At 46.1% G+C, this 71693-nt stretch overlaps 3 protein-coding genes and 1 pseudogene across 4 annotated transcripts; all 4 read right to left on the reverse strand.

Moving 5' to 3' along the window:
• Positions 1–19511: 19511 nt before the first annotated feature.
• On the reverse strand, positions 19512–23299 carry LOC125521524 (receptor-like protein 14; annotated as a pseudogene). The gene is made up of 4 exons (XR_015611144.1): positions 22415–23299; positions 22143–22301; positions 21886–21954; positions 19512–21768 (listed from the first exon to the last, which is right to left on the reverse strand). The product of XR_015611144.1 is annotated as a receptor-like protein 14 (transcript).
• Positions 23300–23703: 404 nt separating this feature from the next.
• LOC125523720 (uncharacterized) lies at positions 23704–25854 on the reverse strand. Its single transcript, XM_048688782.2, has 5 exons — positions 25698–25854; positions 25354–25436; positions 24682–25185; positions 24370–24595; positions 23704–24292 (listed from the first exon to the last, which is right to left on the reverse strand). Exons 3-5 carry the CDS (start codon positions 25126–25128, stop codon positions 24255–24257), a joined length of 711 nt encoding a protein of 236 aa, XP_048544739.1. The 5' UTR covers positions 25129–25185; positions 25354–25436; positions 25698–25854; the 3' UTR covers positions 23704–24254.
• Positions 25855–29105: 3251 nt separating this feature from the next.
• LOC125521425 (putative glycerol-3-phosphate transporter 5) lies at positions 29106–32001 on the reverse strand. Its single transcript, XM_048686482.2, has 2 exons — positions 30913–32001; positions 29106–30008 (listed from the first exon to the last, which is right to left on the reverse strand). Exons 1-2 carry the CDS (start codon positions 31862–31864, stop codon positions 29491–29493), a joined length of 1470 nt encoding a protein of 489 aa, XP_048542439.1. The 5' UTR covers positions 31865–32001; the 3' UTR covers positions 29106–29490.
• Positions 32002–32591: 590 nt separating this feature from the next.
• Positions 32592–37191, reverse strand: LOC147958405 (hydroxyproline O-arabinosyltransferase 1-like). The gene is made up of 8 exons (XM_087537995.1): positions 36662–37191; positions 35760–35827; positions 35476–35677; positions 35295–35392; positions 35099–35168; positions 34927–34998; positions 34733–34846; positions 32592–33036 (listed from the first exon to the last, which is right to left on the reverse strand). The coding sequence occupies exons 1-8, from the start codon at positions 37064–37066 to the stop codon at positions 32965–32967; spliced, it is 1101 nt and encodes a 366-aa protein (XP_087394121.1). The 5' UTR covers positions 37067–37191; the 3' UTR covers positions 32592–32964.
• Between the last annotated feature and the right edge of the window lie 34502 nt (positions 37192–71693).

Raw genomic sequence — 71693 nt, forward strand, 5'->3', positions numbered from 1 at the left:
ATCAAGATCAATCAAGCAATAAGTAGGGTATTACCTCCATAAAGAGGGCCCGAACCTGGGTAAACATCGTGTCCCCTGACTCCTGTTACCATCGACCTTAGACGCACAGTTCGGGACCCCCTAACCGAGATCCGCCGGTTTTGACACCGACATTGGTGCTTTCATTGAGAGTTCCACTGTGCCATCCCCAAAAGGTTTCGATGGCCCCTTCAATCATCAACAATGACGCTGTCCAAGGAGAAACCTTTCTCCCCGGACAGATCTTCGTATTCGGCGGCTTCGCACTATGGGCCAACTCCTTTGGCCACCTGGAGCAGATCGATAGCTACGCCCCTGGCCATTAGGTCAGATTTGGGAGCTTGAACTATGTCGCGGACGTCCATGGAGATTTGATCTTAGCCGGATTCGAGACCGCGGCAGCCACTCCTGGTCACCTTGATGAACATGACTTAACTCTGTCGTCAAACCGTATCCAGGAGATAGCTCCTATAACGGCTCCGGCCTTAGATCCAGAGCATACAGCATCGTCCAAGGATTGGAGGCTCAACCCCACCACGGAGGCTACAGATTCCCCGTTGTTGGAGCCGCACATGGACGTAACCTCACACAATATTTGTGTCACCGGAACTCCGGACTCATTTCTGGGCGTAAGTTCCAAACCATGTGAGCCCACGGATGCCGAACTTGATCGTTTATCGATCTTCGAGTTCGGCGCCACGGACATCTTCCAACACTCGCCCTTGGGTGATGTGCTAAACTCATTAAAGAGCATGTCCTTGGCGGGGGACTCACAGCCGAACTATGTTCGGTTCAAACTAGGGGCTGATAAAGGAGAATCTTGCTTCCCACCTGCCACCCACTTCATAGCCACAATCGAGGATTTAACCGACATGCTTGATTACGACTCCGAAGACATCGACGGTATGGACGACGATGCTGATGAGGAGCAAGACCAGAACCCGCCATATACGGGACGCTGGACGCCCACTTCTTCATACGATGTGTACATGGTGGATACACCCAAAATAACCAACGACGATGACAAAGAAAATCCAGTCGAGAATAAACCTCCTGAGACACAACAAAAACGCCGGCGTCCTCGGTGCCGCTCTAAGTCACGTCGTTCAAAAGACAGCAATGCTGACACCTGTGAAAATAATACGCCGGACGATGCCGAAAACAATGAAGACCTTGCCGAGGTAATATCTGAACAGGAGGAGCAAGAAAACGGGCAAGCTAGCCCTGACGAACAGGCCAGGCCTAACGACTCGGAGGACGGTAGTTATCGTCCGCTCTCTGAGGACGAGGAAAGCCTCGGCAACGAAGATTTCATCGTGCCTGAGGAACCTCTCGAGCAGGAGCGCTTCAAGCGCCAGCTAATAGCCACTACAAGGAGTCTGAAAAAGAAAAAGCAGCAGCTTCAAGCTGACCAAGATCTGCTCGTCGACAGATGGACTGATGTCCTGGCAGCCGAAGAATACGGCCTTAGACGCCCGACCAAGAGTTACCCAAAGCAAAGGATGCTACCTCAGTTCGATGAAGAGGCGCCGGAGCCCATACCTCCCTCGTGTAATGCGGTCGGCCGAATACTACACGGTTGGGACAGTGCGACGGACCAACCACCTCGTGGTCGAGATAGAGCGGTAACTCAAGCCGAACAGCAGTCCGCCCTGCTGCCACGAAAAAACAGAGACAAAACGGTCCGGGGTCATGCATACGACCTCAGACAAACCCTGGATAGTAGAGCAGGATATACCCGATCAATCTATGGATCGCGAGGACGTTCCTCAACACGTGATGATGGCTACCTATTCGGACGTGACAAACCTAGTCACACCCGAGCCGACAACCGCAGACAGACTCCATCGGAGCTACGCCGCGATGCGGCCGGATATAGAGGCGCTTCACACCCTCTTTGCTTCACTGATGAAGTAATGGATCACGAATTCCCCGAAGGGTTCAAACCCGTGAATATTGAATCATACGACGGAACAACCGATCCCGCGGTATGGATCGAGGATTTCATTCTCCACATACACATGGCCCGCGGGGATGATCTTCATGCCATCAAATACCTCTCACTAAAACTCAAAGGGCCAGCTCGACACTGGTTAAACAGCCTGCCTGAAAATTCTACTGGCAGCTGGGAGGACTTGGAAGAAGCTTTTCTTGACAACTTCCAAGGTACATACGTCCGGCCACCAGACGCCGATGACTTAAGTCACATGGTCCAACAACCTGGAGAGTCAGCCAGGAAATTCTGGACTAGATTCCTAACTAAAAAGAACCAGATCGTTGACTGTCCAGATGCCGAAGACCTAGCGGCCTTTAAACATAGCATCCGTGACGAATAGCTCGCCCGCCATCTCGGCCAAGAAAATCCCAAATCTATGGCAGCCTTCACGGCACTCATGACCCGCTTTTGCGCGGGTGAGGACAGTTGGCTGGCTCGTAGCAAAAACATAGCCAGCAAGGCGGGGCCCTCCAAGGTCAAAAGAAGCAACGGCAAGCTCCGACGTAACAGATACAAGCGCCGAAGCAATGGTGATAATACCGATGACACTACAGTTAATGCCGGATTCAACGGCTCCAATTACGGTCAGCGGAAAAAGGCGTATAAAAGGAATAGTCAGGGACCATCCAGGTTGGACCACATACTCGATCGTCTGTGCCAGATACATGGCACCCCAGACAAACCAGCCAATCATACCAACAGGGATTGTTGGGTCTTCAAACAGGTCGGCAAGTTAAATGCCAAGAACAAGGAAAATGGATCGCAAAGTAAGGACGATGATGAAGAGCCCCAGCAACCGAACCCAGGGGGGCAGAAGAAGTTCCCCTCCTAAAGTCAAAATGGTGAACATGATATATGCTACACGCATCCCCAAAAGGGAGCGCAAGCACGCACTAAGGGACGTTTATGCGATAGAGCCAGTCGCCCCAAAATTCAACCCATAGTCATCATGCCCGATCACTTTTGATCATCGGGATCATCTGACTAGTATCCGACATGGCGGATCGGCCGCACTAGTCCTGGACCCAATCATTAATGGATTCCACCTAACGCGAGTCCTCATGGACGGTGTTACCAGCCTCAATCTGCTCTATCAAGACACAGTGCGCAAAATGAGCATTAATCCATCAAGGATCAAGCCAACAAAGACTACCTTCAAAGGAGTCATGCCAGGTGTAGAGGCCCGCTGTAAGGGCTCAATCACACTAGAGGTTGTCTTCGGATTCCCCGACAACTTCCGAAGCGAAGAGTTAATCTTCGACATCGTCCTATTCCGTAGTGGTTATCATGCACTGCTCGGACAAACCGCATTTGCCCGGTTCAACACGGTGCCGCACTATGCTTATCTTAAGCTCAAGATGCCTGGTCCACGCGGCGTCATAACGGTCGACGGAAACACGGAACGCTCCCTCCGTACAGAGGAGCACAACGCCGCCCTGGCAGCAGAAGTACAGAGCGGCCTTCTCAAGAAGAACCGTAATCCGGCTGCCGAGCCCCTGGACATCATAAAGAGGGTCTGGACTACGCTGCAACAGGACAACTCGGCTCATCAAGAGCTCAATTAGCAATTTGGCTTCCGTCCCAGCCCCGATCAGGTAGTGGCATTCGTACCATGCGTGCATAATTATGCACTAGAAATCCCATGGGCATAGATGGAGGCACAGTTAGCTTGTGATCCACAGTTCGGCTCGACCGATCCCGGACACACATATACTTTCACTATTTCCTTTTTCCCTTTCCAGGTTTCTTTTACATAGGCCTTCTTGGACGGCCCGACTATCAATCCTGTCAAAGGATAAAAATACCAGGATGGCAAGAAGCACAGACGTATAGGGGAAGCTCTAGAGGTCAATTTAACGACCACTCTACCTGTTGTCAGGACCCACACACAGCTCGCCTTTGTTCATGGCATGTTAAATAGTCGGTTGGTTATCGCACTATTTGTATTAATGCGCTTTGACGCATTAACCCAATTATAATGGAAGTAGTTCATGGCCCAAGTTTAAGGGCCCCAGATATTACCTCTGCTCTCTTTCTGTTTTCCTTTTCCCATTGATAACTTATCTTCTAGCACCGTACACTTTTGTATGTTTCATATTTGCCAGGGGCTCCCTAGCATCCCACAATATGGCAACAAAGTCCGAACAGTTTTTATAGTATAGTTCGGCACCCCGAATTTAGCATTATATGCATTGGCTCCAAATCATGTCTTTGGTCAATAGTTGGGTTGCCTGGCTCCTGTGCTTGATACCTTATATTCCACTATATCGGTTAAGGTAGTAAAGGGAGAACTACTGTGATTGTGCCCTGGTTTATCCAAAGGAGCACCTCAGTAGAGAAAGCCGAAAACTGACTGTCATGATGTGGCGAGAGCCAGTCAGCTGTTCAGAGGTTGCAAATCGTTGGAGATTTCTTCCGCGTTATGCGAAGGATCGGTACTTCCCGATCAGACGCTGATAGCACTCTACTTCAGAAACTAGGGGTTGCGTCTATGTTTTTATTGTCGAACTCCTATGGCTAAGTGAGGGCGTTCAAGATGAATAGTCTGATTGCCTGGTTCGTTGCGCTAAACAACTCCTTCAAGGACCATATAATTGGATCAAGATTGTTTAGATTCCATCCCGAACACCTCCGTACTACCTACGTGGGGGTAGAAGACGACGACTAGCCAACCCTCAGATTTCATACAACACGGCCGCACCGGAGGTAAAATTAAAAACATAACAATCATTATATTACAAACCGACTTTGTTTTACAAAGCAAAGACAACATGGGTGTATTCATTCAAAAATAATGCCCTGCCCACACTGCGTTGCCACAATACGAGACCCCTCTAGGACATCCACAAAATAGCGCTCGGGTGTGCGGTGCTCCTTGCCCTCTGGCGGCCCCCTGGCTAGCTCGACGGCATTCATCTTCGCCCACCACATCTTGCAACAGGCGAAGGCCATGCGCGCACCTTCAATACAGGCCGATCGCTTGACGACGTCCAGCCAAGTATAAGCGTTCACCAACCGCCTCACGAGTCCGAAGTAGCTGTCGGGCATAGCTTCCGCTGGCCATAGCCGGATTATCAGATCCTTCATGGCTAGTTCGACCACCCTATGCAGCTCCACCAGCTGTTTCAGCTGATCGGTGAAGGGCACGAGATGCTCTGGTGCAAGATACTGCGACCAGAACAATTTCTCCGTGGAGCTCCCTTCCTCGGCTCGAAAGAACTCCGCGGCATCGGACACACTGCGCGGTAGGTCTGTGAAGGCTCCTGGAGAACTATGAATCCGGGTTAGTAAGAGATACTTATTCCGCATATATTTGCCTTGCATACTAAATGCCTTACCCGCCGCAATCTTCCTAGCCTCCTAGATCTCTTGGAGGGCGCTCTGGGCCTCATTCTGAGTCGTCTCCGTGCTCAGACAAGCCTTGGCGAGTTCGGTCTCTCGAACCGACACGTCGTGTCCCAAGGTCTCGCACTTCCTTACCGTGTCCTGGAGCTCTTGTTGAACCTCGTTGACCCGGGCCTTGAGCTTCTTACGGGCAGCCTGCTCCTTGACAGCCTTCCCCTCGGCTTCGGCCAGGGCCTCCTTCAGAGCCTCGACCTCGGTCGTTGCTCCTATACGTATCATGACACTTCGGTCAATATATACAATCTTACTCTTTTCGAATATTTCATGGATTATTACATACCTTTATTCTCCTGGAGCTGCCGCTTCACCTGGCCGACCTCCTCCTCGGCCTACTCCAGTCCCCGCTTTAGTTCGGAGACTTCGGCAACATGTGAGGCCGCGGCCAGCAGCGACGCCTGCATATCCATTCCAGACAAATTTAGTTAGTTTCCTGTCATAAAGGATAGACCCTCTGTCCGCCTTTTTCTTTCCGAAGCACCGGATAGTGTCTCAGGGGCTACTGTCTATATTGGGATTTTCTCTTTTTGCGTCGCTTACCTCAAAACCTATTGAAAGCACAAGTGCTCCCTAGGTGGTTTTGGTAATTAATGTCAACATATATCTTGTTGGACTAACATTTTTATCTAGTATGTTTCAGATAAGTTCAAAAGTGAAGTGGCATGGACTAGAGGATGTGAAACCCCTTCAAGATGCTAAGGACAAAGGATTGGCTCAAGCTCAAAGCTCAAGACTCTACATTTTCTATTTTAGTGATCCAAGATCACATTGAGTCTATAGGAAAAGCCAATACTATCAAGGAGTGATGAGGTGTTGCTTAATGAGGTTCTTGCTCAAAATGCTTAGTGATATGCTCCAAAACCCTCAACTACTTTCTCACATCCACATATGACCTAAACCAAAAGACAAACTCGGCCCCACCGATTCTTCCTATCCGGCGCAACCGAGTTTCAAATGTCAAAGCCATTGCCACAAACTCTAGGCAAATCGGTCTCACCGATAGAGATCTCGGTCTCACCGAGATGGGATTGCAAACTCTCTGTTGCCTATTGCAATACTTTTGGTCTCACCAAAACTTGCGATCGGTCCCACCGAGATTGCAATGTAAACTCTCTGTTTCCCTTTTGTAACATTTCGGTCTCACCGAAATGAGCGATCGGTCCCACCGAGTTTACCTAACCAACTCTCTGGTTAGCTTATTACCAAAATAGGTCTCACCGAGTTTGTGTAATCGGTATCACCGAGATTACGTTATGCCCTAACCCTAATCATATCGGTCATACCAAGTTGCATGTCGGTCCCACCGAAAACCCTAACGGTCACTAGTTTTGCTGAATCGGTCCGACCGAGTTTAACCATTCGGTCCCACCGAGTTTGGGAAGTTATGTGTAACGGTTAGATTTTGTGTGGAGGCTATAAATACCCCTCCACCACCTCTTCATTCATGGAGAGAGCCATCAGAACAAACCTACACTTCCAACTTACTTTTTCTAAGAGAGAACTACCTACCCTTGTGTTGAGGCCAAGATATTCCATTCTTACCATATGAATCTTGATCTCTAGCCTTCCCCAAGTTTCTTTCCACTCAAATCTTCTTTCCACCAAATCCAAATCCTTTGAGATAGAGTTGAGTGTTGGGGAGACTATCATTTGAAGCACAAGAGCAAGGAGTTCATCATCAACACACCATTTGTTACTTCTTGGAGAGTGGTGTCTCCTAGATTGGCTAGGTGTCACTTGGGAGCCTCCGACAAGATTGTGGAGTTGAACCAAGGAGTTTGTAAGGGCAAGGAGATCGCCTACTTCGTGAAGATCTACCGCTAGTGAGGCAAGTCCTTCGTGGGCGACGGCCATGGTGGGATAGACAAGGTTGCTTCTTCATGGACCCTTCGTGGGTGGAGCCCTCCGTGGACTCACGCAACCATTACCCTTCGTGGGTTGAACTCTCCATCAACGTGGATGTACGATAGCACCACCTATCGGAACCATGACAAAAACATCCGTGTCTCCAATTGCGTTTGAATCCTCCAAACCCTTCCCTTTACATTCTTGCAAGTTGCATGCTTTACTTTCCGCTGCTCATATACTCTTTGCATGCTTGCTTGATATGTATTGTGTTTGTTAAACTTGTGCCAAAAATCCACTTCAACCTAAAGATTTTAAAAACTGCAACTTTTGGTAGTTAGTGTCTAATCACCCCCCCCCTCTAGACACCTCTTCTCAGTCCTTTCAATTGGTATCAGAGCTTTGGTCTCCATTGCCTTGGTTTAATCACCATTGGAGGAAGATGGATGTGTCTACTTTGGGGAGTCTTAGACCTAGAGTGCCTATTCTTGATGGAGAATATTTTCATGAGTGGAAAAATGAAATGCTTGAGATTTTCAATGAATATCATTTAAACAAGTACATTACTAGCCCTTGTGCACCTCATGTTGATCCTTTGCATCCTACCCTAGATGAGTCTATTGACATGATCCGCAACCTTAGAACTGTTAGTCTTATCACTAGAGGCTTGCCTAGAAACTTGATTGAATGTTTGCCTACTCTTGATTGTGCCTACACTATATGGAGATTTCTTGAGGAACTCTTTGCAAATTATTCCTTGAAAGATCTAGATGAAATCCTCCATAAGTCTATTGCCTTGATTAAGATGAGTTCCAATGATCCCAAATTTGGTGACTGCTTATTTGAGCTTACTAATCTTACGAGTGCCAAAGGAGATGTTGGAATTATTAGCAATATCATTTCCAGAGCTATTAGAATTCATAAAGATAACTATAGAAATGATCATTTATCTAATGAATTACCCTCTCTACGAATTGATCAATCACAAGATGATGTTGAACATGGATACTCTGATGAGGATGATGATGACAGTGACTATGATCTTAATGATGCAATGAGACACTTTGGTCTTATGGCAAATCTTCACGGCTACATGGCTGGAGGAAAGGAATGGGTTCTTGATAGTGGATGTACTGATCATATGACCGGAGATAAAGATATGTTCCGTGAGCTTGCTGAAAACGATGGCCCTTGAAAATATGTCACCTTTGGTGATAACTCAAAGGGTAAGGTGGTTGGCCTCGGTAAGGTGGCCATCTCACATGATAGCTCCATACAAAATGTCATGCTCGTTGAATCTCTTGGGTACAATTTACTTTCAGTATCTAGACTTGCTGATTTCGGTTTCAATGTTTTATTCACTGAAGTAGATTGCCAAGTGTTTCGTAGAGACAATCGTAAAATGGTCTTTACCGGAATACGTAGAGGTGATCTTTACATTATTGATTTCACTAAAAAGGCTCAACCTAGAACTTGCTTAATTGCTAAATCCTCTAAAGGTTGGTTATGGCATAGACGATTAGGTCATGTTGGTATGCGAAACCTTGACAAGCTTATTAAAGGTGATCATATCCTTGGAGTAAAAGATGTTATATTTGACAAGGATAGCTTTGTAGTGCTTGTCAGGCAGGGAAACAAGTTGGAGGAATTCATCGCGCGAAGAACATCATGACCATGAGAAGACCACTCGAGCTACTTCACATGGATCTCTTTGGTCCAAATGCCTACAAGAGTCTCGGTGGTAACTCATTTGGACTAGTCATAGTTGATGATTTTTCAAGATTTACGTGGGTGTTCTTTCTTGATGACAAATCGTAGGTCCAAAAGATCTTCAAAAACTTCGCTAGGAAGGCCCAAAATCAATTTGACGTGAAGATCAAGAAGGTTCGAAGCGACAACGAAATGGAGTTCAAGAATGCAAATGTGGATACCTTTCTTGACGAAGAAGGGATTTCACATGAGTTCTCGTCTACGTACACACCTCAACAAAATGGAGTCATTGAGAGGAAGAACGGGACACTTATGGAGATGGCAAGAATGATGCTTGATGAGTACAAGACGCCAAAACACTTTTGGGCAGAAGCGGTTGAGACAGCTTGCCATGCTACAAATTGCTTGTATCTTCACAAGCTACTCGGCAAGACGGCATACGGGCTCCTCACCGGTAACAAACCCCAAGTTGGATACTTTCGAGTATTTGGCTCAAAGGGCTACATTCTTGATAAGCATCGTCGTTCTAAATTTGCTCCCAAATCTCATGAAGGTTTCCTACTTGGTTATGGCCCAAACTCTCACACTTAGCATGTCTACAACAATTTCACCCGAAAGGTTGAAGAGATGGTAGATGTGAAGTTTGATGAATCTAACGGCTCGCAAGTAGAGCAATTGCCAATTGATGTAGGAGACAAAGACCCTTCGGAAGCAATTCAAGACTTGTCTATTGGCAAGATTCGTCCAACGGAGGTAAAGGAGAGTACTTCGTCAGTCCAAGTGGAAGCTTCTACCTCACGACAAGGTGAACCAAGAGTTGATACGGAAGCATCCACAAGTGGGACACATCAAGATGAAGAAAACGAGGAAGTGCATCAAGATGAACGCCAACAACCTCCTTCTCCACCACGACAAGAGAACGACAATGTCAACAACGAAGAAGGCTAAGAAGAAGAACAAGATGAAGAAGATGTTCAACCAAGATCCAAGCAAAAGCTTTCACGAGTTCGAGCAAGAATTGCTAAAGATCATCCCGTTGAGCAAATCTACAATGATATCCAAACCGGGAGAATCACTCTCTCAAAAACTCGCTTAGCTAACTTTTGTGAAAACTATTCATTCATCTCTCGCAGTGAACCTATGAAGGTTGAAGAAGCATTGGAAGATCCGGATTGGATAAACGCTATGCATGAAGAGCTACACAACTTTGAGAGAAATCAAGTGTGGACATTGGTTGAAAAGCCTGACAACAACCACAACATCATTGGTACCAAATGGGTGTTTCGCAACAAGCAAGATGAAGATGGTCAAGTCGTCCACAACAAAGCACGCCTAGTCGCCCAAGGCTACACTCAAGTCGAAGGTATGGACTATGGTGAGACATATGCCCCCGTTGCTAGACTTGAGTCCATTCGCATCTTACTTGCCTATGCTAATCATCATGATATCACCTTGTACCAAATGGACATTAAAAGTGCTTTTCTAAATGGTGAAATTGAGGAGGAAGTTTGTGTTAAGCAACCTCCCGGATTTGTCAATCCTAAGAAACCTAATCATGTTTACACAACTTCACAAAGCTCTTTATGGTCTTAAACAAGCTCCTAGAGCATGGTATAAATGCTTGACCAAGTTCCTTATTGAAAAAGGCTTTGAAATTGGAAAAATAGATTCTACTCTTTTTACTAAAAGGGTTAATGGAGAACTATTTGTGTGCCAAATTTATGTCGATGATATTATATTTGGATCAACTAACCCTCATTTTAGTGAAAAGTTTGGAAAGCTAATGTAGGAGAAGTTTGAGATGTCGATGATGAGTGAACTCAAATTCTTTCTCGGTTTGCAAATCAAGCAAACTAAGGAAGGCACCTTTGTATCTCAAATGAAGTACACCAAGAACTTATTCAAGAAGTCCAATATGTAAGAATGCAAAGGTACGACTACACCCATTCCTACTAGTGGACATCTTGATTTAACCAAAGATGGTGAACCGGTTGATCAAAAGGTTTATCGCTCTATGATTGGTTCAATGTTATATCTATGTGCTTCACGTCCAGATATTATGCTAAGTGTGTGCATGTGTGCACGTTATCAAGCCACTCCTAAAGAATGTCATCTTAAGGCCATGAAAAGGATAGTGAGATACTTAATCCATACACCAAATTTTGGCATTTGGTATCCAAAGAGGGCTTCCTTTGATCTTGTTGGCTACTCCGATTCGGACTATGCCGGTGACAAGGTTGATAGAAAGTCCACTTTGGGTACTTGTCAATTTCTTGGTAGATCTCTTGTATCTTGGTCCTCCAAGAAACAAAACTCGATATCCTTATCCACCACCGAAGTGGAATACATTGCCGCTGGATCATGTTGTGCTCAATTACTTTGGATGACCCAAACTCTTAAAGATTATGGAATATATGTGAAACATGTTCCATTGCTATGTGACAATGAAAGTGCTATTAAAATTTCTCACAATCCCGTGCAACATTCTCGAACTAAGCATATTGAAGTTCTTCATCATTTCATTCGAGATCATGTTGCCAAAGGGGACATTAATCTTAAGCATGTTCGCATCGATAATAAATTGGCGGATATATTTACCAAACCACTTGATGAGAAAGTGTTTTGCAGGTTAAGAGGTGAATTGAACATCATTGATGCTTCAAACTTGGAGTAGGAACTCCATTTAATACATGCAAGGCATGAGCCTATGACTAATCCTTGATATTTCTCTTATGTTGACTATCTTATGTCTTGGATATATTTGCACCTTGCATGCTATCTAACCCATGTAGGTACTTGGATGAATCGAAATCTATGAGATTGCAACTCACTCACATCTTGAGCATTTTCTATATCACTAAGTCGCTACACAATGGTGGATGAAGACAAGGAAGCACGCAACCATTCAAACATATCCTTTGACAAATTCTATCATGATTGTCATTTTGGATACACAAGTGCTCTTCCTTGCAAAAACTAACCCATGTAGGTAGATGAACTCAAAATTCAAGTGATGCTCCCAACTCTTGATGAGCTACATCAACCTTGAGCAACCCACACAAGTTCAAATACATGATCATGATCAACACCACCACCCAAGGTATGTTATTCCATCTTAGAGAAGCTTTACTCAAAGTCATGGGATAAAGAAACTCAACAAGATGTGAATACATCAAGATGCTTTAACGAAAAATGGTAACCCCATTTTGAGCTTAAACGATGAGTATGACCAAAGATCAAGTAATCTCACTTGACTCCTAAGTCAATATACTCTAACATAGGTGACTTTCTCACCGCCCAATTCTAGATGAAGTTCTCTTGTGTTCTTTTCTGAGCTCTTGCATTTGTCTCATGCATATTTGTTTTCCTCTTCAAAAAAACTTCATCTAGATTCTTTTTAGTTTCTTCTCTTTTATTTTCCGTTCTGCATTTTCTGCATTAAATTTCTTGCAAATCCTTGTAAGATCTTACTTGTCTAGTGAGCTGAGGTGACAAATATTTTCTCTGCGATGAACTCAGTCACACCGGGCTGTTTACTTCGGTCCAACCGAACCCTTTCGGTGCCACCGAAGCACCAAACTCGGTGCTACCGATTTCACTGCAGGAAAAACATCTTGCCACTTGTTTCTGAATTCTTTTTTATCCAGCTTCACTCAATGAATCTTGTCCTCGACCAGCATCCTACTCAAATTCTTGCTTTGTTCTGTGACTCAAGGACCAAACCCATCATGACAAAAAATCCAGAAGAACCCTTCTTGAAAATTGATGTCAAAGGGGGAGAGAGATCATCATATCTATAGGGGAGAGAATACTCTAGGGAAGAAAGAGACCCCAGATGCTTGGTGTTCAAGAGGAGAGAAGTCACATGTCTTCAAGGGGGGAAAGACGTGTTAATATTTGCTCGATTGTATTAGCTCTGTTTATTTCCTTTGAGCTCTGTTTTTGCTCTGATTTTTTGTTCCCTATCTTCTCCCAATATCCCATGTTTGATTCAGGGGAGCAAGACATCTAAGTGAAAGAAATCCTTGAATTTACCCATGTTAGATTCAGGGGGAGCAAGACATCTAAGGGAAAGAAATCCTTGAATTTATTGCATATCTTTACCTTTGGGGACATGTCTTTATCCAATGTGGTACTTAGTACTCACTCTACATGTCATCCCAGTCTTGATACTCTTGTGGTCTCTCTTGTTTGCTCTGGCCAGTAGGTGTATCTGTGTTATCTAACCTTGTTTACGCAGGTTCATCCCATCCTAAGCCAACTCAAGACCACAAGGTAAGTATATGCATCACAATCATGTGAATGAGAATTTCTTGCTGATGTGCATACTGTTTGCCAGAAGGACTCATGAGCATGAAGGTACATCTCTCATATTTTCATCATTTGCTCTGATGCATATGACCAAGATACATATAACACATTGCTTACTCTGTCATGTTTATGCATTCACATGCTCCTATATTCAATATTCACATGATTGCATACATGTAGGGGGAGCCTATGCAAGTTACATGTCTTTCCAGAGCTTTACTTTCTACTCTTAATATCTTGATCTAAAGCTTTGATGTATGTTGTCATCAATTACCAAAAAGGGGGAGATTGAAAGCACAAGTGCTCCCTAGGTGGTTTTGGTAATTAATGTCAACATATCTCTTGTTGGACTAACATTTTTATCTAGTATGTTTCAGATAAGTTCAACAGTGAAGTGGCATGGACTAGAGGATGTGAAACCCCTTCAAGATGCTAAGGACTAAGGATTGGCTCAAGCTCAAAGCTCAAGACTCTACATTTTCTATTTTAGTGATCCAAGATAACATTGAGCCTATAGGAAAAGCCAATACTATCAAGGAGGGATGAGGTGTTGCTTAATGAGGTTCTTGCTCAAAATGCTTATTGATATGCTCCAAAACCCTCAACTACTTTCTCACATCCACATATGACCTAAACCAAAGTCAAACTCGGCCCCACCGATTCTTCCTATCCGGTGCCACCGAGTTTCAAATGTCATAGCCACTGCCACAAACCCTAGGCAAATCGGTCTCACCGATAGGGATCTCAATCTCACCGAGATGGGATTGCAAACTCTATGTTGCCTATTGCAATACTTTCGATCTCACCGAAACTTGCGATCGGTCCCACCGAGATTGCAATGTAAACTCTCTGTTTCCCTTTTGTAACACTTCGGTCTCACCGAAATGAGCGATCGGTCCCACCGAGTTTACCTAACCAACTCTCTGGTTAGCTTATTACCAAAATCGGTCTCACCAAGTTTGTGTAATCGGTCTCACCGAGATTACATTATGCCCTAACCCTAATCATATCGGTCCTACCAAGTTGCATGTCGGTCCCACCGAAAACCCTAACGGTCACTAGCTTTGCTGAATCGGTCCGACCGAGTTTAACCATTCGGTCCCACCGAGTTTGGGAAGTTATGTGTAACAGTTAGTTGTGTGGAGGCTATAAATACCCCTCCACCACCTCTTCATTCGTGGAGAGTGCCATCAGAACAAACCTACACTTCCAACTTACTTTTTCTGAGAGAGAACTACCTACCCTTGTGTTGAGGCCAAGATATTCCATTCTTACCATATGAATCTTGATCTCTAGCCTTCCCCAAGTTTCTTTCCACTCAAATCTTCTTTCCACCAAATCCAAATCCTGTGAGAGAGAGTTGAGTGTTGGGGAGACTATCATTTGAAGCACAAGAGCAAGGAGTTCATCATCAACACACCATTTGTTACTTCTTGGAGAGTGGTGTCTCCTAGATTGGCTAGGTGTCACTTGGGAGCCTCCGACAAGATTGTGGAGTTGAACCAAGGAGTTTGTAAGGGCAAGGAGATCGCCTACTTCGTGAAGATCTACCGCTAGTGAGGCAAGTCCTTCGTGGGCGACGGCCATGGTGGGATAGACAAGGTTTCTTCTTGGTGGACCCTTCATGGGTGGAGCCCTCCGTGGACTCGCGCAACTATTACCCTTCATGGGTTGAAGTCTCCATCAACGTGGATGTACGATAGAACCACCTATCGGAACCACGACAAAAATATCTGTGTCTCCAATTGCGTTTGAATCCTCCAAACCCTTCCCTTTACATTCTTGCAAGTTGCATGCTTTACTTTCCGCTGCTCATATACTCTTTGCATGCTTGCTTGATATGTATTGTGTTTGTTAAACTTGTACCAAAAATCCACTTCAACCTAAAGATTTTAAAAACTGCAACTTTTGGTACTTAGTGTCTAATCACCCCCCCCCCTCTAGACACCTCTTCTCGGTCCTTTCACCTGTCAGCAGGCTATTGCAGGCTTCCGTTAGTCCGCTCTTGGCAGACTGAAACCTTTCAATCACCGTGCCCATAAGAACACGGTGCTCATCCACAATGGAAGCGCTGCGAGGCGCTTCTAGCTGATTATCTGGTGCCCCTGGTTGGACAGGGGGTCACCGGTGGAATAGGCATACCCCCTTCGTTCGAAGGAGGTCGCGTGCCGGATCCCGGAGCCGTATCGGTCTCCGGAATATAGTCCGGTTGAGGGCCGAACTAAGTACGGCCCTCCTCCCTAGTCTCCAGGGGGACTGGTTCCCCCTGGTGTTCGGCGGCGGGGGCTTCGCCTTCGGGCACCCCCTAAGCCTCTCCCTGGCCTAGGAAGGTCCGTTGGGAGAGAACCTCGTCGTGTCCTTTGGCCTTGGGAGAATAAGCGGCCGACGGTGTCTCGCTGGCCATCTCCTTTGAGTCCAATGAACCTCTTGATGAGGATCGCTGGGAGCTGTCATTGGCCGGACTGCAATGGCATAATTAACCATGTCAATACATTGAAGTGGAGATGCTGGACATATGGGTATACGGGAGTCATAGCACTTACGATGCAGCTTGAGGCTTGGTGCGGGGGTGCCGCTCCGGACTATTGTCGACGTCCCACGCGGATTTGTCCGTGAAGGAGCCCTTCCCCTTCTTGGACGTCCCCGCCTCCAGGTTCGTGGAGGACGCCCTCTTCTTCTTTCCCTCGTCAGGGGGAGGGTTGTTCTCCTCCTCCTCATCATCATCATCCTCATCCTCGGCGGCGGAGGAGCAGGTCTTGTCTTCGGATGTCGCGTCCGAAGCACTCCTGCGACGGGGGCCACTCCGGACCCCCTTGGCCTTCTCCGACGGCGCTGTATAGGGCGCCGGCACCAGCATCTTCGCTAAACGTGAAATGACTGGTTCTTTAGGTAGCGGAGCCGGACACTGGATCCGCTTCGCCCTCTTCATCCATTCCTGAAGAAGTAATGACAGCAAAAGTTCAGATATCCTCCTTGAAACAAATAAGTAGAGGACGCGTTAAAAACTTACCTCGCTGGCAGGGTGGTTAATATCATGCCCACGGTCCGAATCCGTGGCTGGCGGTATCTCGTTGCCCTTGAAGAGAAACTTCCAGGCATCTTTGTGAGTGGTCTCAAAGAGCCTCTTCAGGGTATGGTGCTTCTTCGGATTGAACTTCCATAGCGGGAGGCTTCGGCTTTGGCACGGGAGAATCCGGTGAACTAGCATCACCTGGATTATATCGACAAGTTTGACATCCTTGTCCACCATGCTTTGAACGCGCGTCTGCAGCGCTATCAGCTCGTCTAGCGAACACCAGTTCAGGCTCTTCTCGACTCAGGAGGTGAGCCGCATTGGAGCACCGGGGTTGAATTCGGTAGCTGCGGCCCAGTTGGTGCCGCGGGGTTCTGTAATATAGAACCATTGTTTCTGCCATTCCTTGACAGTCTCCACAAAAGTGCCTTTCGGTCAGGAGACATTGGACAGCTTACTCACCATGGCTCCTCTGCACTCCGCTTGCTGGCCATCTACCACATTCGGCTTCACGTTGAAGACCTTGAGCCACAACCCAAAGTGGGGCTGGATGCGAAGGAAGGCCTCACACACGACGATGAACGCCGAGATGTTGAGGAAGGAGTTTGGGGACAGATCATGGAAGTCTATCCCGTAATAGTATATCAGCCCGCGGATGAAAGGGTGGACTGGAAACCCTAGCCCACGGAAGAAATGGGGGATGAATACCACCCTCTCATTGGGCTTCGGTGTGGGGGCGATTTGCCCCTGGGCCGGAAGACGGTGGGCGATTTCCTTCGCTAGGTACCTGGCCGCCCGAAGCTCAGTAATGTCCTTCTCCCGGACGGAGGAGACCATCCACTTGCCTTGACCTCCGGATCCGGACATGGTTGAGTGTTAGCTTGAGTGGGTAGAAGATGAGAACTTGGGCGCTGGAGCTCAAGATTGGAAGGGCGAGGAGAAGGCGTGGGAGAAGAAGGGGGAATCCTTATCCCCTTATAAAGGCAGTGTATATTGAACGCCTCCTCGCTCGCCTTAAAACTCGCCTATTCCCAAGGGCTGTGTAAACGACACGGTTGGGTTACCCATACCCGTATTGATGAGAATCCCGCAATAAGGGGACATGATCTCTGCTTCGATAAGACATGCCAATGGCGACCGCGTCTCGAAACATGGAGCGGCAGACGAAAAACGGTTTGAAATTTTGACCGGACAGACGTGATGTCATGTTACAAAAAGTTGCCAGCGGATTGGATTCGTGAAATATTATATTCTCTCTACGGTTGTGTGTGGTGTGTGTGTTACAGGTCCGGACACGTCGGTACGTCCGAAGACTATTTTGGAGTTCGGAAGGAGGAACCCGCCTTGTAATGCCGAAGACAGATCTACGCGCCGGATACCTTGTCATTGAAGTCGGGTTCAGGGGCTACTGAGGGAGTCCTGGACTAAGGGGTCCTCGGGCGTCCGGCCTGTTAGCCATGGGCCGGACTGATGGGCTGTAAAGATACGAAGACCGAAGATTGCACCTGTGTCCGGATGGGACTCTCCTTGGCATGGAAGGCAAGCTTGGCGACCAAATATGTAGATTCCTTTCTTTGTAACCGACCTTGTGTAACCCTAGATCCTCCCGGTGTCTATATAAACTGGAGGACTTAGTCCGGAGGGAGATAGACTCATTACCATAGTCATATAGGCTAGACTTCTAGGGTTTAGCCATTACGATCTCATGGTAGATCAACTCTTGTAATACTCATATTCATCAAGATCAATCAAGCAGGAAGTAGGGTATTACCTCCATAGAGAGGGTCGAACCTGGGTAAACATCGTGTCCCCTGACTCCTGTTACCATCGACCTTAGACGCACAGTTCGGGACCCCCTACCCGAGATCCGCCGGTTTTGACACCGACAGCCTCCACATGTACATTACTGCTCAGGTTGTTTTTATCATATGCAGGTTTCTGGAGTTGTGTTATGGATTCATATGGCGAAGTTTCAAAAAGTTATGCTTTGTGCATGATGGCTCCCTTGTTTCTATGTTCATTTGTTTCAAATATTATGGTCGTGTTGCCTTTAGCATTTTTGATTTGTTACTTACTTTGATACATATTTTTTTACTGACAATATGCATTTCATTGGAGTTTGATGATTATTTGTGACATCTAAACTCTCCATTTTTTGTTACTATTCATATGATATTTGTATGTCTAAAATTTGTGTTACTACTTAATGAATCTGCATATATGTGTGCAGACTTGAGTAGGGTCCGAGATGAAAAAAAATCCAAAGATGACGCATGACTTGAGTATTTTTCACTTCAATTATTAATCTTTTGCAGGATTGTTAGTTACTTCAATTTGACTAGACAGCTTGAATGATGGTATCTTGTGTATAATATGGATTTGCTAATAACTATTTTATCCTTATAAGATGCATCCGATATTAATTTTCGTCATTGTTATGTATTCCCTCTGGCCCATAATATAAGAGCGTTTTTTACACTGGGACTGAGGGAGTACCATATATGATCTTTGTGGCATATATTACCATTGTTTCACTCTATACAAGCAAAGGGAAGGTAATCAATTTGAATATAAGCGCTGGAAACATAACATGTTTGCTCCTGTTGATGGGAGAACTATTGACATGACATTATCTTGCAGAAAATAATTATCATGGAACTTCTTGTTCACTGATTTCTCTGATGGAGTAGAGACATGACATGCCGAATTTCAAAAGACAATATTGTATTTCAAAATGCATGATTACATACCTCCTACATCCTTTGCACGGATTTTATTTTTCTTAGTTTTTATTTGCTTCTGTTCTTAGGTTCGTAAAACTGTAATGCAGGTATTGAGTTTTCATGTGCATGAATTGAGGATGTTTCTTACTCTGTTTGTAAACTACCTTGATCGTACAATGATCAAAGAGTACAAAGACTTCTACGTGGCCAGCTGGACCTCAAACCCACTGCCATTCCTTCTCTTATTTTAAAATAAAAACAACGTAGATGCATGCACAGGCTCCACCAGAGGTGCGGCGTGCCTCCGCTCCTACGCCTACCAGTTGCAGGTAACAATGACTAAGAAAATGGCTTAAGATTAACCTAATCCAAGATTTGGAAAAGCATCGCCTTGTTCCAATCAGGACATCACAATGACCAGTTCCAAACCACTTCACATCTTGAGAGTCCATTTTTAAGACCAACCAAAAAAACGTGGCCATAGAACATCAGAACCTTAATACAAGACTTATCAGTCAGAAATATTTTAAATAAGTTCCACAACCGTTGAATTGAATTGTTCTACTAGTACCACACAAAATTGGCCACATGATGAATTATTTGGCCCCCTGCAGAAAGGTCAATTGGTGCTCCGAATTTTTTTTGTGAATACAAAAAACTTAACTAGTACATGATCACCGAACCTATCCACAACCGAAAACCATGACCATCGCCAGCTTGTCTTAAAGTAAAGTACACCCAAGGATGTCCAGAAACCAACCATGTAGAACATCGCTGAACAACCAAACAGTATGATATAACCAACTTTATCATCTTCTTCTCCATTTTCTTCGAGCTCAGGAATCGACGGCGTCACAGAGCAACTCTTTCTCAATGGTGGGCCACAGAGATATGGATTACCTTCGTAGCTGCTCTGATCAAATGTGAGAAACTGCCCCCTTGTTCCCGGTGTAGGACCGGACAGGTTGTTGTATGCCACTGAGAACACCGCAAGGGACTGTAATGCTACTAGCTCTGAAGGTATTTGGCCTGCCAAGTTGTTGTGTGAGAGATCCAAGCTCTCCAAATCACTTAAATTAGATAAGGACTGTGGTATTGATCCATCAAACTTGTTTTCCGAGAAATTCAATGCCCTTAACCACTTCATGCCACCTATACTTTCATGAATGGATCCTTTCAACTGGTTCGAAGAGAAATCTAGTCCAGTCATGTAGTTCAGTATGTTTCCCCTGTAATTGTCCTGCCTGCCCTTGGTCATGAATTCCTCTTGATCTGGCAGCCCAATAACATTGAATAAAACAGGAAAAGTTCCAAAACCAGGTTGGAAATCAAATAAACTGTCATCGGATCCCATAATGTTCATGCATAAAGGTAACTGCCCCGATAGTCTATTATGAGACAAATCTAGTAGACGCAGATACTTCAAACTGCATATATCATTTGGAACTGTCCCTTCAAACATATTGCCTTTTAATAGCAGTACTTTTAGCTTTGGAAAGGACTTCCCTATCAGCTTTGGAAGGACACCACTGAATTGATTTTCTTGGAGATCCATTGTATAGATATTATTTCCCAAGTACAATGGAATAGGAAAGGTTCCATTTAATCGGTTTCTACTCATATGAAGGTAGCGTAGACCCGGTAAGCAATGCACTGGACCAGAAAGGTTATTTTTCGACACATCAAGAAACACAAGCTTTCACAGGCCGCATACTTCCGACGGAATCGATCCAGCCAATGAGTTCCCTCTTAAATTCAAAATGGCAAGTTCTGAGAGTGCGGATATGCAAGTAGGGAGCAGGCCGGTCAACTTGTTATTGCTAGCATCAAATGTCATAAGTATCAGACTGTCACATAACTTCTCAGGAATTTTCCCGGCGATTTCATTATCGCTGAGCAATAGATGTTTAACGGCAGGTAATAGTATGTTTGGAGAGAACGACCCATAGAAATGGTTTCCAGACAGTTTTAGACCAATGATGTTTAACATATTTCCAACAAAAGCAGCCGCAATGTCATCTAAGAAATTGTTGTATGACAATTCTAAATACTGTAGACTATTCATGTAGCTAAAGGAAGAAGGAAAGTTGCCTTATAAGAATTCCCTGATAAGGATATGTAACTCAGATTTGGTAATGTGGTGTTAATGTCAACAGGTAATATGCTTAGCCTGTTAGAAGATGCATCCAACCATTGCAAACCGGTGTGTACTTTGGACGGAAGAAGAGGACCTGCAAAGGAGTTACTACCCAGAACTAAGTGTGATAGGTTGACATTATTTTCTATCAACCATGAAGGGAAGTTACCACTTAGGTTGTTGTTAGACATATCGACGAACTCTAGTTTATGTTGATGCAACAAAAAACTTGGTATGATGCCTGAATTGCCATTAAGGTTGCAATTTCGCAGCACTAGAACCTGAATCTGAGCTGGCAAATTTGTTGCTGGATTCTCAGTTTGCACATGAAAGTTGTTACCGCTGCTTGCAAGTTCCAGTTTAGTCAATTGTCTATGATTTTGTAAGGAACTCAGCGACAGAACTCCTTCAAGAGAGTTATTTACGAGTGAAAGCTTCTCCAACGATGTGAGTTTTGCAAAGATAAGAGAGGGGAACTTTACTATTAATCTATTATTTTCCGACAGACCGAGAATTCTGAGAGAAGTCAGATTTTGCATGCATGATGGAATCTCTCCAAATAAAAGATTGTCACTGAGATATAACACTTGAAGATCTCTCATGTTGCAGATATCTGTAATGAAAACACTTAGTGATTATTCTTTAATGCGCCATGTCACCATCCTGGTATTGTAGTTGTACACATACGATGCATCATCTACTTGTTGATATTTTTTCCGAAAAGATTTACCTGTAGGTATGGTGCCTTTGATATCATTATTGCCTATGTCAAGAGTATCCACCTTCATTATGCTCAGTTCTGTACAATAAACAGCATGGTAAACCATGAGAAATGATTTGGAAGATGTGACTGGCACAAACAGATCACTACGAAAAAGTTTAAATACTACATGCATCATTCTGATGCAGAGGCCGGGGGTGATCCTCCTTTTCTAAAAAACCGAAAAAGTTTAAATACTCCTCGGGATAAGAGAATTGAAAGCTCACTCTGTATTGTCATATTGGAGCTGAAGTCATTCCCGTTGAGGAATAGGGACCGTAGTGATGAAATTGCAACCAAGGATGGGACGTCACTCTCCATTAATTTGCCATTATATGATAAATCAAGAACTTTTAGTCTGTGTAATTTTGACCATACTTCAAAGCCTGCAGAAATAAATAAACAAACAGCCTATGAGGAAAAAGGAACATTTGCTGGAGAACAGCATAATTGGTTTGAAAACCGCGCTCAATGAATCTAGAGAGTCTGGACGAATTACCTGCACCGGGTGTGCATCCTTGTATCTTGAGGCCGCTCAGGGACAGATCCTGCAGCTCTTGCAAGGGGAGGAACATGGTGGTGTTGAGTTGAGTAGGCCTGTGCTGGAGGCAATACCGTGCAGCATGCTCAGGTCGAGGCCCGTGACACGAGCTGTCCGGGAGCTGCAGCTCACCCCCTCCCACCGGCAGCAATCTGTGGCGGTGCTATTCCAGTCCAGCGACGAGTTGTAGTTGAACTGGCCGTGGATGTCCAGAAGCGTCGCCCTCTCGTCGTCCCTGCACCCCTCGCACCCGCCGCCGCTGGATAGCACCGCCAAGCATAGTAGCAGGGCCATCGCCGGCGGCATGGCCCTTGCTCGTACGCACGCTCGTGCTAACTGGCCAGGTCAAAGCTCGGAGAGTACTGACTGAGCCAAGTGCTACACATATATATAATAAGCTCGAGCAGTCTTTCTTAGGCAGAAGAATTTCATGAGCCCTGCTCGTGCAGGCCAACTGCGGCGTGTGACTGACTCGGGATTCAAAAGTCGGTAGGTGGAGAAACTTGACTGCGGTCGGATACCCTGGCCTGACCACCATAGACGCAGTCAGAGGTGGGGGGCGTGACACTCCCGGGCCCCCTCCCCTCTGGCCGGCCCTCTGGACGAAGCTTCCTCACACAACAAGCTTTATTCGGTACAGACTAGTATATTTTTAATAATATGAACATGTAACTTGTCAAATGCCACTTCTGCAGCAGGTGCTCAGATAGTCAGATGAACTGAAATGAAGTCATTTCGAAGTGTCCAGTAATCCACAGCCTAACATTCTCAAACAGTCCAACAATAAATTCCTAATTCCTCACTCTGCCTCAACAATAAGTAGATTCAGAGACCAAGTCATGCGAGGTCGACTCAAATCGATCAAGTGCGCTGAAGAAGAAAACCCACTCAAACGAATCAGACAAACAGTACATGGTTACATGAGCAGGGTACTGCACAGCAGACAGGTGACCAGCTGAACCAGGAGAAAGAGTGATTTGTTGATTTTGGTTGCTCCTTCTAAAAGCATATGTGTGTGTGTGTGTGTGTGTGTGTGTGTGTATATATAAGAATCTACTAGAAGAACAAGACAACTCCAAGTGACTAATCCAATAGAGATAGGGTTCACTACCATGAAAAGAAGAGATCGGCCGAGTACAAGAAGACCTGGAGTGCTGGATTGTCATGTGCCACTGTAATCTGTAAATGTTGTTGCCACAGCAGATTGTGTGACAGAAAAGTACATAGGGAGAAGAAAACAGCAGAAGTAGGTGTCATGTGCCTTGGGATTGGACTGGTGTTCATTTCAGCACATAATGTGACATTACAAACAAATTCCAGGAAGTACAAGGGTTCCGATTACAACATTACGATATTACAATGGTTCAGATGAAGCTATTACATACTACTGTGCTGCAGGTAGTTTTGTCGGTCTTCCCACATTTGATTGGCGATTCCCTGCCGAAAACTAACCATGTTTGCAAGTCCATTTGCTTGGCCACTTGTCGTTGGAGCATGGTTAATATTGGCAACACATTCAGCCTCGGGTATGATAAATTCATCTATCCCATCATTTATAACCCAGTTGTGAACAGTGCAACAAGCTATAACAATGTCTACTTGAGTAGGATAAGAGAAAAATGGCTTGGCCTCATCAAGGATTTTGAATCTCCCCTTGAGTGACCCAAATGCACGCTTTACGGTCGTACGAAGAGAAAAATGTCTATGGTTAAACAATTCCTTCTCATCTTGAACAAGATTGTCCCCCCCACTCATTTAAATGGGACCTCACACCACGAAAAGGAGGCAAGAACCCTGGTTAGGCTCCATGTCCAGCACCAACTAGATAGAATTTTCCTAACATATGAGCAACAAGCGGATTACTTTGCTGTACATAAATAGTGGCATTGACAAATGTAGCTACATCAAGTTACCTTGTGGGACACGTAGACCATTTTCACGTTCCAAAGCATCACGTAAAACTTGAGCATCATGTGCTGACCCCTCCCAACCAGCCAACACAAATGTGAACCGAAGATCAAAATCAACAGCCGCCATCACATTTTGAGTGGCATGGGTCTTTCTACCACGACAGCGAGGCTCCATGTCTTCTGTAACAGAGGCTCGTACATGTGTGACATCAATAACTCCAACACAATCCTATTTCATGAAAATTAAAATATCAGGACCTAACCAGATTCATGCGTAGAAAATGAGGAGGATGTAGCTGTCACCAAATCTCATACCTTAAAGTATGGATCCCATCGGTGATTCCCTTCTATTTTGGTTGGGGTCGCCGATGAGGACTCTCTAATAAGGTCGTGCCGTAGCTCTCCAATGGCATGGATGACTTTTTTGAAATAACGACTAACAACTTCACCGGTTATACGAAAATTGTCACCAGCTGGCGTATCCCTAACGTTGTGTCCAACGGTGTGCAAGAACGTGCCAACTTGCTGCTCAACAGACATATGAATCATGTCTTGAAGCAACCTGCGGTCCCTTAAAAGTTGACAAAACCGGAAGAAAGGTCCTCTCCCAAGCCTAAGCATGTTCAAACAAGTTGCATCATCCTTCCATATTTTGTCCTCAAAATACTGTCTTCTCACCCTATCTGTCTCATCCATGAGTCCATAGCTTATGCATTCAGTCCTACTTTTCCTTTTCCCAGACCGAACAACCAAGGCCGACATGACGAGAAGCGTATATGACACAGCTGCACAAATTAACTTCTTTTACTTCTTGCCCGTCTACAATGTAGAATTGAAACAGAAGAAAAAAAATTGCTTTAGGATGACATACACAAAACTGAACTATATTCTTCTCTGAACTTCGGCTAACTGAACATACATACAGAAGCACACACACAACAATCACCAGTAAATCCTCTAAACAGATCGAGCAGCTAGGGTTCATACCAGAGGGGGAAATCGCCGAAAGGGGAGCTGCTGTCCGCCCTGGTCGTCGCCTTGCCGTCGGTGTCCTGGTTGCCTCCTTCGCGCTGCAGAGGGAGAAAAATCGGAGCAAGAGGAAAGGAATCAGTTCAGAGAGACATCCGGTGAGAGAGAGAACGTATCAGAGAGGAACCGGAGCTACATCCAGCCGCTCGCTATCCACCGCCACCGTCGGCCCAAGGAAATGGTGTGTGTGTGGCGGGGGGGAGTTCACCCTCCGCCGCTCGCCGTTCCCCCGCCGGCCGAGAGAACAGAGCAGAGGAAGGGAGGGAAGGGGGAAGAGAGCGAGGATAGGGAGCAGCACATACTTCACCCGCGACGCCGGCCGATGCGGAATCGCCGTCGCCGCCGCCGCCCCCTCCTCCTTTGTGGTGTGGTGCGTGAGCGAGGAGCAAGGGAGGATGGGTCAGGTGCGTCAGGCTTCGTGAGTTTTTTTTCCTTTCACATTTCCTTGGTGAAGTGGGAATCGGGGCCATCGAGCGCGGGAGGCATCCCGCTACCTTTTCGCGAAAAGATAGCGCCAGGCTCGTGCGAATATTTCGAAATTTGGAGAATCTACGGGTACAAGCATGAGAATATTTTACAAATTGTACAACCCATGCGGCATTGACAATGTTTAACCAAGTGACTAGCCCAAGATAGAACAGAAAAAATTACTCCTACCTATTTCTAGTCAGAGTCGGATCACACTAGAGGAGAGCATGGACCAAACCAAACACATCGATCTCAAACGGAGTCTAAGGTCAATGCCTTGTTGGGGTCGGTGCGGGCGACCGAGAAAACTAGCCGCCGCCAATCGTCTCCCCCTCTACCACCTTCAGGGTGTGGCGCTTGCATCAACGGGGAGGTCCTAATCCGGGGACGGCCTGTTATGGAGGTGCTAGAGAGTTGTTGTGGGACAGCGAAGGAGATGTGTGCTCGAGCGACGGCCTCTGTAAGGCGGTGCTTGACGATGGCGTTGTGAAGCTGGTGGACGGAGCGATCCAGCGCACCATCTTTAACGGTCGTCCAGCTGGTCTAGATCACTCGAGAAGAGGGTGTCGATGCATGGTTACAAACTGCGGTGAGCTCGACATCAGACTCATATTCAGTCATACAATGACATCGATGATTTGTTTCAGGTTTTCCTTAGGTAGTCTTTGTGTTTGGTCTGGGGCGACGAGGCAATGGCATTGCCATAGTGTCGGAATAATGTTCACCCCACTCTATCCCTGTCTGTTCATGTGCTTGTGTTGGCGGTGTACGTATGGAGTCTTGTCTCCAACTGGTCTTCCGGGGTTTGGTTGGTTTTGGTTTCCGATGGATTCGTCTGGATTTGGGCAACTTTTATGGATTTTGAAACTTCTAAAAACCCTTGTCGGTGTTTTTTTTAACAGATCAGCGATTTACTTCGTAGATTGTTGCCGCCGGCATCTCCTGTGTTCTACATCGACGATTTAACAATCGCTGCTTCTACAAGCTAACTAGCAAGAGAAATAGCTATGCTTGTGCCGACTAGTAGGAGCGAGTGTAAAATTACAACTTCAAAAGGAGTGGGGCGTTTTGGAGCTCAGCCTCCATGGAGCCCGAATTTTCGAAAAAAAACAAATTCAAACTTTTCAGTTTCAAAAAATTCTGATTTTTTACAAGTATACAAGGACGTGTGTATAATTTCGGGATGAACATCTTGAAATACGTTCTGTACGAAAAGAACAAAATCATGGACTTTGGGGGTGAATAGTATCATATGTTGAAAAGCCATGGATTTTTTTTTGCACAACCCTCATTTCAACATATTCGTCTTGAAAATTCACACACATGTGCACTGTGCCTCCAGGTATATCTGTATTTTTGCAGAATTTTTTGAAATGTAAAAATATGAATTTTGATTAATTTTGGATTTTTCAGAAACCAACCTCCATGGAGCTTGGCCTCCAAAAGCAATTTTCGCTTCAAAAAGCATTATATTCTTGAGAGAAGCCCAGTTTGCAATCTTGAACTTTTTAGTTTGTCAAGAACCAACCATCAACTTTAAAACCGGCTAAAAATCAACCCCCAAACTTTGAAAACCATTCAACCATCCCCTTCCATGACTCTGGTTCTGACCTGTTGACCATACAATCAGCTATCTCAATTAGCCTAGTTAGGTGAAAAAGGTCATCTTTTTTTCCATATTGGTGAACAAATCGACCGCTCCTCTTCCTCCTCTATGGCGACAAAAAAGAGCATGTGAAGATGAGAGAAGCCCGTATTGCAACCTTGAATTGTCACCAAAGTATAAAAAGCAACCCTGAACTTCAAAATTGCCTACTTTACAATCTAGAACTCTGGAAATCAAACAACCATCAACCCTCCTCCCCTCAGACTAGTTTTCTGGGCTGTTTTGACATGTTGGCCATCCAGTCACCTATCCTAGTCAGCTGTCACGTCAACCCTTCTTTTTGTCAAAAAATTGACCCAAAAAATGAAATGCACAAGAAAAGTTGATTTTTTTCTGAAAACTGAATAGTACTATGCTGATCATACTCGGAAAGTTCCAATCTTATTGACCTAACGGATTAAAAATTAGAAGGAAAAAACATAATTTGGACAAATTTTGGTCAAAATGTAGCAAAAAATGAAAGTGCCCGGAAAACTGTGAAACAATTCTCAAAAAATGAACAATATTATGCTAATAATTGTGGGAAAGTTTCAATCATTTTTGCAAAATAGATTAAACAATACAAGGAAACTACTCCCTCCGATCCATATTACTTGTCGCTCAAACGGATGTATGTAGACGTATTTCAGTGCTAGATACACCCATTTGAGCGATAAGTAATATGGAATGGAGGGAGTACATATTTAGGACAAAATTTAACCCAAAAATGAAGTGCCCAGAAAATTTGAATTTTTTAGAAAAAAATTAATGCTACCATGCGGATCGTTTTGGGTAAGTTTCATTCATTTTTTTGAACACAGTAAAATTTACAAGGAGAGTACATCCGGACAATTTTTTGTCAAAATTTGACCAAAAAATGGAGTGTCCAGATTTTTTAAAGATAATTCTCACAAGTGAGCAAGACTATGCTGATAATTCTAGGAAGATCCAAACATTGTTGCCAAATAGGTTACAAAATACAAGGGAAATACATATTTAGGACAAATTTTAGTCCAAATTTGACCGAAAAATGATAGTGCCCAGATTTTCATTTATTTTGAAAATGAACACTAGTATGCTGATCATTCTTGGAAAGTTTCAATATCTTTTACCAAACAGATTAAAAATTACAAGGTTTAGATATCTAGGTGCATGGCGGCTGAGTTGGCTGCTGACTAGGTGGTCAACAATTGAAAACCGATCAAAACAACCCAGAAAACTTATTTGAAGAGAGGAGGGTTGATAGTTGTCCGGTTTTCAGAGGAGGGTTGATAGTTGTTCGGTTTTCGAAGTTTGGGATTGTAAAGTAGATGGTTTTGAAGTTTAGCGTTGTTTCTTAGACTTTGTGACAATTCAAATTGAAATATGCACTTTTCTTTGGGGAGATCACCTTCATCTTCACGGAGTCGGCCGTCCCTCGAGCTTACTGAGGAAGCTCATGCCGGATCGACAACCGGCAACTACCATCCTCGGTATGTCTAGCATGAGAAAGTGCCGTGTCGAACACGGTACTCCCTCCGATCCAAATTAATTGGCATAGCTTTAATACAACTTTGTAGTGACTTTTGGATCATGATTTAACAGTAACAAAAATATATAGAGGATGTCTTATCTGGAGATAGTAATAATTCATAAAAATATGTAGTAAATCCATCCACTCTAGGGAAACTTCTCTGCTCCTCGTCCACAAAAATCATGTGACATGACTAGAACATGGTTGACGCCACACCGTTTCAAGATCACGCGACCGGACCAGGCTCAACTTTGCACACAGCAATCTTTTGGTAACTGCAGCAATCACCACAAACACGTTTTGTCAATCCCTGTATCCAGCCTAAAATTTCCATGGGTGTGCATACGTGCAACCAACCAACCAACCAATTTACATGAACCAAGAAATGGCCGTAACCTAACTCCTACAGACTTTTACAACTCCCGGGAAAAAAGCCTCTCATCAGTTCCCAAGCGCCAGCAAATAAAACCTAACGCCTGGCGCCGATCTTGGCAGCTATCTCATCCCTGGCTATGCGTATCAAAAACACGAGGGCAAGGGATATGGATACGATCAGCATGAAGAACACGCTGTTCCATCCTCTTGTCGAGATGTACCCCGTCAGCAAGGGCCCCAATGCTGCACCAACAGAACCGGTGCCGTCGATTATCGCAGAGACAGTGGCTAGTGCACGTGAATTCCCCTTGATCGCGTCCTGGGTGCCGAGATCAGTTGCGACGGCCGTGGTGATGAGGGAGTATGGGCCGTTCACGAAGTAGCCGGAGAGGAACATGAGGCCGATGTTGTGACACATGGATATGCTTCCGAATGTCCGGTAAAGGATAAGAGCGGGGATCGAGAGGAGAAGGAACAGAGCTGATGTTATAGCTCTGGCACCTATTGCGTCTGAGAGGAAGCCAGCTGAAATCCCTCCCAACACTCCTCCGATGTCGAATACAATGGACAGAATTCCTGAAGCCTTGTGTGACAAGAACTGGCCTGCTACAGCTGCAACATCGTGACATGTAACATAAGTCAGCAATGATACATTGGAGAAGTTCTTCACTGAAAAGCAATGCTTGCAGCAAAGTAGCAATAAGCTCCCAATGGCACTTATCACTTCTAATTTTCTCCTTACCATTAGTACTACGCAAGCAAAATGAAGGAATTGTGGGTAGTTTACACAATATTATAAGCAGATAAATAAAGACACCCCGGGGTGTCAACTGTTATCATATCTAGGAAGATAAATGATGCATGGAGAGCAGATGTTGATAGCATTCATTTCACTCAACAAAAAGAGGTTTTCAGTTCAATATGCAACATTTTAACCTCTTACAATGAACTGCTCAACAAACTAACACTGCTAAATAGCTACTTGTATATAGGCAGAAATGCTGAAAATAATACCAAAAATAAATTCAAAGAAGATCCCTAAGAATCGCTAGACATCAATTAGCCCCATCACATTACATTGTACTCCCTCGATTCACAAATATAAGATGTTCCAACTTTTTTCTAGTCGGATGTATATAGACACGTTTTAGTGTGTTTGTTCACTCATTTCAGTCCGCATGTAGTCCATATTGAAATATCAAAAACATCTTAGATTTATGAACGGAGGGAGTATAAAACAAAAGTTCTTTGTAGAACTTAAATTTCTGATTGCGCATGGAACTGAAGATTATGTTGTCCAATAAGCGACAAGCTAGCCGCGACATTAAAGTGAAACTACTGCTATATCAAGTTGCTAAGGTAGGATGAATGGTCTAACAGTTCAGAGCAATTCAAACCAATCCCGGCCCGTTTCTTCTTCTCTTTTACCCAAATTCACCAGATGTCCAGTGCAGATAAGGTGATATTTCGCTACTGTTACCGCAGGATAAACTAACTGAATATAAGAAGCACATACCATTGTTCCTGATGTAGAATGGCAACCAGTAGAGGAAGGTATAAGCAACAAGCTTGGAGAAGAAGAGGCAGAATGCATATTCCGCGACACCAGGCAATCTCCATGCCTCCAAGAACCCGATGGCCGTAGGTAATTGGGACCTCATTTCCATTTCCAATTCCAATTCATCATCATCATGCACTTCAGCCTCTTTCTTGTCCTCTACAAGAAGCTCCACCTCCTCCCCACCATCCCCATTCATCTCAACCTCCATCATTGAATCCAGGTCCAAGCCAGCATCGCTCGGGTGAGCGACCAAGAACACCAGCACCAGGACCCCGAGCGCGGCGATGACGAACGCGGGGACCAAGAAGGACCACCCCCAGCCGAACTCGAGCACGGCGGCGGCGAGGACGGAGCCGGCGATGTTGCCGACGGAGGTGTGCGAGTTCCACACCCCCATGATGGTCCCGCGGCGGGAGGCGTGGCCGAACCAGTTGCCCACGACGGCGACGACGCAGGGCCACCCGGCGGACTGGACCACGCCGCTGGCGACCTGCGCGGCGAGGAAGAAGGGGAGGCCGTGGACGCCCAGGAAGTAGGCCGCGCCGAGCGCCGCCGACGCGGCCCCCGAGGCGAGCATGGCGGCGCCGAGGAGGAGGCGGAGGTCGGCGCGGTCGGCCAGGTGGCCCGCGGCGAACATGGCGGCGGCGTAGGCGGCGAGGAAGGCGACGTCGAGCTCGCCCAGGCGGTGGGTCCCCTCGGGCCCGGTGAAGGGCGCCCAGTCGGCCGAGAGGACCGCCTTGACGATGCTGGGCGGCTTGCGGGAGGCGTGGAACGCCGCGTAGGCCGCGAAGGTGAGCGCCAGCACCGCGTACTGGCGCCGCCGGACGGCCCGCGCGTTGCCGCCGACAGTGGGGGTATGGCCTCCGTGAGGGGGCGCGGGGGAGGCTGGCGCTGCCGCGGGTTCCATTGAGGAGGAGGAGGAGGCGGCGGCGGGGGCTAGGGAGGAGCGGAGGGGTCTGTGGTCATCGGAGGCGGCGGGGTGGGATCTGGCAGGCGAAGGGAAGAAGAAAGAGGACTGGGAGGAGAAGTACGAACGAGGGAATTGACTTTTCCTTTTTCTTGTTCGCTAAATTAAGGTAATGTTATCTGCCGAACATCAGCTGGGAGGGGATGACAAGCGAACACTTTTTCCTAGTAGTTTTAGTTGGTTTGCGAAATCTTAAACGAAAAATGTCTTTTTTCTGAAGAAACTGTCATGTTGTCATGAAGTTGTCAACCCCTCACAACTAAAACTGCCAGTGAAATCGTTCAAAATGCCACCCCTTCCCAGCGAACGTTCGCCAGCTGAGAGGGTCCTAGATTAAAAAGGCAAAGGAGAATATTTTCTCGTGGTCACTTTATCTTCAGTAATATAAAAGAACCTTTTGTAGGCAAAACAAAATGTAGTGTGTTCAAGGTGTGATTTATGTTGTTGATTTTGGCCTCTAACAACTGCATTCTGATTAAAATGAGCCTTTTGTAGGTCAAGTGATAATTTATACCAAGTAGGCAGAAGACAAAGATCATTAGTGTAAGCTAAGTAAGTAAGGGCAAACATGTCACTTCTTGAAGGGCAACTTCATTTTATACAACCACCGTTATATTACTCATCAAACTTGAATACTTTGATTCATGCAGTTCAGCTTCTCCTCAAATAAAAAAACAAGTAAATAGAGGATTCCATTGCCTTGCCTAAAATACAGTGTACGCGTGACTTCTCTGAAGCAGAAAGGACTCAGGATGAAGTCACAACTCACAAGTCAGGAATGAGCATCAAGAACAAGAGCTCAACATGCCTCACACTCATTTCCATTGTAATTCTCACCTAAGACATACTATATGTGTGACTGTAACTAAAGAGATCACGTTGTTTTTGCACTAGTTTTGCTTTCGGATTTCAGCAATCCAAGGCCAGCATACACACGCTTGGAGTCAGGGCCCTGAATAAACTCGTATGAGCCACTTATCCAAGCTTGGCTGGTGATCGAGCGAACAAAATCAGCTTGACAAGTATCAGATTGTACAAGGTCACTCGGCTGCGTAAGATTCCCAGTTGGGTATGCTGGCCGTTGCTTCATTAACCATTTTCACAAGTGTCACCTGTGGAAAACACAAAATCCACTATACGCGTTAACAAATATTCCAAGAACATAGGATAAAGGCATAGTAAAAAAGGGACTTGTGGTAAGTGTGAATCATCGTCTGTTATGTAATGTGTACTGAGTACTGAGAAAGATAACAAAACTCTTCATAAAAGACTAGATAACCAAGACAGTGCGGGTTCAGTACAGAATAAAAAAGTACAAACAACAACAACAACAACAACAACAACAACAAAGCCTTTAGTCCCAAACAAGTTGGGGTAGGCTAGAGGTGAAACCCATAAGATCTCGCAACCAACTCATGGCTCTGGCACATGGATAGCAAGCTTCCACGCACCCCTGTCCATAGCTAGCTCTTTGGTGATACTCCAATCCTTCAGGTCTCTCTTAACGGACTCCTCCCACGTCAAATTCGGTCTACCCCGCCCTCTCTTGACATTCTCCGCACGCTTTAGCCGTCCACTATGCACCGGAGCTTCTGGAGGCCTGCGCTGAATATGCCCAAACCATCTCAGACGATGTTGGACAAGCTTCTCTTCAATTGGTGCTACCCCAACTCTATCTCGTATATCATCATTCCGGACTCGATCCTTCCTCGTGTGGCCACACATCCATCTCAACATACGCATCTCCGCCACACCTAACTGTTGAATATGTCGCTTTTTAGTCGGCCAACACTCAGCGCCATACAACATTGCGGGTCGAACCGCCGTCCTGTAGAACTTGCCTTTTAGCTTTTGTGGCACTCTCTTGTCACAGAGAATGCCAGAAGCTTGGCGCCACTTCATCCATCCGGCTTTGATTCGATGGTTCACATCTTCATCAATACCCCCATCCTCCTGCAGCATTGACCCCAAATACCGAAAGGTGTCCTTCTGAGGTACCACCTGGCCATCAAGGCTAACCTCCTCCTCACACCTAGTAGTACTGAAACCGCACATCATGTACTCGGTTTTAGTTCTACTAAGCCTAAACCCTTTCGATTCCAAGGTTTGTCTCCATAACTCTAACTTCCTATTTACCCCCGTCTGACTATCATCAACTAGCACCACATCATCCGCAAAGAGCATACACCATGGGATATCTCCTTGTATATCCCTTGTGACCTCATCCATCACCAATGCAAAAAGATAAGGGCTCAAAGCTGACCCCTGATGCAGTCCTATCTTAATCGGGAAGTCATCAGTGTCGACATCACTTGTTCGAACACTTGTCACAACATTATCGTACATGTCCTTGATGAGGGTAATGTACTTTGCTGGGACTTTGTGTTTCTCCAAGGCCCACCACATGACATTCCGCGGTATCTTATCATAGGCCTTCTCCAAGTCAATGAACACCATATGCAAGTCCTTCTTTTGCTCCCTATATCTCTCCATAAGTTGTCGTACCAAGAAAATGGCTTCCATGGTCGACCTCCCAGGCATGAAACCAAACTGATTTTTGGTCACGCTTGTCATTCTTCTTAAGCGGTGCTCAATGACTCTCTCCCATAGCTTCATTGTATGGCTCATCAGCTTAATTCCACGGTAATTAGTACAACTCTGAACATCCCCCTTGTTCTTGAAGATTGGTACTAATATACTCCGTCTCCATTCTTCTGGCATCTAGAATAATGGCCACTAGAATGACAAAAGTAAAGGTCCTTGAAGAGAAAACTAATATTAGAAGCTGTAGGCAGGGCTGGACCATACCACACTTTGAGGTACGCCATTCGGAGGTAATGGCAAATTTCTACGAGGAGGTTTATTCTCGTAGGATCTTTTGTCAAACCTCCACTCTCCAATTTTGCCATAAGTTAATTTGCCCTAGTTAGAAGAAGAACATGGTTAAAGAATGAACTTGTAAGATGAATCCTGAAATTTTGCATCAAGAGAGAAGTATATACCTTCATATCATAATCACACCCATAAGTATAATGTATAATAAATGAATCACCAATTTCAAGGTCCCATGGTGGCTAAAACAACAGAATGGAATTATCAGCTCAGAGCAAAATTGCACAATTCCCCAAAATACATGGGTCACATGCTCGTAAACCAAACAGTCACATACTAAACCTGAATCATGAAATCCTTGTGTAAGATGTTCCCCACTCCATGGAGAGCAGATGATACAGCATACGCGTACCTGTTTTCCAGAATAACAGCATAGAAACATCAGTATACAGAATAGGTAGATATGCTGCACGCCTGATTGAAAGCTTGAACGTACTAACGAAATTAGATAATGAATTAATGATTGGTAGGCCTTTACATTTCAAGAACCCAGCCAAAAGCTTTATCTGCTTCGGGATCTTTCTTCATTGCTAACGAAATGTTCATCCATGTCGGTGCGATCCTAGAAAGAGATTCCTAGCAAATTAGGGAGAATATAATTGATTAATTACTTCAGTATGAGTAGATGCTCTGAATATATTCCACTGCAACAAAAATACCTTTTCAATGATGACAGGAGAATTTCCTATGGGGTCAATGTTAATGATCGGCCCTTCCTTTTCGGGGAAGAATTTACGCAGCACTTTTTCATATTTTTTGGGCTCGATATAGAAGAAAGGGAAAGCTGCTGCCCGGCCATCTCTTGATAAGTTTGGGATTGGTTTGACAATAAGATGATCTGGCTCTGCCATCAAGATATATCTACAGCACATATGGAAATCAACTAAGATATTGATTCTGAAGGTTGATGTATGCTTCTTATATGAGTTTTCTATAAACTTACTCTTCCGGAATGTCTGCCTTCTGGAGCCATTGAACAAACGCCCAGGGCCTATTAAGAACAATGTATCCCTGAGATTTGGATGAACTCTGTTAGGAGAAAATTCTAACAAGCAGCATTCTGGGAACAATTTGCTGCAGAAAAAAAAAACATTCTCAATGATATAATGCATGGTTTTGGTACTAAGGCTCGGTGAAAAACTTTGTGAGATCTTGACTTGTTCGTCCATCAGTATGCCAGTCATGTTGCTACACCAAAACTGAACAATGATAGGAGTAGATTATATCCAAACAGTGACAGTTCCACTTTACCAGAAGGCTCTGTCATCATGAGAGACATACTGAGTACCAACTAAAGGTTTATTAGCAGCTGGCATCCTAAATCGATGGTTCCTGCTCTGAACGCCACATGATGAAAAGTGGGTAGCAGCAGGGGCAGGGTCCAATCCAATTTACCCATCCTAGCTGCCAGACAGTCTTTTCCATCAACTTGGCCCTGACCATTTTCTCAGATCCACATGCACTTGATCCCCACATGCTTGTACACAAGCTAAGGCAGGGCAGCTGTTGTTTTGTCCAGAAGTTCAACGCTCATGTGTCAGTGGAATTATAATCTACTATGCCCTGACCTTTCCAGTGCGGCAGAAGTGGAGGTTTGGGACATCAAATTTGTTATAGTGGTGCTGTGTTAGTGCCATGAAACTCAAACTGAGCATGAAACTGAAGAACACGAACCAATGTCTAGACAGTTTCAGGAACTTCTTTGCTGATCTTCCTACCAACCGATTCACGTGATCCGCACGAACGACCCGCATTTCTCCACAACTCTACCCAACCAGCAACAGGGTAAAAATAAAATTGCCGTTTCACCTAACCGAGCAACTGTGCGCGGGGTGTTACTGTTACCTGATCCGCCCCGTCGGGGAGCGGGTCGGCGACGAAGGTGGGGATCTCGTGGACGAACTCGTCGGGCTTCCCGGAGTGCAGGATCCTGGTGAAGCCGCCCATGTCGGCGCTGCCCGGCCGCCGCCGCGCCTCCTTGAACCAGTGGTACATGACGCGGCACTGCCACGTGTTGTACACGGACCCCGACGCGGTCACCGCGGTGTGGAACAGCCTCCGCCCGCCGTCGCTGCTGGCGCCACCGGAGGCGAGGCGGCGGGATGACGAGGCGGTGGTGGCGGCGGGGAAGGAGGCGGTGGGGAGGGGCAGGAGGGAGCGGGAGGAGAGGACCGCGTTGTAGGTGAGGAAGGCCGCGGAGACGGCGATGAGCACGAGCCGCAGCGCGCCGCGGCCGCACGGCGCGGCCATGGCGAGGCTCCGGGCGGAGGTTGGGAGCTGGGACTGACTCTAGTGCGCGTGCGCGGCGTGGACAGTGCTGCCCCGAAAGGCCAAAACTCAACGCTACGCCAAGCAAACTTCCATCTAACGTCCACCTGATCCGTTTAGGATACACAAGAAAATCTATATCTATATCTATCTACTATATCTATCCGGCGGAGGACGTACTGAAGTTGAGAGAGGCCAGTTTCTTGACCGGCGAAATCTCGCATAGGCTATCTGCTCAAGGGCAGGTCATTCCCACTCCCAAGCCCGGTGAGAGTGTGGTGTTCATGTCTCATTTTCTTCGGGGGCTAGGCTTCCCGACGGATCCCTTCGTGAGGGGGCTCATGTATTATTATGGGCTGGAATTTCACGACTTAGCCCCGGAGTCCATCCTTCATATTTTCTCATTCATCGTCGTGTGTGAAGCCTTTCTCCGTATCACTCCTCACTTCGGACTATGGCTCAAGACCTTCAAAGTAGAGCTGAAGATGATCGAGGGACGACATGCGGAGTGCGGAGGTGCTTTTATAAGCAAGAATGCTGGTACTTCATGGCCCGAGGGCTCTTTTCAAGAGGAGTCCGGCTTATGGCAGCGAGAGTGGTTTTATATTACCGCTCCCAGGGCCCCTAAGTGGGTGGCGCCACCTGCCTTTCGCTCGGGTCCCCCGCCACGACTGGCGTCATGGGTCAATACGGGGCTGGACTGGGGGCCGGCAAAGGACGTGCCCCTGTTGCAGGGCCACATCCGAGATCTCCTAGAAAGAGACATCAGTCTGGTCATGGTGACGCAGGTTATGTTAATTCGCCGAGTTCTGCCCTGCAAACGTCGCCCCCTCCGCCTGTGGGAGTTCAACCCGAAGGGACCACGAGTTCTCCAACATTTTCTTGGCATGACGCCCGTGGAGATATACAAATTGTTCTTCGGACCACAAGTAGTGTGTCCGGATTCTACGGAGGACGCAGGTCTGAGCTGCAATCGTCCGGATACTCAAGTAAGTAGTCTCGTGCCCGGACTCGCTATCCGTATATTTATCATAAAATTGCCCCTAAAAAAGTTGTCCTTTAAACAGGAGTGGATAGCGAAAGCAAAGCTAATCACGTGTCCGGCCCCCCTCCCCGAGACCATGCCGGGTACCGTGCTAGTCAGGATGTTGGAGGTTGTGCCTTCAAAGGGAAGCGAGGGAGGGGACAAGGGAGCTACAGCCTCCTCAAAGGAGGTTGTCCGGAAGGGAGGAATCGAAAATTCCTCTCCTCAGGGGAAGAAGAGGACCTCCTCTAAAGACCCGGAGACCATGGCCTTAAAGCGGGGGAAGAAATCTTCGCCAGAGGGTCCTATTCTGGGGGATACTTCGGCCGAATTATGCCCTCAAGGGGATCAGCCCTCCACCGAGTCGTAAGTAGAGGGGAGTTTTCTTTTTAAGAAACAAGAGAAATCCCTGCTTTATATCTGAGAAAAGTAATCGAAAATTTACCTTGTAGCTCGGACCTTAGCCCTTCTCAGCAGAGCTCGTCTTCGGGGGATCTTCTTCCGGAGATGATGGAGAGCGGAACGCCTCCCCCTACCGTACCGCCTTGCGAGGCGGGCGACCCTGAGATATCGTCACAGAGGGTTTCTCCGAATCCGGCGGGGCCGGAAGGTAGTCATATGGCCCCCCAAAGCCCTTCGCGTCCGACCTTCGAAAAGGGCCATCGGACGAGTCCGACGCCGTCTGGTGCGCGGTCGGAGGAGCTGAAGGATCTGCTAGGGCGAGCATCTATCTTAGAGGAGCATCGTGCATTGATGGGTATGGTGATTGAGAGGATTTCATCCGCGGAGAGCGGATTGCACGAGGTCGTCAGGAGTTTACTGACAGGTTTTGAGGTACGCGAAATAATGTACCCTTTTTGGACAGTTGCGCATAAATAAGATGCGCCCTGTGTAGATAGTAGCCCCTGAGACTCTGTGTGTTGTCAAAAGTGACGGCGCACAGAGGATCATAATCCCAGGTCTAATATGCCGCCTTTATACGTAGGTGGCGAAGTGTCCGGTGGCCAGCCGGACTAATGGATTTGCCGAGCTAAACCGGCAACTTGACGTGGCAGATGCCGACATCGTGCTTGTCAACAAGCGGCTTGACGAGGCACAAGGTATGTAATTCCTTCGGCGGCGCCTGGTAAGAGGAGATTTATGCCAGTATCTTACAATGTGTGCGCTTGATGCAGATGGTGCTGCTGCCATGGAGAATCTTTGGGCGGAACTTGCCCGAGCCAAGGAGCAAGCCAGGAAAAGTGATGCGGCTGCCAGAAAGGCAATTGAAGAGCTGAAAGCCGAACAGGCTGCTCACTACCGAAGCAAGAAGGAAATGGCCGAGATGGCCGTGAAGCTGAAGAACGCTGCTGACCGTTGCAAGCTTTTTGAAAAAGAAGATCGGGCCGAACAGACGGACCTGAAGAAGGCTGTTGCCGATGCAAAGGATGCTCGCTCTGCGATGAGAGCTATGAAGGAGGAGCTGCGTCAGGCCGGAGAAATCGCGGCTGGAAAGCCCTTTATGCTGCGGAGAAAGTTCTGTGATCCGAAACATGCTCCGTTAGACCAGATGTGGAGTACGGCGGACACCTATCTGGATTTAGCAGTGAGTGCCGCAGATGCGGCCGAGCACTTCCGAGATCAAGAAGATCGCGAAGTGGAAAAGCTCTTCTGGTCGTAGTTCCACAATCCAGAGCGTCCACTGTCATTAGCCGATCGTTTGGCCGAATGGGCCGAGCTAAATAGGTTGTTCGGACTCGCCATGAAGTATGTCGTGAGTCATCTGTGGCCAGAGAGACCAGAGCCGAAAAGTTATTTCAACTTGGTGCAGCAGTTCCTTGGTGCGGCGCCGCATATCGATGCGATGAAGAGGTCAGCGTGCATAGAGGGTGCGCGGATGGCTCTTGCCCGTGTCAAGACATACTGGGCGGAAATGGAAGCCACCGCTGTTGCATCCCCAGACTCGGATGGAAGTCGAGTACCTGCCGAGCGCTATTTTCAGGAAGTTCTGCAAGGCGCTCGTTTAATAGAGACGCAGTGGTCGAAGGATACTATATTCGAATAGCATGTATTATTGTAAAACAATATTTTGATAAATTGTAGAAGCTTTTTATACTTGTGCTTGTAAGTATTATGATACCTCCTGTGCGGCTGTTTAACATATATGTATATATAATCTGAAAGATGGCAGTCGTCGGCTTCAGCCCCCACGCACATAATGCGGGGGTGTTCGTAGAAGGCGCATTTTCACACTTGATCCAACGTCTTGGTCCTACAAAGGAGGTGATAGCGCAGCGAACTAGGCAATCGGACTATGATGCTTTATCACTTTCACTTAGCCATAAGAGTTTGACATTGAGGCTACTTATATAGCCCCTGGTGGCGCCTGCGCTCGCCCGAACTCGGGGCGCGTATGTGCCTGGCCAGGAAACGGCCCTTCGTTAATGCGGAGGGATCCTAAAGATTCCGCTATGTCATCGAGTGGTTGACCAGTCTCATCCTATATCATGACAGTCAGTTTTCGGCTTTCTCTATTGAGGTGCTCGCCTGGCCGAACTGGGGCACAATCATAGTAGTTCTCCTCGTGCCGCCTTAGCCGATAGAGCGGAACGTAAGGCAGCAAAACACAGGAGCCGGGCAAACCCAACATTTGACCAAAGACATGATTCAAAGCTGATGCATATAAGGCCAAACTCGCGACGCCGAACACTCCTTAAGGTATTCGGTCTTTATGAGGGCGGGCGGGATAACGCCCTTAGTAATAAGCCCCTAGTGTCCAGGTACGCGCAAAACTCTGACGTGGCCACATGCCAAAACGCCAGCCTCCTCCTTGGTTATACCAAGAAACCAGGGGATGTGTATCAACAAGAGACAGTAAAAAAGGTTTACGCAGGGTCTTAATCTGAAAAGAATCCTTGAAACGGGTCCCTGCTGCACGTCTGCGCCTGTGTCTCCGTTGTGCCGTATCCTGGACGGGCGTAGCACGGTGTTCATCTGTAAAAGAGAGGAACTTAGTTAAAGAAAGATCGTGCCGAACATGAGTTATACTAAATAAACAAAGTATGAATCAAAATGGGTAAAATTGAGCTTTATTGTCTCTTGTTTTATATGCGCGGAGCCCCTAGTACAGGGGTATACAGCTATTAAGCCTTTATCAGTTGTATGTTTATGCCGGACTCGTCTAGCCGTGTCCGTGGTCTTGACGACCTGTTTAGATGGTTTGGCTGGTGAAGCCGCTTTATTGTGGGGCTGTCAAGGCAGCCGCACCGTTTTCCGCACGGGAGGAACACTCAATGTCTTCCCTTTAATGAGATGATGCCTCGTGGACCGGGCATCTTAAGCGTAAGAGATGTATAATGCGGTATTGCGTTAAAGCGGGCGAAAACTTCGCGTCCCAGCAGTGCTTGATAGCTACTTGAGAATGGGGCGATGTGGAAAGTTAGCTGTTCGCAATGGAAGTTATCGGGGGAGTCAAACATAACTTCTAGCCGGAGAGAACCCATGCAACGGGCATCCGGGCCTGGCGTTACCCCTTGAAAGGAGGTTTTGCTATGGCGAATTTTTGTTGGGTCTATCCCCATGTTGCGGATTGTGTCCTGGTATAACAGGTTTAGACCACTGCTGCCATCCATCAGGACATTTGTAAAATGGAGTCCGCCGATTATTGGATCTAATACCAAGGCAGTCCAGCCTGCGTTCCGGATACTTCTAGAGTAATCCTGATGGTCGAAGGTGATTGGTTTTAACAACCATTGGCGAGACTCCTTTGGGATAGGCCGTATGGCGCATATCTCTTGTGGCGTCGTTCTGTTCGTCACGTGAAGTAAGTTTACTGTTTTGACTTCTTGTGGGAAATCCTTATGTTTCCTGGTGCTCTGCTTGTGGGGTTCGTCGTCGTCCTCTCTTGGTGTGTCGAGCCCCTTGTGTTTGGCGTTGAGCTTGCCGACTTGCTTGAAAACCCAACAATCTCTGTGGGTATGGTTTGCAGGCTTCCCGGGGAGTACTGTGTATTTGACATATCTTGTCCAAGATTTTGTTTAAGTTGGATAGCTCGTCCCTGTTATCCTTGATGGGTGGCTTTCTCTGATTCTGCCGCGAGCTTTGGAATCCGGCATTGACCGCCGTGCTCTTCGGGCTGTTTCCCTTATTCCGGCGCTGGTCCTTGCTGCGTCGGGGTTTTCCGTTTCCATCCCTAACTTTGGATGTACTTGGGTCGTTGGTGCTGCATCTTGCCAACCGGCTGTCCTCTCCTGCGCAAAAGCGGGTCATGAGGCTTGTCAATGCGGCCATTGTTCTTGGCTTTTCTTGGCCGAGGTGTCTGGCGAGCCATTTGTCTCGAACGTTGTGCTTAAAAGCTGCCAGGGCTTCAGTGTCCGGACAGTCGACTATCTGATTCTTTTTAGTAAGAAATCTGTTCCAGAATTTCTGGGCTGACTCTCCGGGCTGTTGAGTTATGTGACTGAGATCGTCTGCATCCGGAGGGCGGACATAGGTCCCTTGAAAATTTGCCCGGAAAGCATCCTCAAGCTCTTCCCAACTTCCAATGGTGTTTTCGGGAAGGCTTTTGAGCCAATGCTGGGCTGGCCCTTTAAGCTTGAGGGGTAAGTATTTTATGGCATGGAGGTCATCTCCTCTGGCCATGTGTATGTGGAGGATATAATCCTTGATCCAGACCCCAGGGTCTGTTGTTCCGTCGTACGCATCTATGTTTACGGGCTTGAATCCCGCTGGAAATTCATGGTCCAGCACCTCATCGGTGAAACATAGGGGGTGTGCGGCACCCCTGTATTTGGGTGTGCCGTGATGTTCGAATATTTGTTGTGTTGCATTGCTTACTAGAGCTTGCTTTCTTGGACCGTATATAGATCTGGCTGGGCCGTCTTTTTGATGTGGATCCTTTGGTGGATCGCGTGTCGGCTTGCCGCTCCATGCTGGCCATGCGGTCGTCCATCCGACCGGATGGCTTTCCTATTTTTTGACTGCGGGGGCTCTAAGGCCTCCTCGTCAAATTCAGGCAGTAGCTTTCGCTTTGGATAGCTTTTTGTGCGGCGACTGCCGACATATTTGTCTGCGGTGTTGCGTACTTTGCTCCATCTGATTCTGAGTGCATCTTCCGCAGTTTTGAGCTTCTGCTTCTGCCTTTTCAGGCTATGCGCGGTGGCGACGAGCCTTTTGTGGAGGTTCTTCTGCTCCATGAGTTTATCCGGCGTAAGGTTGTCCGGACTGTTTGTTTTCGCCGGGGACGGGGTGTTCGGTTTGTTTATCCAAGTTTCCCTGTTTGGACGCTTGCTCGAAGGCATGTTCGTCGTCCGCCGGCTCGTCCTGCTCTATGGCTGGGTCTGCATGGCTGCTATCTCTGTCGAGGCGGGGCTTGGAGCGGCGCTTACATCGCCGCTTTGATTGCTTTTCGAGTGAACGATCCCTCGTTGCATCCCTGTGTTCCTCGTCGTCGCTTTCTTTGGGTGTGTCCACCATGTATACATGATGAGATGATGTGGCTGTCCAGTGCCTTATAGGCCTTCACTAGTAGAAAACAGGGCTATGGTCCAGGCCGGCTCAGCCCATTAGTCCCGGTTCAGTGTAGAACCGGGACCAATGTGGGCATTGGTCCCGGTTCGTGAGCCCAGGGGGCCGGCCGGGCCACGTGGGCCATTGGTCCCGGTTCATCTGGACCTTTTGGTCCCAGTTGGTGGGACGAACCGGGACCAATGGGCCTCGTTCCTGGCCCACCACCATTGGTCCCGGTTGATGGCTTGAACCGGGACCAAAGGCTCCCCTTTAGTCCCGGTTCATGCCACCAATCGGGACCAATGAGGTGCCTATATATACCCCCTCGCGCAAGAGCAGAGCACAGTGCTCTGTTTTTTCTGGCCGAGGGGGAGAGGGCTTTGTGGTGCTCTAGCTCACCTCCTATGCACATGAGGTGTTCGATGGAATGCCCGAGCCACACTACTTAAGCTTTCTCCTCTCGAAGCTCGACCTCCAAGCTCCATTTTCCTCGAGATTTGTCTAGATTTAGCGGTCCGTCATGCCCCGTCCCCGTCTTCACCGCCGTCGATCACCCGCGCCGATCTCATCACCGACACCACCGTGGTGAGCCTCTTGTTCTTATCTTCTTTCTGAAAGAAAAAATATTCTTACTTGTATGTTTAGATAGATACTTGTATCATTTTCTTACATTTATTATTGCATCTTATATAGTGCGATGGTTTTGGTATCCGCCCCCGTCGGCCCTCGTCCTGTCTATGATTTGGATTTGGTATGTATATTATCTTTATAACTATTGGTTCATTTATTGTTTATGAAAATTATGCCGACCAACGTGACATACATTTTATTTATCTAGGATGTATGTGAATCGGAAATGCCAACCGACCCTATTGTCGAGAGGTTAAATTTAGTTGAAGAAGAAAACAATTTGTTGAAGGAAAAAATAAAAAAAATTGAGGAGGAGAAGATGATATTGGAGTTGCATGTTGCGGATGTCGTCGATGATCACAAGATCAAGATGGATGCAATGCGCTTGAAGATTAGAAAGATTAGAAAATATGCCATTCATACCGAGGCTTGGTATCATTATGCCGTTGGATCAATTGTTACCTTGGTTGCGATTATGATCGCATTTGTTTTCGCATTGAAATGTTTTACATAGTTTCAATGTATGGTTTAATTAATTAGATGCTCTGGAGAGCTATATGTTGTTAGATGAGAACTATGTATGCACTTTGGTTTTAATGTGATGATGAACTTCTATTAATTTGGACACTTAATTATATATAATGCACGCAGATGAACCGGCAATGGATGTACTGTGACAGACACACCCGCGAGTACATTAAGGGCGTGCATGAGTTTCTCGATGCGGCTGAGGCAAACAAGCAGAATGGTTTTATGTGTTGTCCATGCACTGAATGTGGGAATACGAGGTCTTACTCTAACCGGAAAATCCTTCACTCCCACCTGCTTTACAAGGGTTTCATGCCACACTATAATGTTTGGACGAGGCACGGAGAAATAGGGGTTATGATGGAAGACGGCGAAGAAGAAGAGTACGATGACAACTATGTGCCCCCTGAATACGGTGATGCTGCGACGGGGGGAGCTGGTGAAGATCAAGAGGAACCAGACGATGTGCCTAATGATGCTGCCACGGGTGAAGCTGCTGAAGATCAAGAGGAACCAGACGATGTGCCCGATGATGATGATCTCCGCCGGGTCATTGTCGATGCAAGGACGCAATGCATTAGTCAAAAGGAGAAGCTGAAGTTCGATCGCATGTTAGAGGATCACAAAAAAGGGTTATACTCCAATTGCGAAGATGGCAACACAAAGCTCGGTACCGTACTAGAATTGCTGCAGTGGAAGGCAGAGAATGCTGTGGCTGACAAAGGATTTGAGAAGCTACTGAAAATATTGAAGAAGAAGCTTCCAAAGGATAACGAATTTCCCGACAGTACATACTCAGCAAAGAAGGTCGTATGCCCTCTAGGATTGGAGGTGGAGAAGATACATGCATGCCCTAATGACTGCATCCTCTACCGCGGTGCATACAAGGATTTGAACGCATGCCCGGTATGCGGTGCGTTGCGGTATAAGATCAGACGAGATGACCCTGGTGATGTTGACGGCGAGCCCCTCAGGAAGAGGGTTCCTGCGAAGGTGATGTGGTATGCTCCTATAATACCACGGTTGAAACGTCTGTTCAGAAACGAAGAGCATGCCAAGTTGATGCGATGGCACAGTGAGAACCGAAAGAAAGACGGGAAGTTGAGAGCACCCGCTGACGGGTCGCAGTGGAGAAAAATCAAGAGAAAGTACTGGGATGAGTTTGCAAAGGACCCAAGGAATGTATGGTTTGCTTTAAGCGCGGATGGCATTAATCCTTTCGGGGAGCAGAGCAGCAATCACAGCACCTGGCCGTGACTCTATGTATGTATAACCTTCCTCCTTGGATGTGCATGAAGCGGAAGTTCATTATGATGCCAGTTCTCATCCAAGGCCCTAAGCAACCCGGCAACGAAATTGATGTGTACCTAAGGCCATTAGTTGAAGAACTTTTACAGCTGTGGAATGGAAACAGTGTACGTACGTGGGATGAGCACAGACAGGAGGAGTTTAACCTTAAGGCGTTGCTGTTCGTGACCATCAACGATTGGCCCGCTCTCAGTAACCTTTCAGGACAGACAAACAAAGGATACCACGCATGCACGCACTGTTTAGATGACACTGAAAGTATATACCTGGACAAATGCAGGAAGAATGTGTACCTGGGCCATCGTCGATTTCTTCCGACCAACCATCAATGTCGAAAGAAAGGCAAGCATTTCAAAGGCGAGGCAGATCACCGGAAGAAGCCCGCCATGCGCACCGGTGATCACGTGCTTGCTATGGTCAATGATTTACACTACGTAATCTTTGGAAAGGGTCCCGGTGGACTAGCTGTTCCGAATGACGCTGAGGGACACGCACCCATGTGGAAGAAGAAATCTATATTTTGGGACCTACCCTACTGGAAAGACCTAGAGGTCCGCTCCTCAATCGACGTGATGCACATGACGAAGAACCTTTGCGTGAACCTGCTAAGCTTCTTGGGCGTGTATGGGAAGACAAAAGATACACCTGAGGCACGAGAGGACCTGCAACGTTTGCACGAAAAAGACGGCATGCCTCCGAAGCAGTATAAAGGTCCTGCCAGCTACGCTCTTACGAAAGAAGAGAAAGAAATCTTCTTTGAATGCCTGCTCAGTATGAAGGTCACGACTGGCTTCTCGTCGAATATAAAGGGAATAATAAATATGCGAGAGAAAAAGTTTCAGAACCTAAAGTCTCATGACTGCCACGTGATTATGACGCAACTGCTTTCGGTTGCATTGAGGGGGCTTCTACCGGAAAACGTCCGATTAGCCATTGTGAAGCTATGTGCATTCCTCAATGCAATCTCTCAGAAAGTGATCGATACAGAAATCGTACCAAGGCTAAGGAGTGATGTGGCGCAATGTCTTGTCAGTTTCGAGCTGGTGTTCCCACCATCCTTCTTCAATATCATGACGCACGTCCTAGTTCATCTAGTCGACGAGATTGTCATCCTGGGGCCCGTATTTCTACACAATATGTTCCCCTTTGAGAGGTTCATGGGAGTCCTAATGAAATATGTCCGTAACCGCGCTAGGCCAGAAGGAAGCATCTCCATGGGCCATCAAACAGAGGATGTTATCGGGTTTTGTGTTGACTTCATTCCTGGCCTTAACAAGATAGGTCTCCCTAAATCGCGGTATGAGGGGAGACTGACTGGAAAAGGCACTCTTGGAAGAGACTCAATAATATGCAGGGACGGATATTCTTGGTCTCAAGCACACTACATAGTTCTACAGAACTCTACCTTGGTGACCCTGTATGTCGATGAACACAAGAACAGTCTGCGCTCCAAACACCCGGAGCAGTGCGACGACTGGATTACATGTGAACACATCAGGACTTTCAGCAGTTGGTTGGAAACACGTCTCAGAGGTGACAACACTGTTTGTGATGAGTTGTACTTGTTGTCCAGGGGACCATCTTTGACTGTATTGACTTACAAAGGATACGAGATAAATGGGAATACATTTTACACGATCGCCCAAGATCAAAAGAGCACCAACCAAAACAGCGGTGTCCGCTTTGATGCAGCAACCGAGAGCGGAAAGGACACATATTATGGTTACATAGTGGACATATGGGAACTTGACTACGGACCTGATTTTAAGGTCCCTTTGTTTAAGTGCAAATGGGTCAATCTGTTAGGCGGCGGGGTACAGGTAGACCCACAGTACGGAATGACAACAGTGGATCTGAAAAATCTTGGGTACACTGACGAACCGTTCGTCCTAGCCAATGATGTGGCACAGGTTATCTATGTGAAGGACATGTCTACCAAACCGAGAAAAAGAAAAGATAAGGAAGCGAATACATCATACGATGAGCCAAAGCGCCACATAGTTCTTTCAGGAAAAAGGGACATCCTGGGAGTGGACGGCAAGACAGACATGTCTGAAGATTATGAAAAGTTTCATGAAATTCCTCCCTTCAATGTCAAGGCTGACCCAAGCATCCTGATAAACAATGAAGATTATCCATGGTTACGGCGCAATAAGGAAATGACACAAGCGAAGAAAAAGTGAAGACTTTCTCCCGCAACTATTATGATGATACCATGCCAAATTTGTAACAGACGAACATGCTACCATTGTCCGTTTTGTACATGCACATGCTATGTGGGTGAAATTATGATACCATCCCAACTTTCAACTTTTTCAGAGTTCATTTGAAATGCTTTCATGTCTTATGGTTTGAAACTTTGATACTTCAAAAGTGATTGTCCATTTTGTACACGAAGTGCATCAAGTTTTTGTCGTAACCCTCTCTACTTTTTGGAACATGCTATGTGGGTGAAATGATGATACCATGCCAACTTTCAACCTTTTCAGAGTTCATTTTGAAATGCTTTCCAATTTCAGAGTCATTTAGCTCAAAGAATGAATTAATAGCAAACAGAATAAACTACAAAACTTTTATGAAAATAAAAACAATCAATTAAAATATTATGTTATGATCAACTAAAATAAAACTATAATATTCTTCAATAGCAAAAAGAATATAATTTTTGTGACCTAAAATCAAACTATAAGTATTTAATTGTAAGTATAAATAAAAAATAAATAGCAAAGAAGAAAAATTTCTAATTTTATAGTAAAGTTATTCATAAACTAGTGATTCACACAATTTTTTAAAAATTCAAATTTAAACTATTTAAAATTTAAAACTAATGGCACTAACAGAAAGTTTATAATTTTTGTGACCTAAAAGCAAAAAGAAATCACTAAAAAACTGTAAGTATTTAGTTATAAGTAGAAATAAAAAATAAATAGAAAAAAAATTCTATTTTTATAGTAAAGTTATTCATAAACTAGTGATTCACACAAATTTTTAAAAATTCAAATTTAAACTATTTAAAATTTAAAACTAATGGCACTAACAGAAAGTTTATAATTTTTGTGACCTAAAAGCAAAAAGAAATCACTAAAAAACTATAAGTATTTAGTTGTAAGTATAAATAAAAAATAAATAGAAAAAAAATTCTATTTTCATAGTAAAGTTATTCATAAACTAGTGATTCACACAAATTTTTAAAAATTCAAATTTAAACTATTTAAAATTTAAAACTAATGGCACTAACAGAAAGTTTATAATTTTTGTGACCTAAAAGCAAAAAGAAATCACTAAAAAACTGTAAGTATTTAGTTTTAAGTAGAAATAATAAAAAAAAACCAAAAAAATATAGAAATAAAAAAGAAAAAAACAAAAAAAATGCCTCCTACTGGGCCTCCACGGCCTGAATACGACTAGAAACCCTACATGGGCCAGGATTCAGGCCCGCAGAAGGCCCAATAGGCCCACAGGCAGTAGCAAGTTTAGGCCCGAAAGCCTGCATTAGAGAGGAGCTCGAATGGGTAGGAACACCAGCGCTTATAAACCAGTGCCGGTGCCCTTCAGCTAGCGATGTGGGACTAAACTTTTGGGCTCGGGGCAGCAAAGGCCATTGGTCCCGGTTGGTGGCACCAACCGGGACTAAAGGTGGCATTGGTCCCGGTTCGTGGCACCAACCGTGACCAATGCCCCCCTTTAGTCCCGGTTGGTTCCACCAACCGGGACCAAAGGCCGCCGCTTCCCGCCCTTTGGGCTGCTGAAAATTGGCCTTTGGTCCCGGTTCGTGGCACCAACCGGGACTAAAGGGGGCATTAGTCCCGGTTTGGGCCACCAACCGGGACCAATGCTCCGTCTATATAAGCCACACTTGTGAAAATTTTGGTTCAGTTTCTTCGATCCTGCTCCGACGTCGCCGCCAGGCTGCCCCTGTGCTCGCCTCGCCGTCGCCGCCGTTGCCCCTGCCCCGCCCCCGAGCGCGCCCTGCCTCGCCATCGTCGCCTGCCGCCCGTCCACCGCCCCCGAGCACCCCCTGCGCCACCGAGCCCATCCGCCGCCCCCGAGCACCCCCTGCGCCCCCGAGCCCGTCCGCCGCCGCCGAGCGCGCTCCGCCATCGCCCTCGCCCTCGCCGACCCCGAGCCCGTCCTCGTTGCCGTCGCCCCCGACGCCGGCCGCCCGCGTCTCCTCCCCGATCCCTCCGGGAGAGGTAGCTACCGCCCCATCCTCCCCCCTTCCTTCCTTCCCTGCTCCTTAATTTGCAAAATATTGATATGATGTAGATGTATGTATGTATGTATGAGTTGGGGAGAAAGTTTATAATTTTTGTTCATATATACTGTACATGTATGTATGATGAATTTTGATATTTTTTGTTCATATATAATGTAGATGTATATGTATGTATGGAATGATATCGATGGACGTATGTATATAGAACATTCGTAGAAAAAAATGTCCCCCTCCGGTTCACTCGGGAACACTAACTATCTCGGAGAAAAAAAAATTATCGAGGAAAAAAATGTTATCGGGGTCGAGGGTCGTCGAACATGAGAGGAAGAAGAGGATAAAAAAGAAGAGGAAGAAGAAAAAAAAAGAGGAGAAGAAAGAATAGAGGAGCTTCTCCTCTATTCTTTCTTCTCCTCTTTTTTATCTTCTTCTTCATCTTTTTTTTATCGGGAGGGGTCGACGGTCGCCTAGGGGTCGAGGGTGGGGGGGGTCGAGAACGCCGGACATTCATGAGAGAGGCGAGGAAGAAGGGGAAGAAGAGGGAGAAGAAGAGGAGAGGAAGAAGAGGAAGTCTTCTCCTCTATTCTTTCTTCTCTTCTTTTTTCTTCTTCTTCTTCCTCTTTATTTTATCGGGAACGAGGGTCGTCGAGAGGTCGAGGAGCGGTAGAGGAGAAACCCTAAATAGAAAGTATCATCGGTGTGAGATACATGTACCGTCGGTGTCGGACACTACACCCACATCCCACAAGTGGCGCGGGCTTCGACGCCCACGTCACTTGTGGGATGTGGATGTAGTGTCCGACACCGAAGGCCACATGTATCTCACACCCACGATACTTGCTAGCTATTTAGGGTTTCCTCTACCGAAAAGAAGAGGAGAAATAAATAAGAAGAAGAAAAAAGAAGAAAAAGGAGAGGAGAAGAAGAAAGGAATAGAGGAGAAGAAGAGAAAAATAGAATATATATTCTATTTTCTCTTTTCTCCTCTATTCCTTTCTTCTTCTCCTCTTTTTTTTCTTCTTCTTTTTTTTCTTCGACACGTGGGGGGGGGGGGTCGAGAACGCCGGACATTCATGAGAGAGGCGAGGAAGAAGGGGAAGAAGAGGGAGAAGAAGAGGAGAGGAAGAAGAGGAAGTCTTCTCCTCTATTCTTTCTTCTCTTCTTTTTTCTTCTTCTTCTTCCTCTTTATTTTATCGGGAACGAGGGTCGTCGAGAGGTCGAGGAGCGGTAGAGGAGAAACCCTAAGTAGAAAGTATCGTCGGTGTGAGATACATGTACCGTCGGTGTCGGACACTACACCCACATCCCACAAGTGGCGCGGGCTTCGACGCCCACGTCACTTGTGGGACGTGGATGTAGTGTCCGACACCGAAGGCCACATATATCTCACACCCACGATACTTGCTAGCTATTTAGGGTTTCCTCTACCGAAAAGAAGAGGAGAAATAAATAAGAAGAAGAAAAAAGAAGAAAAAGAAGAGGAGAAGAAGAAAGGAATAGTGGAGAAGAAGAGAAAATAGAATATATTCTATTTTATCTTTTCTCCACTATTCCTTTCTTCTTCTCCTCTTTTTTTCTTCTTTTCTTCTTCTTCTTCTTCTTCTTCTTCTTATTCTTATTAGCCGGAAGTAGAGAGAGGTTTCCTAGTGTCAAAGTATTGAAGAAATCCATGCCTTCATCATTAGCCAGAAGTAACCAGGGCATGTTGGTACGAAGTTCTGCAAAGTTGTTCTGGAATGGAGTCCCGGATAGAATAATCCGCCTTTTGGTACGAATTCAGCAAAGGCCTTCCAAATAGCGATATTCGGAAGGCTCTTGCTGAACTTTGTACCAAAAAGCGAATTATCCTATCTGGGACTCCGTTCCAGAACAACTTTGAAGAGCTTCGTACCATCATGCACATGTTACTTTCGCCTAATGATGAAGACATGGTTTTGTTGAATCCCTTGACACTAGGCAACCTCCCGACCCCTCGGCGATCCTATCGAACATGAGAGGAAGAAGAGGATAAAAAAAGAAGAGGAAGAAGAAAAAAAAGAGGAGAAGAAAGAATAGAGATCTTCTCCTCTATTCTTTCTTCTCCTCTTATTTTTCTTCTTCTTCCTCTTTTTTTATCGGGAACGAGGGTCGTCGAGGGACATAGATGTAGTGTCGTTGTTGTCGATATATACCCCCTCCCGATAGCTTACTATGATTAGGTAGCTAGTTCTACGTTTGGCACTAATATATCCATCTGTCATGTTTGAATAATAATTGCCATGTTGTAAATATTTGTAGAAACTATGGACACCGCCCTAGACGAAGCAACAAAAGAAGCGTTGTTGAGGGACATAATCGCAGAAGGAAGTGATGCCATCTCGTTGTTTCTCAACGAAACCGATGGTCTGGAAGGAGAGGGTGAACAAGCTGGCTACAGTGACCTAATGCCGGTGCAAGAAGAAGAACATGAGGACGGCTCCGGTGACCCAATGCTGGTGCAAGAAGGAGACCGTGATGACGGCTCCGGTGACCGAACCGAGTCCGGCCAGGTATATATATTAGTTAAGCCTATGCTGACTAGCTGATTGATGCATTCATTGTTTTGGTATGTACACATATTAATTAAGTCTTTGTTCTTTTTCTAGCCCTCCGAATCGAGCACAACTTCGGTAAAGAGACGAGGCCCGAAGAAAAAGTTGAGCTCGGATGAAAAGTTTGAGATCATAGCAATCGCGCCCGACGGCCAACCTATTGAACCCCTCCGGACAAAGAGCGCATTTGTTGCTCAGTGCGGGGTTCTGGTTAGGGACAAGATCCCGATAAGCATCCAGCAATGGTTTAAGCCGGCTACAGAAGACCCTGAGGTGTCTTATGTCAATGATATGCAGAAAAATGATCTTTGGACTGAGCTGAAGTCAAATTTCACCCTACCGCCTGAGGATAATCCAGAGAACCCAGTTAAAGAGAAATTAATCAAGTCTTTTGCTCTGAAGAGTATGGCAGAACTATTCAGGAGGTGGAAGAAAGAGCTGAATAAGTTTGTCGAAAATAATGAGACACCAGAATTCAAGGGCAGATATGAGAAGATCAGAGATCACTGGCCCTCATTTGTGGCCCACAAGACATCAGAAAAGAGTAAGAAGATGTCGGCGACAAACAAGCAAAATGCTGCGAAGAAGAAGCTTCACCATCGCACGGGGTCAGGTGGCTACCTCGTAGCCCGGCCTAAGTGGTCCAAGACTAAGAATGATCTGGTTCATAAAGGGATCGAACCAGAGACAATTAACTGGCCAGACCGTTGCCGGACTTGGTTCTTCGGGGCTGGCGGAACACTGGACCCTGTAACAGGGAAGTGCATTTGGACGAACGATCAAATGGACATACCAGTCAGTAAGCTTAAGCAGTATATAGAAGCAGCGCAGGAAGGGACGTTCTTTCCAGATAGAGAGAACGACGAGCTCACAATGGCCCTCGGGAATCCTGAGCACCCTAGACGAACACGAGGCACGCCAGGCTCCATTCCGTGGAAGGTTGGGTTTCCGGACGCAGGCGGTTACAAATCCCATGAGAGGAGGAAAAAAAGTGCAGCAGACCCAAATACAGGCGCTGCAAGCAAGGGTAGACGCGATAAAGGAACGAGAAGCAAATCGCAACAAACGTACTGCCGAAGCCTCCCCCGAAGCTACCCCGCCATCTCAGCGCAGAAGCACCGTGGCTTCCACCGAGCTGCTTCAGCTGGAGCATGCCTTGACGGCTCCTGCCAGCTATCCCGTGGATGCTATAATGGAGTCTCAAAATTGCCACCTTATGATGCAATGGATGAATTTGAAGGTCAAGGCGGCTGTTGGCTCTGTTTATCCTACTGAACCCGGCGCAACTTTTCACTGCCGGCCGATTCCAGAAGGATATGCTAGGGTGATGGTGGATGAGATAACGGAGGGATTTGAGGACCTCCAGCTTGACCACCCTACCGGTGAAGGGGAGACTCGGCTGGGGTCTGCTCTGAAGACTCCATGCCTATGGCGGAAGGAGCTCATTAACCTTCCGAACTGGACGCCACCGCCTCCTCCTCCTCCTCCGGCGAGTCAGGGCACTCCGCCTCCACCGCCTCCTCCTCCGGCGAGTGACGATCAGGGCCCTCGGCTGGCTCCTTCTCCAGCGCGTGGCGGCACTCCGCCTCCTTCTCCGCCTGCGCCGACGCGCCCGAGCAGCCAGCCTCCTCCTCCGCCTCGTCAGCAAGGGCGGAAGAGACCTGCCGCCGCTCCAGCTGCTCCGGCGCGTCGTAGTCCTTCTCCTCCGCCGCTTAAGCAAGTAAAGAAGACAACCGCTCCGTCTGCTCGGTCGGCGTCTAGCAGTACAACCAGAGGCGGGAGGACATACAGATTCGGTCCTTCTCTGAAGACTCCAGAGAAGTTACCATATGAGAGGACCCTGGAGGAGAACGCCGAGATCGCGCGAGAAGAAGTGAGGAACTTCTTTGAAGGGGTGAAAGCAAAGAAACATCCACCTCCGGAGGAGAAGGTAGATCGGGTGAAAGTGAAGCGCACTCTGGCTGCCCTGACAAAATCACCGAAGTCTGATCCGCCGAAAGGAAACTATGACCGCATTATTGGAAATGAATTTGCCGAAGCGGAGCGGTCGGGAAGTACTGTCAGTGATCAAAGGCTGAAATAACGACGAGCTGGGAAACAAATTGCCCAGCTCGGTGAACAAGCGAAGCAATCATGCCCCCCGCTCAAGGTGCCTAGCCACAACGTCGATAATGATCCGAGGATGGTGCTCGGTTATAGCAATCTTGCAGATTACCTGCCCGACGAAGTACATTATGAACCCATGGAGGTGCAAATACAAAGATACGAGTACGGGAAGCCTCTCGTCAAAGATGAAAGATCTCTATCAACGATGATGCGAAGATTGCATGATTGGTACTTGAAAATCTGCAGAGACTCTGGGGGGAGGAGTACTTTGTATGTGAAAGTTAAAAAGGAGCATGACCTCGTTGGAATTGATCTGTTGCCTGTTCCATTTGAGGAGTTCTATCAGTTTTTCAATCAATTGGCCCTCGATAAAACAACGGTCGCCTGCTACTGTCTGTAAGTAGTACTACTTCTGTCATTAAGTTTCTCTATATAGCTTAGCTCTTTCATTGCATGTATTTATAATCATCCTCACTATATTATGCAGATTGAAGATCGCCGAATTGAAGAAAAGACAAGTCGGTGATATTGGGTTCATTAACACATATCTCATAGATGCAACTCAGGTTAAACTTCATGCCGCAGCTACCGAGGCCAACTTGCTACGATCGTTCGTAATAAATCAAAACAAAGATATAATACTCTTTCCTTACAACTTCAGGTGAGTGTTACTGTCTTGTGCGTATCCGGTTTCCCTTATATATTAGTCAAGGTTATAGTAATGTAATTCATGAGTTATGCATGTGTGTGCAGTTTCCACTATATTCTCCTAGAGATTAAGCTTGAGCAGGGAGTAGTAACCGTCTTGGACTCTAAACGAAAAGATCCCAAGGAGTATGCGGACATGACTGAAATCCTCAAGAAGTAAGTTAAATCGATCATTATCCACCATATCAGCAACTTTGTTCATTTCCTGATATCAAGTAATTGTTTTCTTTGTCCGGCAGGGTTGGAGAAAATTCACCAAAACAGTTCCAGGACTGCCGAAGGAGATGGAATTTAGACACCCGAAAGTAAGTACTATAGTAGCATGTTCTGTGCATCTCCTAGTGATTCAAGCGCTAGTTTCATCAATACCATTTAGCATTCTTGCTTATCAGTTTGATTGACCTCTATTTCTTGTAAAGTGGTTGTGGCAGGAACAAGGGAATGATTTCTGTGGATACTACATCTGCGAGTCCATCCGCCACACGACCTGTGAGCGGGGCGGGTACTCTAACGAACAATATGAAGTACATAAATAACAACATTCACAATTTTATTTTATTACCATCATTTGTGTTGAGTTTCATTCATTTATATATATATGTATGTATTGACCCCCTTCTTCAAATTAGATGTTTCGGAAGCGGGATGAACTCCTAGCACCAGCTCGCATGCGAGCAATTCAAGAGGAATTGGCGGCATTCTTTCTTGACCACGTGATCCCTGAAGACGGAGAATTCTATGTGGACCCTGAGTCCGTATGATTATATTTGTAAGAGATAATTATTGTATATATGTAGCCGGTAGTGTCAGATAGATATACGAGAACTTGTTTTTCGACCAATCTCTCGGAGAAGGAGAGGTGGTCGATATCACTTCTCTCTGTATATATGCATATATGTTCATGACGATCTTCTGTTTCCTTCGTTTGCTTACTAGCTAGCTAGCGTGTCTAGTCCTCTCTATATACGTATGTATAGTACGTAGCGTCGACCAAGCACGGACATAACAGAGGACACTTCTCTCTATTAATTATAACTAGCTAACACAATATATGAAACACCTAAATTAACCCCCCAAAACCCCCAACCCCTCCCCCCTTTCAAAAAAAAAACAAAAACCCCAGCCACAGAAGTGCTGACGCGTGGATGCCTATTGGTCCCGGTTGGTGCCACCAACCGGGACCAAAGGGTCTCCTGACTGGGCTCTGCGCACTGCCCACGTGGAGGGCCTTTAGTCCCGGTTCTGGATTGAACCGGGACTAAAGGGGGGAGGTATTAGTACCGACACTTTAGTCCCGGTTCCGGAACCGGGACTAAAGGCCCTTACGAACCGGGACTATAGGCCCTTTTTCTACCAGTGGTTGGTTCGTGTTCATCTCCTACATCGTCGTCCATACCGTCGATGTCTTCGGAGTCGAAGTCGAGCACGTCGTTTAAATTATCGACAGTGGCTACGAAGTGGGTGGTGGGTGGGCTTTGAATTTCTTCATCATCCGCATCCCAACCTTGTTGACCATAGTTTGGCCAGGGCTCTCCTGATAAAGAGAGAGACTTTAGTGAATTCAGAATATCGCCGAAAGGCGAGTGCTGAAAGATGTCCGCGGCGGTGAACTCCATGATCGACGCCCAATCGGGTTCGATCGGTCGGGGCGCGGAGGGCTCGGAGTCTGGAGAGGAGTCCGGCTCCTTGGAGTCACGGGCTTTGCAGAGAATAGGGCCGGTGTTCGGCTCGATCGCCGTAGAGATTGCAGCCCCCGAGGCGGTGTCTAACCACCCATCCTCGATTGGTGTGATCGGCTCCGAGCTAGGGGTCGGAGCGGACACAAGTGCGGCCTCCAGGGCACTGTTCGGCGGCAGAGCTAAATCATGTCCGTCGTGACAATGCAGCGCGCTCGGCTGTGGCTCGAATCCCTCGAAGATCGAGTCTCCGCGGATGTCGGCCGTGTAGTTCAAACTTCCAAATCTGACCTGATGGCCAGGGGCGTAGCTTTCGATCTGCTCCAGATGGCCAAGCGAATTGGCCCGTAGTGCAAAGCCGCCGAATACGAAGATCTGTCCGGGGAGAAAAGTCTCACCCTGGATCGCATCGCTGTTGATGATCGGAGAAGCCATCGGGCCTAAAAGTGACGACACGGAGGAACTCTCAATGAAAGCACCAATGTCGGTGTCAAAACCGGCGGATCTCGGGTAGGGGGTCCCGAACTGTGCGTCTAGGTCGGATGGTAACAGGAGGCAGGGGACACGATGTTTTACCCAGGTTCGGGCCCTCTTGATGTAGGTAAAACCCTACGTCCTGCTTGATTAATATTGATGATATGGGTAGTACAAGAGTAGATCTACCACGAGATCAGAGAGGCTAAAACCTAGAAGCTAGCCTATGGTATGATTGTTGTTCGTCCTACGTACTAAAACTCTCCGGTTTATATAGACACCGGAGAGAGCTAGGGTTACACAGAGTCGGTTACAATGGTAGGAGATCTACATATCCGTATCGCCAAGCTTGCCTTCCACGCCAAGGAAAGTCCCTTCCGGACACGGGACGAAGTCTTCAATCTTGTATCTTCATAGTCCAGGAGTCCGGCCGAAGGTATAGTCCGGCCATCCGGACACCCCCTAATCCAGGACTCCCTCAGAGGCGCTCAATGAAATCCGTCAGTTTGCTCTTGGTCTTGGAGGATTATGGAAGAGGATATGTAGATCCTTCCAATCCCTAGCGATGTACTAGAAGTTATAAATGGTGGTGAGTATCAGGCATCATTTTTTTTGAATCTAGGCAACCAAATATATCCTCTTCTCCGGCCCAGTGATTCGTAGATGATTCATAGTAAAGTGTCAGAGCGAGGTGATTCTAGCATTTGCCTCTTCTGTGGAAACTTTTAGGGACTACGTATCATTCAACAAAGGCAGATCTTCTGACTGCTTCTGTGAATTTGTGTTTAACAGAACATTAGGTTTCTAAATTGTGCAGACGTGTGCAGAGAAACTATATATAGCTAATAAAATTGACAGAGGAAGGCTTAGGTGCTAACCGTTAGGTGAAGTAAGGTTGGTTTCCTATCTTATGTGGTTTGTCGAAAAGAAAGGGCTTCCACCACCATGAATATTCCACAAAAACCAGACTTCATACTTGGTAATACATGAAGCTGCAGTCTTTATAGATATCCTATATAGATCAAGGATATACATTATCATCTGCATTCATCTGGTGTTTTTTTATGACAGATGGTTGTGGCTGAAACCGCACATCTTCATTGAGATTTAGATGGACATGATAAGAGTGTCGAGAAAGCATAGTAATCCAGATCATAAGCCTTTTTCTACAATAATGGACTCAAAAATGAAAGAAAAACATCGGCCTGAATGTCTATACATGAAATAATCAAATAATTCTATACCATGGCTTACTGATGCAAATATGTTGTCTACTAGGTAGTTATGCATTAGTCAGGCACTTTCTAAGGTGGTCAGCTGACTGCTCTGTTGTCATGGATGTGGGAAAATCTTCATATATAGTATTTTCTTGGTACCATCTCTATACCGTCCATTGAGTTTGAAAATGCTCGCGGTACTCCAATTCTGAAGCTCTGGTTTATGTGGGATGTGGGGAAAGAGGAAATGAGATGTCTGATGTTCTCATATATGGATTTCCCCCAATTGACAATGACATTGCCAGACATGATGTGAACAATGGAGCCGCTTACATTCCATGGCAAGCTCACCATGGTCGCTTTCTTACTCCAGATGGGTGGGAGGGAACATGGAGGAAGAGGGAGCCACCCAAGGTCCGGTTGATATGGCGGAGCGGGCAAAGGACACGATGGTGCGGCCACTAGAAGCGCTATTCTTCCTGCCCTCATCCTCCGAGAACGACGGGGACAAGGGAGGAGGTATCGGCTCTATCCTAACAGAGGGGAAGAAGAATGGGAAACGGGAAGAAAGATCGAGTTCATGCGTGTTCTCTGTGTGTGTGTCGGTCAAGTTTTCAATGAGCCAAGCCCAAAAAATAGTGCAGAACAAATTACAAATGAAATATTATATTCCAAAAAATGTTCATCACCGTAAAAATGATTCCATTTAATAAATATTCTTGAAATAAAAAAACACCTTCTCAAAACAAAATAAATATTCATGTTTTTCTGAATAACAAAAAATAAAATTAATTAAAGACTATTTCATACCAAAAATAATTACCCGGTGTAAAGTTATATTTAATATTTCGCCCGGTGCAACGCACGGGCATTTGTACTAGTCTATATCTATATCTATATCTATTATTAAAAGGAGATGATATTCTTAGTTTCGTCCTACTTCTTTTTCATGATAATTCGTTCTCATCCATATCATAAAGAACAAAGTGCAAGTCACATAAAGACCGACATGACAAAATTGAAAAGATAGCAGAACATCTCTAAGCTTGACACTAACGCCCGTCACCTGCCTCCGGCACCATCACAGCAGCCACCGAAGAAAAGAATGACGAATCACCTCCTCATCCGAGCTCGACGCGGCTCCATCGCTGATATACAGCTTTGCGGAACTCCAATGTGGCCCACCAAAATTGAAGCCCTTACCGTTGAACGAATCAGACCGGGGCAACACCTCGGACACGCCATCGAACTTCAGATCTGGCACCCACCACGACTAAAACGCCGAAGGAGGAAACCATATCTACCATCCACGAACCACGAGCCCAGCACATGCTCCGTCTTCCAAATGTCGTCGATGCAGACCACAATCTGCATCCGCTCCTGGAATACCTCCCAGGCTCTGCACCGACGCTGGAGCAAATGCCGTCGCAACGGCAGAGCCTGAGGACACATGTCCACCACGAGGATGCCGCTGCCGCCACGCCATCTTTGCTTGAACATACTGGTTTTCAAATCCATCCCCAACCATAGAGGACCGATGGCCTCGTCAAGGAAGGATCTGAATAATCTTTATTCAGCATTGTCATCGTCACCGCTGAAGCAAAGACGATGAACAACCTTAAAACCTAGACTACGAGAGTAAAAGTGATCCACGCGCGTGGATCCGGCGACCCACCTCACCATCGATGACCGAGGTCGCCGGCGTAGGGGAGCCGCCGGATAGCGACGTTGGAAGATCGGCCTCCCCTGGCGGCGGCTAGGGTTCCAGCCGCCAGGGACAAGAGGAAAGCAGGAAAGAGTACATTCGCATGGGGGGAGTACTCGGTTTCGTCCTGCTTCATTTGGTCCCGCTTCAACTAATTTCACGTATGCTAATTGGTTTCGTACTTGCCACCTGTTTTGGCCCAACAGAGGATGCCCACCCGATGCACACTGTGGCCCAGGTCCGAAGAACCAACAAAAAATAAAATTGTCGATGGGAGGGTTCGATCTCATAACCCGCCAACCAGCCACACACAGTTTGTCCAACTGACCTAGCTAGAGATATGAGAGGATATTTTTTTCTCCCATTGCAACGCATGGGTCTTTTTGCTAGTGGAACTGAAATATCATGATAAGTGCACGTGTGTGGCATGAAGCAATTTCATCCTGACATTGACAATTTTAGTTATCCGATGATAAAAAATTTAGTTACGAAGCATGGCAACTTTCTATTTGAATGACAAATTTTAGCTTTTTTGAGGTTTTTTATGTCAATTTTAGTTATAAAAACATCAGGATGGGGTTATTTTGTGGCACACATGTGACACTTATCATTTGGTTTTTTTGCGAAGAAAGATAGTTTCTTCGTAAGAGTGTTTTCATTTGCATACATCATGATTTACATGTGGCCAAGAAAAACATCTGCATTTCACTAAAGAACAAGAGGAAATTTTCGTTTATTATTTGGGAAACACTGGAAATCACCTGGTTGATTTCTGTTCGCCCCGTCGACCTCCTTGACTGCTATGGACGCCTCTCTATCAAGTGCACAACCAAAAACAACGGTATCTCGCGTCCGCTTCTCAAGGAGGACGAGAGGAAGAGGGCGCCTCCACCACGGCTGTGGCCGACATTGCAAAGGACGGTGACCTTGGCAAACTGTCGAGCAACATGCGGGAGTCGACGAAGGAGCTGGCCGGCGAAGAGACGCACGCCTCCCTTGGGCTAGGTGGCTAGCCTAGAGGCGTCCGACGAGCACGCCGGTGTCAGGACGAAGGAGCTGGCCGGGGCGGCGAGGCGGCTTCCTGCTCACGGTGGCGTCAGAAGGTGGGGTGGGAAGCTTCGGTGCCCCGATGGCGAGACGATGGTGGCAACGACGTGGGAGGTGGCGGCGTTGGGGGAGGTGTGTCGGCACCGGCTGCTCGCAGAGGAACCGGAAATGGGTGGCGGCGACGCGGTGGAGGCGCGCGAGGGATTGCTATCGATATTGGGGTGAGAGAGGATGGCCAATGTGCCACCGACTAGCGGGCCAGGGGGAGGAGTAGGCGGGCGTCGCGGACATCCGTTTCGTGTCCACCCTGACGCAAATGAGGCTCAAAATTGGGTCGGAAATGGGTCGGCAGATGGACGAAAAGCGAAGGCTTGTCCGTTTGAGTCGGCGTGTTGGGCCGACTTTTCTGTCCGCGCCGATCCAAACGGACGCGCGCAGATGAAATGGATCGGCGCGTTGGAGTTGCTCTAATGTCTTAGTAAGAGTGTTTTCATTTTGCATACAACATCATTTTCATGTAGTCTTACTCTTCCTACAAAAAATATTTGCATTTACTTAGAGAACAAGAGGAATTTTTTATTTAGAACCACAATATTCAGCAAACGTCAGATTTCTAGGCATCACAAATCGAATGTTTTTCATGGTAAAATATATTTCTTGAGGGTGACGAGTTTACTTTGTAAGCATGGCAAATCCGACTTAGTTTATATTTTTGCCAGGAAATTATTGTGTTTGCAAGCAAACTAAACTTGTCATCCTCTTGTCAATATAGATTGCCATGAAAAAAGTTTGATTTGCCATGTCTAAAAAATCTGACATCAAATTTTTTAGCACGCCATTTATTTATTATTTGGGTACACGCCGGAAATCACCCGATTGATCTCTATTCGCCCGTCGGCCGCCTCAAGCGTGCGACACGTGCCCCTGTGCTTGTGACTGTTCCATCTCTCTCGCACCGCTCCATCCTTATATCTTTGATGGCCATGCGGAACAAGTGGACTCATCCCCCCTTCCTCTATCCCTTCTTTTTCTGACCATCTACTGGATCTCGCCAGAAGGACTTCACCCTCCTTCATAGTTGCAGCAGACTTCCATGGCCGCTTTTCCACCAAGCATGCGACCAAAAACAACACTGCTTCTCAAAGAGAACAAGAGGAAGAGAAATGCCGCCACCATGGCGGTGTCCGACATTCCAAAGGACGGCAGCCAATGCTGTGAGATCTGAACATGCCGGACTTCGTTTGTTGTGAGACGACGGTGCTGCAAGTCGACATGCTCTGCAACATGGGCTCGCCGCCACCGATGTGCTTCGTCGCCATCGATGTTGTGAAGGGCAGGGCTCGCTGCAGTGCCATGATGACCCACAAGTATAGGGGATCTATCGTAGTCCTTTCGATAAGTAAGAGTGTCGAACCCAACGAGGAGTAGAAGGAAATGATAAACGGTTTTCAGCAAGGTATTCTCTGCAAGTACTGAAATAAGTGGTAACAGATAGTTTTGTGATGAGATAATTTGTAACGAGCAACAAGTAACAAAAGTAAATAAAGTGCAGCAAGGTGGCCCAATCCTTTTTGTAGCAAAGGACAAGCATGGACAAACTCTTATATAAGGAAAAGCGCCCCCGAGGACACATGGGAATATCATCAAGCTAGTTTTCATCACGCTCATATGATTCGCGTTCGGTACTTTGATAATTTGACATGTGGGTGGATCGGTGCTTGGGTGCTGTTCTCTACCTGAACAAGCATCCCACTTATGATTAACCTCTATTGCAAGCATCCGCAACTACAACAAAAGTATTAAGGTAAACCTAACCATAGCATGAAACATATGGATCCAAATCAGCCCCTTACGAAGCAACGCATAAACTAGGGTTTAAGCTTCTATCACTCTAGCAACCCATCATCTACTTATTACTTCCCAATGCCTTCCTCTAGGCCCAAATAATGGTGAAGTGTTATGTAGTCCACGTTCACATAACACCACTAGAGGCTAGACAACATACATCTCATCAAAATATCAAACGAATACCAAATTCACATGACTACTAATAGCAAGACTTCTCCCTTGTCCTCAGGAACAAACGTAACTACTCACAAAGCATAAACATGTTCATAATCAGAGGGGTATTAATATGCATATAGGATCTGAACATATGATTTTCCACCAATTAAACCAACTAGCATCAACTACAAGGAGTAATTAACACTACTAGCAACCTACTAGCACCAATCCCGGACTTGAAGACAAGAATCGGATACAAGAGATGAACTAGGGTTTTGAGATGAGATGGTGCCGATGAAGATATTGATGGAGATTGCCCTCTCCCGATGAGAGGAGCGTTGGTGATGACGATGGCGATGATTTGCCCCTCCGGGAGGGAAGTTTCCCCGGCAGAACAGCTCTACCGGAGCTCTAGATTGGATCCGCCAAGGTTCCGCCTCGTGGCGGCGGAGTTTCATCCCGAAAGGTTGCCTGCTATTTTTTTCTCGACGAAAGACTTCATATATGAGAAGATGGTCATCGGAGAGCCACCAGGGGGCCCACGAGGTAGGGGGCGCGCCCTAGGGGGGGCGCCCCCACCCTCGTGAGAAGGGTGTGGGCCCCCTGGTCTTCATCTTTGGCGAGGATTTTTCATTATTTATTATAAGGTGTTCCGTGGAGTTTCAGGACTTTTGGAGTTGTGCAGAATAGGTCTCTAATATTTGCTCCTTTTCCAGCCCAAAATTCCAGCTGCCGGCATTCTCCCTCCTTATGTAAACCTTGTAAAATAAGAGAGAATAGCCATAAGTATTGTGACATAATGTGAAATAACAGCCCATAATGCAATAAATATTGATATAAAAGCATGATGCAAAATGGACGTATCAACTCCCCCAAGCTTAGACCTCACTTGTCCTCAAGCGAAAAGCCGAAATCGAAAAATATGTCCACGTGTTTAGAGATGAAGGTGTCGATAAAAATAAAATACGGACATGAGGGCATCATGATCATCCTTATAACAACAACTTATATAATTTTTTGTCATATAATCTCTAATGCTAGAGTAATAATTCAATCACAATATCAAATATGAATCGTAAACTTCATTGAAAACTAACAAACTACAATCTCGGTCATTGAAGCAATTGCAATTTATCATAACATAGGAAAGAGTCAATGTATAAGAGCTTTTCAGCAAGTCCACATACTCAACTATCATATAATCTTTCACAATTGCTGACACACACGCAATACTTATGGGTGTGGAGTTTTAGTCGGACACAGAGAAAGATAGGGGCTTATAGTCTTGCCTCCCAATGTTTTACCTCAAGGGTAATGTCAACAGTAATAGTTCATGAAAACCCACATCCAATTAGCCATATATACCGGGATCTTTCCAACATATTGTGCGTGCCAAAGGGTAAAATGTAAAAAGGAAGGGTGAATATCACCATGACTCTTGCATAAGGTAGAAGATAATGATAAAAGATAGGCCCTTCGCAGAGGGAAGCAGAGGTTGTCATGCGCTTTTATGGTTGGATGCACAAACTCTTAATGCGAAAGAACGTCACTTTATATTTCCCCTTGTGATATGAACCTTTATTATGCAGTCCATCGCTTTTATTACTTCCACATCACAAGATCGTATAAAGCTTATTTCTCCCACACCAATCAATCATACATATTCAGAGAGCAATTTTTATTGCTTTGCACCGATGACAACTTACTTGAAGGATCTTACTCAATCCATAGGTAGGTATGGTGGACTCTCATGGCAAAACTGGTTTAAGGGTATTTGGAAGCACAAGTAGTATCTCTACTTGGTGCTGAGAATTTGGCTAGCATGAGGGGGAAAGGCAAGCTCAACATGTTGGAGGATCCAAGACAATATAATTTATCTCAGATGTAGGAAAACATAACCCATTACGTTGTCTTCCTTGTCCAATGTCAACTCTTTAGCATGTCATATTTTAATGAGTGCTCACAATCATAAAAGATGTCCAAGATAGTATATCTATATGTGAGGACCTCTCTTTCTTTATTACTTCCTATTAATTGCAACGATGACCAAAACTATACTTGTCAACTCTCAACAACTTTTACTCATCATACTTTTTCTATGTGAGCTCATTACTCTCCATGAGATCCATATGATCTCTTTGTTTCTTTTTATTTCTTTCTCTTTTCTTTTATTCACTTAGGATCATGGCAAAATAATCAAGCCCTTGACTCAACACTAATCTTTATTATATAGCTCACGGACTCAATTACATAGAAGGATATTAAGGCAAAACTCACAACTAGATCATGCCATAAACTTTATTCTACTAGATCAAAATACTATTAATAAGATCGAACTAAGGAAAACGGTAAAGATAAAAGTGATGGTGATACGATACCGGGGCACTCCCCCAAGCTTGGCAGTTGCCAAGTGGAGTGCCATACCCAGGTGATTATGTCTCTCTTTTCGGGGATGGTGATGCGATGTTTTTGGCGATGATGCCCTTCAAAATACGATTCTCCTCCTCAAGCTTGTTTACTTGATGCTTGAGGTCCATTATTTCCTTCCGGAGTTTTCCTGTAATAGCCAAAGCTCCCTGCACCCAAGGGTGCTGCATAGCTGCGGGAGAACCGGTGACACTCTTTTTCATATTCTCATAAGAAAGAAATCTAACATTGGAAGGGATAACCGAGTTTGGAATAGCTGAGCTCTGTAGTTCTCCCATTGTGAATCCAGCTTGGGAGCGAGAGGTGACTTCTTGATCCTCCATGGCATCTACCCTCATTAGGTCAGCCTCCATCTCTTCCTCCGTTGCTGGCCCAAAGTGGTCAGGGTCGCTGTTTGCCCTTGGTTCTGGTGCCGGATTAGATACTCGGCTCTCCCCGACCGACTCTTGAGAAGACATCTTGCTCTAATCTGCAGCAGCAACAGCTCAAAACAAAAACAGAGGATTTTTGCGTGATACGGGAGTCAAAACCCCAGGAGATTATATAATGAATTTTTACTGATCAAAATACATATCCTGCAAGAAAACGAAGTCCGAAAGGCACACGAGGAGCTCACGAGGTAGGGGGCGGGCCCAGGGGGGTAGGGCGCGCCCTCCACCCTTGTGGGGCCCTCGTGTCCTTCCCGGACTGCTACTTAATTTTCTATTTTTCTAAATATTCCAAAACGGAGAAATATTGCCTTAAAAATTTTTTTGGAGTCGGTTTACTTACCGTACCACATACTGTTGGGGAACGTAGCAATAATTCAAAATTTTCCTACGTGTCACCAAGATCAATCTAGGAGATACTAGCAACGAGAGAGAGGGAGTGCATCTTCATACCCTTGAAGATCGCTAAGCAGAAGCGTTACAAGAACACGGTTGGTGGAGTTGTACACGCAGTGATTCAGATCGCGGTCGATTCCGATCTAAGCGCCGAACAACGGCGCCTCCGCGTTCAACACACGTACAGCCCGGTGACGTCTCCCGCGCCTTGATCCAGCAAGGGGAGAGGGAGAGGTTGGGGAAGACTCCGTCTAGCAGCAGGACGACGGTGTGGTGATGGTGGAGGAGCGTGGCACGCCAGCAGGGCTTCGCCAAGCACTGCAAGAGACGAGGAGGCAGAGGGGTAGGGCTGCACCAAGAGGGAGAGAGACTCGTGTGTGCGGCAGCCCCAAAACCCCCACTATTTATAGGAGGAGGGGAGGAGGGTGCGCCCCCTCTAGGGTTCCCACCCTTAGGGGGGAGGCAGCCCTAGATGGGATGGAGGGGGCGGCCAAGAGGGGGAGAGGGGGGGCACCCTAGGGTGGGCCCGAGGCCCATCTGCGCCTAGGGTTTCCCCCTTCTCCTCCTAGCTGCACCTTGGGCACTGGTGGGAGGCGCACCAGCCCACTCAGGGGCTGGTCCCTTCCCACTCTTGGCCCATGCAAGCCTCCGGGGCTAGTGGCCCCTCCCGGCGAACCCCCGGAACCCTCCGGTGGTCCCGGTACATTACCGGTGATGCCCAAAACACTTCCGGTGGTCAAAACCTCACTTCCTATATATTATTCTTTACCTCCGGACCATTCTGGAACCCCTCGTGACGTCCGGGATCTTATCCGGGACTCCGAACAACATTCGGTAACCACGTACAAACTTTCCCTATAACCCTAGCGTCATCGGACCTTAAGTGTGTAGACCCTACGGGTTCGGGAATCATGCAGACATGACCGAGACAACTCTCCGGCCAATAACCAACAGCGGGATCTGGATACCCATGTTGGCTCCCACATGTTCCACGATGATCTCATCGGATGAACCACGATGTCGAGGATTCAAGCAGTCCCGTATACAATTCCCTTTGTCAATCGGTACGTTACTTACCCGAGATTCGATCGTCGGTATCCCAATACATCATTCAATCTCGTTACCAGCAAGTCACTTTACTCGTTCTGTAATGCATGATCCCGTGACCAACTACTTAGTCACAATGAGCTCATTATGATGATGCATTACCGAGTGGGCCCAGAGATACCTCTCCGTCATACGGAGTGACAAATCCCAGTCTCGATTCGTGCCAACCCAACAGACACTTTTGGAGATACCTGTAGTGCACCTTTATAGCCACCCAGCTATGTTGTGACGTTTGGTGCACCCAAAGCATTCCTACGGTATTCGGGAGTTGCACAATCTCATAGTCTAAGGAAATGATACTTGACATTAGAAAAGCTTTAGCAAACGAACTACACGATCTTATGCTACCCTTAAGATTGGGTCTTGTCCATCACATCATTCTCCTAATGATGTGATCCCGTTATCAATGACATCCAATGTCCATGGTCAGGAAACCATGACCATCTATTAATCAACGAGCTAGTCAACTAGAGGCTTACTAGGGACATGTTGTGGTCTATGTATTCACACATGTATTACGGTTTCCGGTTAATACAATTATAGCATGAACAATAGACAATTATCATGAACAAGGAAATACAATAATAACCATTTTATTATTGCCTCTAGGGCATATTTCCAATAGTCTCCCACTTGCACTAGAGTCAATAATCTAGTTCACATCACTATGTGATTGTAATGAATCCAACACCCATGGGGTTTGTTCATATCTTGCTTGTGAGAGAGGTTTATTAGTCAATGGGTCTGAACCTTTCAGATCCATGTGTGCTTTGCAAATCTCTATGTCATCTTGTAGATGCAGCTACCACGCGCTACTTTGAGCTATTCCAAATAACTGCTCTACTATACGAATCCGGTTTACTACTCAGAGTCATCCGGATTAGTGTCAAAGTTTGCATCGACGTAACCCTTTACGACGAACTCTTTTACCACCTCCATAATCGAGAAAATTCCTTAGTCCACTAGTTACTAAGGATAAGTTCGACCGCTGTCATGTGATCCATTCCTGGATCACTCTTGTACCCCTTGACTGACTCATGGCAAGGCACACTTCAGGTGTGGTACACAGCATAGCATACTGTAGAGCCTACGTCTAAAGCATAGGGGACGACCTTCGTCCTTTCTCTCTCTTCTGTCGTGGTCAGGTCTTGAGTCTTACTCAATACTCACACCTTGTAACACAGCCAAGAACTCCTTCTTTGCTGATCTATTTTGAACTCCTTCAAAATCTTGTCACGGTATGTATTCATTTGAAAGTACTATTAAGCGTTTTTTATCTATCCTTATAGATCTTGATGCTCAATGTTCAAGTAGCTTAATCCATGTTTTCCATTGAAAAACACTTTTCAAATAACCCTGCATGCTTTCCAGAAATTCTACATCATTTCTGATCAACTATATGTTAACAACATATACTCATCAAAAATTCTATAGTGCTCCCACTCACTTCTTTGGAAATACAAGTTTCTCATAAACTTTGTATAAACCCAAAATCTTTGATCATCTCATCAAAGCGTGCATTCCAATTCCGAGATGCTTACTCCAGTCCTTAGAAGGATTGCTGGAGCTTTGCATACTTGTTAGCATCTTTTAGGATTGACAAAACCTTCTGGTTGTATCACATACAACCTTTCCTCAAGAAAATCATCGAGGAAACAATGTTTTGACATCCTATCTGCAAGATTTCATAAATAATGCAGTAACTGCTAACATAATTCCAACAGACTCTTAGCATCGCTACGAGTGAGAAAGTCTCATCGTAGTCAACTCCTTGAACTTGTCAGGAAACATCTTAACGACAAGTCGAGCTTTCTTAATGGTGACACTTACCATCTGATGTCTACTACACAACCTTCTTCTTGTAGACGTTGTTGGGCCTCCAAGTGCAGAGGTTTGTAGGACAATAGCAAATTTCCCTCAAGTGGATGACCTAAGGTTTATCAATCCGTAGGAGGCGTAGGATGAATATGGTCTCTCTCAAGCAACCCTGCAACCAAATAACAAAGAGTCTCTTGTGTCCCCAACACACCCAATACAATGGTAAATTGTATAGGTGCACTAGTTCGGCGCAGAGATGGTGATACAAGTGGTATATGGATAGTAGATAAAGGTATTTGTAATCTGAAATTATAAAAACAGCAAGGTAACGAATGATAAAAGTGAGCGTAAACAGTATTGCAATGTGTGGAAATAAGGCCTAGGGTTCATACTTTTGCTAGTGTAAGTTCCCTCAACAATACTCACATAATTGGATCACATAACTATCCCTCAACATGCAACAAAGAGTCACTCCAAGTCACTACTAGCGGAGAACGAACGAAGAGATTATGGTAGGGTACGAAACCACCTCAAAGTTATTCTTTCCAATCAATACGTTGGGCTATTCCTATAAGTGTCACAAACAGCCCTAGAGTTCGTACTAGAATAACACCTTAAGACACAAATCAACCAAAACCCTAATGTCACCTAGATACTCCAATGTCACCTGAAGTATCCGTGGGTATGATTATACGATATGCGTCACACAATCTCAGATTCATCTATTCAACCAACACATAGGACCTCAAAGAGTGCCCCAAAGTTTCTACCGGAGAATCACGATGAAAACGTGTGCCAACCCCTATGCATAGGTTCATGGGCGGAACCCGCAAGTTGGTCACCAAAACATACATCAAGTGAATCACGTGATATCCCATTGTCACCACAGATATCCACTGCAAGACATACATCAAGTGTTCTCAAATCTTTAAAGACTCAATCCGATAAGATAACTTCAAAGGGGAAACTCAATTCATTACAAGAGAGAAGAGGGGGAGGAGAAACATAAGATCCAACTATAATAGCAAAGCTCGCGATACATCAAGATCGTATCATCTCAAGAACACGAGAGAGAGATCAAACACATAGCTACTGGTACATACCCTCAGCCCCGAGGGAGAACTACTCCCTCCTCATCATGGAGAGCACCGGGATGATGAAGATGGCCACCGGAGAAGGATTCCCCCTCCGGCAGGGTGCCGGAACGGGTCTAGATTGGTTTTCGGTGGCTACGAAGGCTTTTGGCGGCGGAACTCCCGATCTATTGTGCTCTCTGGAAGTTTTACGATACGTAGGTATATATGGGTACAAGGGGTACGTCGATGGACCGAAGGGGGGGCCAAGAGGCAGGGGGGCGCGCCCCTACCCTCGTGAGCACCTCCTTCATCTTCTGACGTAGGGTCCAAGTCTATCCGGTAGGTTTCCTTCCAAAAATAACTTCTCCAGTTGATTTCGTCCCGTTTTGACTCCGTTTGATATTCCTTTTCCTCGAAACACTGAAATAGGCATAAAACATCAAATCTGGGCTGGGCCTCCGGTTAATAGGTTAGTCCCAAAAACAATATAAAAGTGGAAAATAAAGCCCAATATTGCCCAAAACAGTAGATAATATATCATGGAGCAATCAAAAATTATAGATACGTTGGAGACGTATCACCATCATTGTCCGTCTTCCTTTTAAAATCCATGTGCACCCAATAGCCTTACGACCATCAAGTAGTTCTTTCAAAGTCTAT

The sequence above is a fragment of the Triticum urartu genome, chromosome 7A (genome assembly GCF_056163025.1).
Source record: "Triticum urartu cultivar PI428250 chromosome 7A, HENAU_Tu73, whole genome shotgun sequence".
In the NCBI taxonomy this organism is placed as follows: domain Eukaryota; kingdom Viridiplantae; phylum Streptophyta; class Magnoliopsida; order Poales; family Poaceae; genus Triticum; species Triticum urartu.

Bases quoted from the DNA above. Each gene is read 5' to 3' on its own strand.
- LOC125521425 (XM_048686482.2), bottom strand. From the start codon at position 31,864: ATGGAACCCGCGGCAGCGCCAGCCTCCCCCGCGCCCCCTCACGGAGGC. The intron at 30,009-30,912 runs GTATGTGCTTCT...ACGATGTTGCAG, and splicing joins ATTCTACATCAGGAACAATG to CTGTAGCAGGCCAGTTCTTG.
- LOC125523720 (XM_048688782.2), bottom strand. From the start codon at position 25,128: ATGTCGGCCTTGGTTGTTCGGTCTGGGAAAAGGAAAAGTAGGACTGAA. The intron at 24,596-24,681 runs GTATGAGATTTG...TTCATGAAATAG, and splicing joins GATGGGATCCATACTTTAAG to GATTGTGTTGGAGTTATTGA. The intron at 24,293-24,369 runs GTAACTTGATGT...CTCATATGTTAG, and splicing joins TGGTCTACGTGTCCCACAAG to GAAAATTCTATCTAGTTGGT.
- LOC147958405 (XM_087537995.1), bottom strand. From the start codon at position 37,066: ATGGCCGCGCCGTGCGGCCGCGGCGCGCTGCGGCTCGTGCTCATCGCC. The intron at 35,678-35,759 runs GTAAGTTTATAG...TATGTGCTGTAG, and splicing joins AAGGCAGACATTCCGGAAGA to ATATATCTTGATGGCAGAGC. The intron at 33,037-34,732 runs GTATGGTCCAGC...TGTTTTCCACAG, and splicing joins ATGGCGTACCTCAAAGTGTG to GTGACACTTGTGAAAATGGT.